Below are 72089 nucleotides of genomic sequence, written 5' to 3'. Positions count from 1 at the left end.
CAACTGAATGGATGGTTCTGCTTTCAGCTGCCTGGCAGGTTAAACCACAAGAACTAGAAAGGTCCTGAACTCAGTTCATAAGGAATTAACATAACAGAAATGTTCTGAACTCAGTTCATAAGGAATTAACATAACACTGTAACATCCACTTGGCAAGTATTTTTTGGTCATACAAGAAAAGTAGAAAGCCTGTTAAGCCCCAGGTAGAAATTTTGAACCATTTTACTTGGTGAATCTTCTTTTCATATTCATTTGATTTGTCCAGTTCACATTTTCTTGTGGGAGTTTCATTTTTCCTGGACTATCTCTTCTCTAGAAGTTACCTGTTGCCACCCTGGTTGCATGAGAAAGCCCACAATACAGCCAGCCATCACTGAACTTATGGCTACAGCTTTGTTAATGTCCCTCCACCTTTTACTCAACATATTTCCATACAGAATATCTGAAGTTCTGACTTTCCCTATCATTTTCTGAAAGCTTTCTGGTCTCCTCCTTTCTTGTAGAGAGCCTTGTTTGCAGCGTGTTTGCTGTCTTCTTCAGCATTATTACTGTAGATTTTACTTACAAGTACTGGTATTTTTTCCCTCTTTGCAGAATGTAGTGTCTGCATTTTCAGCATGCTGTTCCCCTAGAGCATATGGAAAATAACATTACATTCCAGTGAAGTATTTTTAATTGTTAGAGTTCATAACCATGAAAACAAACAAACAAACAAAAAAAAAAAAGGAAAAAAGGAGAAAGGAGAAACTTGTACTTTCCTGATCTTAAAAGGGTACATCTCTATAAGCAGCCACCTTGAATTCTAGTACCCATTTCAAACATAATATTTACGCATGACAATATGGACACTAAAAGAAACATTTCTGCTGAAAAGTTAGTTTCTGCTGTTGCTTTTTATTATTATTTTGGGTTGCAATTTTTATTTCATGCAATAATTATTTCATACCTCAAACATTAAACATTCTAAAAATCTTTCATATAGGAACTTCATTAAATGGACAATCGAGAAAATCTGATCAAGTCTTCTGTGTTCTATACACATTTAATTAGAATACACTGATTTGGAAGGAGTGGAGGCATAACGCAAATAAGATCCATCTGTGACTGTTAAAATATTGGGCTATCTTCTTATTACAGTATGAAGCATGAGAGACAGAGTTGTATCACAACATCATATTCCAGAGTTGGACATGACAACAATTTCAAAATTATTTTAATTATTGCAAATTATGTCAGCAAATATGTAAGCTGAAAATGCTTAAGTTTGTAAGAAACGGAGCTGTTGATTTTATTAGTTGTGTTTGCTGCTAGGAGAAAAGCTTTTAAAGCTGCTTGCAGCGTTAATTGCACATTTCTTTCCTGTCTTGCAGAGAATGACATAAAATCACTGATGTGTTTGCTTTAGTTTCCAAAAGCTAATGTAAGGGAATAAAATTTACTTGGCATGAAGTCAATCTTGCTACTGTAAAATACTTCTAATGTTAAAACACTATGATACGTTTCTTCTGTGTAAGAACAAAAATATAAGGGGAAGCATGGTAGTACACCATACCTATTTAAATCCTATGATTTAAAAAGAAACAAAATTCATATTTGTTTATCAAATAGTAACCCACAGTAAGCAATGAGGTAATACTAGCTTTGAGGTAACTCTTAGTACAAAATGTTCATCCCACAGGTGGGTAAACACTTTATGTGATGGGTGAGCAACTGGCTCATGAGTCAGGCACAAAGAGTTACAGGGAACGGGGTGACATCAAACTGGGGACCTGTCACTAGTGGGGTTCCACAGGGCTCCATCCTTGGCCCTGTGCTCTTCATCATCCTCAGGAATGACTTGGAAGCAGGACAGGAAGGGATACTGAGCAAGTTTGCAGATGATACAAAACTGGGAGGAGCTGTTGACTCCTGTGAGGACAGGGAGGCCCTGAAGAGAACTGGACTGTGGAGATACAGCAGGAGAGCAGGGCTCAGAGCACTCCTCAACTCATGGATGAAGTGGATGTACTGGGTTTGGTAGGCCACAAGCCCTGGCAGGCCGAGGCAGGCTTGAATAGGGAAGCAGAAGGTGTGCTTTGTTTCAGATAAATCATGCAAGACTGTACATGGCTATGCTGGTCTGTACAGGTCTGTGCAGAGGATCTGTGCAGAGCTCTTTCTGATTAAGTAATGTTAATTAGAAAGAGAAATCACGTGGTTGTGATATTGTTCGCTGTAGTTGAAAAGGTACATATTGATGTGTGAAATCAATAAATTGGCTTCATGCTTGCATTAAACGGAGGTCTCATCTTTTTGTTATGCTAGTGGGGGCCCCATTTCTTTGTATTAGAAAGATATAAAGCTATGAGAGGGTGTCCAAAGGAGGGCAATGGGGATGGTGAAGGGCCTCGAGGGGAAGCTGTGTGAGGAGTGGCTGAGGTCACTTGTTCTGTTCAGCCTGGAGAAGAGGAGGCTGAGAGGAGATCTCATTGCAGCTACAGCTTCCTCATGAGGGGAAGAAGAGGGGCAGGCACTGATCTCTTTGTGGTGATCAGCAGCAGGATCTGAGGGAATGGCCTGAAGTTGTGTCAGGGTAGGTTTAGATTGGATATTATGGAAAGGTTCTTCATCCAGAGGGTGTTTGGGCACTAGAACAGGGTACCCATGGAAGTGGTCACAGCACCAGCCTGACAGAATTCAAGAAGTGTTTGGACAATATTCTCAGGGATATGGTGTGACCCTTGGGGATGTTCTGTGTAAGGCCAGGAGTTGGACTGGATGATCCTTGTGGGAACCTTACAACTCAGCATATTCTGTGAGTCTGTGATTCTGTGATTTATTAGCAGTTGTGCTTACCAGAAGGGTTGAAAGGAGGATCTGGGGGACTAGAGGGCTTTCATCCTGTTCTCAGTGCCACATAGGGTTATGTGACAGATCATCTGGAGTGCTATGCTGCAGCCTGTGCAGAGCAACCAGGGAATCGACCCAGCCAGCATGGATTTAGGAAAGGCAGGTCCTGCTTGACTAACCTGATCACCTTCATTCTCAAGGTGACAGGCTAGTGAATGAGGAAAATACTACTTGGACTTTATAAAAACTTTGACAATGTCTCCCACAGTACTCTGCTGGAGAAACTGGCAGTTTATGCTTTTGATAAGTGCATTCTTCGCTGGATTAAAAACTGGCTGGATGCTGAGGCCCAGAGAGTGGTGGTGAATGGAGTTGCATTCAACTGGTTTCTGGTCACCAGTGGTGTTTTATTATCTGCATTGTGACCTAGACGAAGGTTCGAGAGTTGCTCAGTAAGTTTGCAAATGACACTAAGGCAGGATTTTTGAGCTGCTGGAGGGCAGGAAGGCTCTGCAGAGAGATCTGGACAGGCTGGATTAATGTTCTGAGGCAGTTGGATGAGGTTCAACAAGGAGAAGTGCCAGGTCCTGCCCTTGGGTCACAATAATTCCATGCAACAATATGGGTTTGGGACAGAATTACAGGAAAGCTGCATGGTGGTAAAGGACCTGGGGATGCTCCTTTGCAGTCAGTTATTCATGAGCCAGTGTGTGTGCCCAGATGGCCAAGAGGGTGTCCTGGCTTGGATCAGAGTGTGGCCAAGGGACTAGGGCAGTGATTGTCTCCCTGTGCTTGTCACTGGTGCTACACCTCAAGTTCTCTGTTCAGTATTGGTCTCTCACTACAAGAAAGACATTGAGGTGCTGGAGTGTGTCCAGAGAAGGACAGCAAAGCCAGGGGAGGGTCTGAAGCACAAACAGTGGTGAGGAACTGTTGAGGGAGCTGAGATTGTTGCTAAATACTTCACATTCAGATTAGCAATCTTCAGAGGTGAGTGGTAGTTCCACTTTTGGAAAATATTCATTATATTCCATGTATTTGTCAGTTAATATTATGCTTACTTGTTTCTTTGTGACTTCCTTCATAAGATAGTTTGGTTTTACAATTTTAGTGGTGTGTTAAGCAAGAAACTCTTGGGCCTCTGAGGACAAATGCACAAAATTATCCTCAGTAAATAATCAGGATGTAGTGTGGATTTAGGCTTTAAGCTGAGCAATATTCTGTTGCTTGTTATGGTTTAGGTACTTTGTTTCACATTATGCTCTCATTCATCATATATGAACAACTTCACAGCTGTTATTTCCTTTCAGCTTAAGCAAATCATGCCTGTGGTAGCCAAGGGCAAAATTAGATCAGTAGAAAACAGAAGTTATTTTTAAACTGAAAATTGTTTCTTTCACTAGAGGAAAAAGAAAAAATCTTCATCTGAAACCAGTGTATTTTTGACATACCTTCAGAATCAAATTTCTCTAAAATATTATTACCTCTGCAAGTATTTCAAGCTAACCATTTATTGCTATGGTGTTAGTCTGAAATACTCAAAGTAAAATTTCATGTGGGAGAATTTGTACTGTTTTATATTGTTTTATTCTGTCAGAATTTTTTATTAAGTTGTTCAGATGGATTTTTATGTACTTCTGTTGCTGTTATATATGGCATTTTTGTCAGTCCTGAAGACAAAATATATAACATCTCCAAACTTATGACTGTGATAAGATTTATGTAAATTGATGTGTTAAACAGTACAAGAGATCACTTTTTAATAACTCATTATAAGAGTATTTTTTTTGGTAGTACCCTTCAGCAGAGATCTCAAAGGACTTTACAAGTGGAAATCAGTAAACCTTTTGGTTTTAGAAGGTAAACCACAGTCCTTAAATATTTAGCATTAGAGAATACCTCAATACTGTGTGTCATTCCTCAGGGATCATTTTTGGGACCAGTCCTGTTTAATATCTTTATTGATGATCTGGATGAGGGGAATGAGTCTACCATTTGCAAATTTGCAGGTGTCACTAAATTGGGTGCAAATGTTGGTGTGCTGGAGGGTAGGAGGGCTCTGCACAGGGACCTGGACAAGCTGGAAATATGGACTGAATCCAGTGATACGAGGTTTAACAAGACTAGTTGCCAGGTCCTACACTTTGGTCATGATAACCCCCTCCAGTGGTACAGGCTGGGGACAGAGGGGCTGGGCAGTGCCCAGGCAGACAAGGCCCTGGGGGCACTGAGTGACAGCAGGCTGGACATGAGCCAGTGTGTGCCCAGGTGGCCAAGGAGGCCAATGGCATCCTGGGTTGGATCACAAATGGTGTGGCCAGCGGGAACAGGGAAGTGATTCCTTTCCTGCACTTGGCACTGGTGAGGCTACTGTGAGTGCTGTGTCCAGCTCTGGGCCCCCCAGTTTAGGAGGGATGTTGAGATGCTGGAGTGTGTTCAGAGTGGGCAACGAGGCTGGTGAAGGGTCTGGAACACAAGTCCTGTGAGAAGTGACTGAGGGAGATGGGGTTCTTTATCCTGGAGAAGAGGAGGCTCAGGAGAGACCTGATTGCTCTCTACAACCACCTGAAAGGAGGGTGTAGCCAGGTGGGGGTCACTCTCTTCTCCCAGGGAACCATCAACAGGACAAGAGGACGCAGCCTTAAGCTGTGCCAGGGGTGCTTTATAGGCTGGACATTAGGAAGAACTTCTTCATAGAAAAGGTGACTGAGCATTAGGATGGACTGCCCAGGAAGGTGGTGGAGTTGCTGTCACTGGACGTGTTTAAGAAAAAACTGGATGCGACACTCAGTGACATAGTCTAGTTGAAAAGGTGGTGTTAGGTCATAATTTGGACTTCATGATCTCAAAGGTCTTTTCCAGCCTAACTGATTTGTGATTTTGTGATTAGACAATGAAAACTTCATAAATGCAAATGAAAAAGAAGTTAGGGAAAATTGGAATGTTTGAAGAGCAATGGAATATTTAAAGGAAAAAGCATCAGCTATGATTTTCCTCCTGTAAAGATTATTGGCTCTTTATTTATGGTTCTGTGTATTTCAGATATACCAGAAACCCTGTGCATTATCTCTTTAGAGATCTGTAAATGACAGCATCAACACTTTGAATCATACTCTTATTAAAAGAGACCATAACAACATTTAGGAAGGGACACCTCTATCTTTGTGTTTGCATTTCTGTATTTATTTTTTTCTAACTGTTCGCAATTTCTGTTAATTAAGTCTGAAATATGAATATTCCTATATATGAACCAAGCCATAGAAAAAGCCTTTGCTACAAGATGGTCCAAAAATCCTGCTGGTGCCTTTGCCTTTGTGCTTCCACAATCTTTCTCAAAAACCCATTCTGAAATATTTTATCAGTCTTTAAGGTAACCACTGGAGGAGTCTTTCATCTAAGTGATGTTAATAGTCCATCCCACGGTTCTTATATTATATCCAACCCACTGGATCTCCACCTAACATGCTGCAGGATCTGTAGCTGGACACGATATCTAGTATAAAATATAATTTGAGAATATTCCCACTATACCATTGAGTAAAGTAAGTCCTGGAGGACAAACTTGTGATTAAATGGAGTTCAGTTCTTAAAGGTTTTGCAACAACTTTTTCCTGTCGTATATAATGTCATCAACTCACTGCCTCCTGCCTGTTAGCTCCATAGACTCTAACCCATAAAACTTTTGTCTGCAGCAACCTGAATCCTCTGATGTGAAAACTCTGATGTGACACAGTACTTGCTCCCCTGAATGGTTTATGTTGCTATGCCCAGAGCAAAAGCATTTTCTTAAAAAATATTAAACTACTAGTTAACATGTTGTGTCTGACTTACCATGCTAACATGTCAATATTTATTTCACTTTTACCTGCTATTCCAATACTACTACCTACCAAGAGTAGAGCCATGTAAACAGAAAGATAAAAAAAAAATAAGAAAGAAAAGGTACAGGAAAATAAGTCACCTCCTTATTTGTTTTGTTGGGAGTTGTGTTGTAAAGAAAACAGTTTTGGTTCTGTGCACTTGGGTATAATTCCCAAATTAACTTTGAGTTGATATTGATAGATCTTATAGCTACATAACTATTTCAAATGAATAGCTATAAGTATAAATTGAAATATCTCAGAGGTGCACTGAGCTTCAAATTTTTATTGTAATAGCTAGTTACAGGGACAAGGAGTTCTCCTTAAAACCAAAGACCAGTATTAAACCAAAACCAGAATATAAAGCTTTTATACTGCAGTTAGATTCCAAGTTGGACTCACTGCAGGGATCTGAGAATGAAATTCCTCTTGAGCAATTGCTCTGAGAATGAATCCTTGGTTTTTCCTATACTCTGTAGTAAGCAAGTAACTCTTTCCTTGCAAAGAAGTAGAGCTTCAACAGCCATGGTTAATTTTTTCAGTAAATGTTTTTTATTTTTAAATGGTTACTTTTATTTGTTTATAACATAATTTTAAAAATCTTTATATTCTAAGCAGAAATAACATCTTTACAACATGAGGTGAGGTTTCCACATTATGGAAGAACCAAACAGCAGCAAAACTAGTATCTGATAACCTTTTATTAATGACTATGGATGCTGAGATCTAGCAATGATCCTGAGACATGCACCTAAAATCAAGTGTGCACACGAATGCATTTCTAAGGAGGCACTTTCCTAAATTTGTCCTGTTAATTATGTTGTGGTGGCAGTTCCCTAGCCCACTTGGGATGCCTTTCAAGTATAAGAGAACCTTTATTCAAAATGAGGACAGGAAGATAAAGGTCTGACAGCTTTCTACGGCAAATAAATTAGTAGTGTTGGAGTGAGGGTCTCTTCAAGGTTTTCTTTGAAGAAGACTTTGGATCTAGAAGTATATCAGACAAGAAAAAGACAACTTTCCTCAACCAGGGTGCTTTCTGTAAGAGCACAGGATCTGAAAAATTGATTCAATAAAAATCTTTGCTTTGGTCTCTGAGCTCTTGAAGGATGAAATTTGCCCACCTCCACACATGCAGGAGAGAAGAAGCCTCCTGGGGAGAGGGGCAGCTGTGGCTGGGCAGCTGGTGAGTGCTCCCAGGCACTGACAGCACAGGCTGAGCTGTGTACTGGTACACCTGCAAATGCTTGGCATGTGTCCTGTTCTCACACTGTTTACTGGAGTCCAGGAGTTTTGCCTCTAGCTTATCTGGAAAATAGCAAACTTGAATGGTGACATTTCATCTCTTTCTGTGTAAGCTTAAAAAAAATAGAAAAAAAGTGTCAAATAAGATTATTAATTTTTAAAAAATAATTATAGTGAGATTAGATCATGGTATCAGGTTTGTAATTCAAGGACTTTATTGTTATACTAGCCTAGATTTCCTTTTGTACCTTTTACCCTATTAATCAAAACTAAAATTCTAATCTTCATCCCTGAGAATGGTTCAATGAAATATGTGACTCAGATATAATATTCAAAAGCTTGCCACGTAAAGCTACTAAAAAAAGGGTTTTCTAATAAATCGGAACTTTTGAATTATTGTGCAGTCCAGCACTTCATGGTCCAAAACACAAGTTCCTATAGGATGCCTTAGCAGTGAATGTCAGTAAAAATTAAAACAAAAGAACAGGCATTTCATCAGTGCTTTATTCTGTTGAGACAGTTTTCATGGGTGGCACAACTATTCATAAATTTGAATTGATCATGGTAATGCCTCTGTGCACTGACAATTGATACAAATGAGATAAAAAGGAACATTTAGTCATCAGATGATAATGTCTCTATTTATAATTCTATCCTAAGTTAAATGGGACAATAACTGTCAGGAATTAATACTGAAGAGGAGTAAATCTGAAGCTGCCACTATGTGTTAAAAATACCCTGTCATTGACATTTTCATTATACATGTCAATTAAATTCACAGTTAATGTTAGCTGAGAGGAATGATCTGACGTGAATGGGCCACAGAATCAGAAACCCACAAAAAAAGAATAAGCTTCACAATGTGAATACACAAATAAAATTTAAAACAATATAATTAGATATATAACAAAATGTATGGTATGGAGATCAGTCCAAAGCTTACTTCTAAGCTCTAGCTCTACCACAATCTGAAGACAATATTCTTATCTCTGACTTTCACCAAGTAGTCACACTTTCTTTTGGCAGCACATAAAAATCTCTGTTTTGAGAGTTGTTGCACAGGGAAATGTATCAATGTAATGTGGGAGAAATATGTTCTGAACAAATACATGAATGTCATATGAGCATTTCTTGGGTTTTGAGGGCATAATGCAATTCTATTATTTTTAATTGTGAAATTAATTATTAATTTAGTGATTATGTGATGAAGATGTCATATGAGACATGACATTATTTATTTTCAGTGGCATGTTTTTACAGACATGTCCTTTGTAAAATTGTGATTCATTGAGGTTTTTAATCTGATACTGAAAGAACTAGATTAACACTTTGTGTGAAGTGTGGGTGCTCATTCCTTCTTTTTTCTACAGTCATTAGTGCTGATTGCTATCCATGTAGCTGGACAGAGAACAAGGTCAGGAACAGATCTAGGTTAAAAACTAACCCAGCAAAAAATAAGATGGTGGAAAGCTTGATTTAACTCAGTCTGTCTGTTGCATGGCTCCTTAAGTTCTTTTTCTGGCTTAAGGGAGAGGGAGTAAAGGACTGGTCAGGAATGGTGAGGGCGAGTTTAGAGACTACACAAGTTTATGCAAGCTTCAAGTGTTCACAGAGCCATACACGGTATTCATCTTGGAAACCTCTTGTGTGTCTATCACTGCTATGCAATTTTGGAACAAAAAATGCCTTTAAAACTCCAGACTTTAATTAGAAAATTGTTAGAAGAAATAAAGCATAGAATGAATCATCCTGTGGCAATAAAGTTTTGTCTACTATCGTGTGCATTTTTTAATCCAGCTGCTTTAGCTTATGTTAGCTAACTACACCTTCCTCTCCTGAGAAGAAATAGTTGTGTGCAAATCATCTCAGGAGAAAAGGCAATCATTGGTAAGAAAAAAATTATTTTTCTAATGCAAATGCTGGTTTATCATAAAAACTATAGAGTTTAGCTCATTATGTATAATATAATCCTTAGAAATAAAATAGTGGCATTAATTTTGAGATAGACTTCATGTATCATTTAAAACATAAATTTTTGGGTAATGCTGAAAGAAAAATCAAAACCAAAATGCTGCTCCTGCTATTTAAGGCTCTATTCATGCTGAAAGGGAAATGAGGAAATTCTTTTTTCTACATACAAATAGAAGTGTATTTTTAAAAGCAGAAGAAGAAAAAAAATGGATGTGCGAGAGACCTCTTTGATCCTAATCCAAATGCCTTGTTACAGGAGGCATCATCATCATATAATCCTATCTGAAATGGTATCAGGTTTCTACATCAACTTCCTGCTTTTCTGATTGAAAGTCTTCACCAAAATCTCACTCCATTATTATTCTAAAACCTCCAAAATTTTCAACTCAAGTTTTCAATTCAAGTGACCAATTAACTTGCATGACTAGAGAATCTAAGTTTATTTGACCAAATCTGGTTTATTTATGCTCTTGGCAATCTGATTTTATCCTTTTCGCCTTCACCAAAACATATTTGAAATACAGGGTATACAACAATGATACAATAATGATAACATTAATTGCTAATTTGATTTTCCAAAACCAGGCTTTGCTTGGCAAAATGACTAAAGGTTCCCTTCTTTACACACAGTGTGGTGGGATATTCAGGGAGTTCAGGGAGAAAAGCAGAGGTGTGTTTTTGTGTTCCCAGTGAAGGCGCCTGCAGTGGACTCTGACAGTAGACTTGGTTCTTTCTATGTGGTTTGTCTTTTGGGTACAAATGGCAGGTTAGGTGCTGACATAAAGATATTACATACCTTTGAATTTTGCTAATTTTTGAGTCTTTTGAATAATACATATTTGCCAGGGAGCATTCCCAAATTCAGTAGAGATGAGGCCATGTTGTTTTGGCAGGAGTGAGACTAGAGCCATGAGGATATGAGCCACGGTGTGCTGCTTGCCCTAAGGGCCAGCTGATAGTCCATGGTCCATTTTAGTGCCAACTGTTAAGGAACATAGTCAAAAGGATTGATTGGACTGTAAATTCTGCCTTTATTCCCAACTGCTGAAATAACTCACTTTGTTTTTGTTTTCAAGACCATGCACACAATTCCGCTTTATCTTGGTTAGAGAGGAAATCATGTTACACAGTAGCAATACCTGTCACCACCCCTGGATGCAGAAGCATCCTAGGTGAAAAATAAACATCTCTTTTAGCAATGAGATCACAGCTGTATTTTCTCAAACAGCCCACAATAGTTCATGTATTCTGTCCTTGTAAAATGTCATGAAAAGAACACTGTTCTTTTAGAAAAGTTAGTTACTCAAAAGAAATATGATAATAAAAAAAATATATAGTTACTTTTGTATTTTGTTAGGTTACCTAGTAGCTTTTTCTATTTGTTGGCTATTAGTTTGATAAACCATCTAGAACGATTTCTATTACTTGAATGGAAAAAATTCTCTGTTCAAAAATTCTCTGTTCAAAACTCTGTAGCCTAGTATTCAAGATTCTGTACTCTAAATATTTAATATATCATATAATAGTTTATTTTTATTAATACGAAAGTTAAAACCTCTCTTTCTGTGAACAATTCTGACAAAGAATACTGTTCTGATGTTTGCAAAGACAGACAAAATTTTAGCTGTAATGCAAGTCTATTTTACATATAAAATTCATCCTGTGTTTTCAAAATAATACTTGAATAAAAAATATGTTGCTCTCAAGACATACTGACATTTCAGGGCAGCCATATCTTTATTTTCTTACTTACAGTGTTATTATTTTTGTATTTCTGTATGACACCAATCTTGTAAAAACATACTACCTACAGCTGCTAAAGCATTTCATATAGGTTTACTCTTCTTAGAGCAAGCAGCATTTTGTATATTTGAAATATCGTGCTTTGAACTAGAATAAATGCTCCTTGCTGTGCAAGCAGTACCATCATTATGAGGTGATAAAAGACTTCCTTTATCTTCTTTGTTTACATCAGAAGTAGAATTAACAGCAGTAATAGCAGCAGGCCTACTCAGGATACGGGGAATTTGATGGAATTTTGTTGTAGAAAAAGAGTGTGTAGCTGAGTTTAGCCAGCTGATACAGACTTACTCATCTGCTCATGCTTCAGCACTTTCTGTCACTTTCTGAGATGGATTTATTTAATTTTAAATTCGTCTGAACTGTTCAATCAGAAAAAAAAAATCAGAAATTTTCAAGTGAAATTGTTCCAGCAAAGACTTTATATTGTAGAACTCAGAAAGAAAAGAAAGAAGTTTGCAACTGCTACTCTACTCTTTTCCTTGAAGCCCCAAATTTAGAAAGCAGAAGTAGAAATATCCTCCATTTAATTAGTATATAGAAAGAACTTCATATACACTGCCATTGACTTCATCTTTTTGATCCCACACTGCTGCTGACTGAAGGGGACTTACAAGAATGGTGGACCCAAACTCTCTTTGGAGGGGGTGAGTGTTGCAGTCACAAGTAGTGTCTTGGGACGTTCAGGATGCAGATTAGGAAAAGAGTCTTCACTATAAGTACATTTCCACTTTGGAAAAGTTCCTGGAGAGAGGCAGGGAGTTTTCCTCCATTCTTGGGGTTTTTCAATGCTGCATTACACAAAGCCATGACTGAACCAGTCTAGTTCTCTCAATAGTCCTGCTCCATGCAGGAGAAGCAGATGAAATATTGCTTGATTCTTGTTCAAACTAGGCCATGTACAGAGATAACCTCTATCTAGTGTTTCTGTGATTTTACAAAATAGCTGAAAATTCCATAGCACAACACACCAATACATGTAGGATTTGTTTAATCCTATCAAATCACCATTCTAATATTTCAAACTCAATTCACCTAAAGGCAGATTTTGGAATTTAAAAAAAATAGTGGTATAGATAAGTTAGTCACATCTTTGTTCTGGATTGTTGTTTTATCCAACCATGTTTAAAATCAATTTTAGCAGATATGTTAGTAAACATTTTAGAGGGGCACACAGAGAGGATAATTTATTGTACTGAGGAGAGAATGGTTGGATGATAATTTTCACCTAGTTTTACACTTACAGGAGTTAGACTTTCATGTCTAACACAGCCAGAGACATATGTTAATCAATTATCAAGAAAAAAAATAGCACTTTGCGAGGGTATGTTGATTTTCCTGATCACTGTCTAAGACAGAGAACATGAATCACGTTGTGAAAAGGCTGGTTTATCTGCATTGGGAGTTTCCAAGATGACTCAGACACAAAGATTTTAAATACCTAATCTAGGACACATGAATGTGACACTGTATAACTGAAAATATTTTTATTTTATAAAAAAAAAAGAGTGAAAGAAAATCAAGTAAGCTTACAGTTTACCATTCTAATTCAAACCTTCATAACCTCAATATTATGTTTTGGGGTATCTTCTGCAGGTAAATTACCTTTAAGCTTTTAAAGAAAGAGGCTCTAAATTATTACAGTGTTTGGTGGTAAAATCACTTCAAATAATTTCAGCTGCTTTGATTTTGTTTTTTATTTTCCCTATGATGTATATAAGAGAAAGTCAAAAGAAAAAGGGAAACTTAATAGATTAAGCTGTCATTATACTACATAAGCACATATTGTACAATAATAGCAACAGTGAAAAAGAGTAATGCTGACAACGACTCTGTTTTGTGACAAAGCATCTTGCATGGTCCTTTAGATAAATCCAAGTTAAACCCTTGATCAATTATTCAATGGATTTCATAAAAGGAAAAAAGTCCTTATATATTCTTATTCAACTGTAATGCAAGGTTCCTTCATCTTCATAGCTGTCTTTCAGTGGCTTGGTCAGACGCATGACAATGCATTTTGATTTTGACTGATGACAGCATAAACAGTTTAGTCTTCAGATTTTCATTGTTACACCCATCAGACCTCTGAGATACAGAGGATGACATGATAATGTCTAAGCTGAAGCATACATCATGAAGGTAATGTTGAGTTAGACTAGAAACAATAAATATTTGATCTTCATAAAGACAACAACTTGACAGGTCAAGAAAAATTGTGTAAATGAGAGTCATCTGGCCATTTATACTGTGCTCTAATAAATCCATTCACTGCACTGGAATCAATCACTCTCTTTAAATCATTGACCTGCATCTTAGTACTCAAGTGATGCACATCTATTATACAACTATAGAATAGTCAATCTTGGCCTAGATATTTTTACCTGGCAACTGAGAAACTATTGAAAATAGTTTCTGATGATTCCTGTGTCATTAGAGTTAATTTTCCCATGGCAGTGATGGGATAACTGAAGCCAAAATAAATTTTGAAGCATTCTTGCATGGTCAGTATTGAAATGAGTTGTTAAAATTCTATAGGATCCAGCTCTACTTAATATTTTATGCATATTACACCAGTCTATTGGAAATTTTCATGGTTCTTCATAGTTATAAATCTAAACCTGAAGTGAATTATGTATAGGCCCTGATGATATCTGTTTTCAGAATGTAAGTACAGGTTTTTTACCCATTAATAAAATTTTATTTCAGATCTTGTTGTATGGCACTGGCATATCTCATATGTGTTAGATAGGCAGTTGGCATACATATGCAAGTGTTGCAAAGTAGGCAGCTGACAGAGCAAAAGCACCAGAAGGCAGCAGTTTGTTTTGATGTGCTGTATATTAAGCCATCTGGGGAGTGAGGTACTACTAACAGAAGAAATACAACTAAGGCTATTTAAAGAATCTCACAGCAACTACTCTAAAAGTATAAACCTGAAAGGTCCAGCTATTACTGTTTATTGATTACTTACAGAAAGATTTACTCACAGTGCTTCTGAATTGAATTTCTGATTAATAAATTCCTTGGTTACATTTGCTGAACATTTCCTAACTTCCTTTTAAGGAGTTTGGCTCTCATAGCTTTGGCATTTGGGTCCATAATTATAGATTTGTGTAAAATGAATTTAATATTACATGGATTATGTTACATTGTTATTTTTATGGTATATATGTGTATTATGGAATCAGTCTTAATTAGCATTATTGCTATATTCAGAATCCTGATAGGGTGAGCAGCTTGTTCTCAGTGGGGACAGTAGGGGATGCTCATAAGCAAAAGATAAACCCCAGTGGAGTTACATTGCCATAGTAAAGAGCAGGAGCCAGAACGTTTTTTTTTTACCAATTCATTCAGAAACATAACAGACATTTTTGGTGAAAAAAAAAAAAAAGAAGAAAAAATAGCAGGAGGATAAAAATACACTTAATGTGTCTGATCTTGTAATAAAAGCTCCTATTGAGGTCTACAGAGTTTTTCATATGGGGTCATCACCTCAGAATAGCACATTAAACTATTCTAAGATTCAGAACGGGATATAATAAGAGAAAATCTAGTCAAAAGACTAAGAACTTAAAAGAAGTGGCAACTGGTTATGGTGCTCTTTAGAAAAGGAATAATGCACAGAACAAAACAGGCCTGGTAGCTTTTTTGAGATGTGAAATAACCTGTGAGTCTAAAGGATGGAACAGGCAGGGCACAAGAAAGTGAATTTCACTAAAAATACACCCCTTTTATTTTACAAGGAAGAGAACTGCATCTAAGCATTTTCTCATGAAAACAAAAGGAAGAAGGAGCTGCAAGGAAGAAATTCACTACAGCTTCATGAACGAAAACTAGTCCATTCCCCATGGCAAGAAACAAGAAAAGTATCAAAGGACAATACTTTCCCAAATAAAGAAAGCAAGGTTAATGCATCCTTACTTCATTAGATCAATTATTCAAACACAGAATTCAACAGGAATTATATTATTTTTTCTCATTCTCTGTCTTTCCCAGCTAAAAAGCTGATATATGTCTTAATTGCAGGCCTTGTTAACATATATATCTGCTCTTGTTGTAAGACATGGCTAAATACACAGATGAGAAAGGTTAATACACAGATTTTAGCAAGTACGGGATTTTCTCTTCCTGCCTTGCAGCTAGCACAAAGATTTCCTCTATAAAACTTATTTAGCCTTTAAGGTTTTCGCTGTGGAGTTGAAATCTATTTTTAGTGATTTTAACACATACTCTAAATTAAAAATAGTAAGGATTTTCATTCAAAAATGCCTAGTGAGGGTTACTTGCAAGTACTATTTTTGCCTTATCTTACTACTTAGTATTATTTTAGCAAACAGCTGGTGCAAACAGGAGGGAAAATAGATGTGCTTTAATGGCCTGTCTGGCTGACTGGCTGGTAAGTGCTGCTGAAAGGCGCAGTGTTAACTTCATGAGTGAATTGAGCAAATGCAAATTGTCACATCAGTTAACATTTCCTGTTCCCATAGCTCTGACTTCCAGCCATGACAAGCACTGTCACTGTGTTGCCTGCGCTTTACCTCCAGCTTTCCAATGAATAAGTATTACATATGTTATTGCCCAGTCACTGTGCTATGTGTCCCTGGAACGTGACAGAAGTGTTGCTGGTGGCACAATGACCCTTGTATCTCTGTGATGGCATGTAAGCCTCAACTTAAATTAAACTTCTAACTAAAATTGGAAGTTGCTGCACAGTGAATGGCAGTGTGAAGAACCTGTGAATCTCCTGTTGCATTCTGCACAGGAGTGTCTTGTCATGCTGGCACTCAGTGCTCTCAGAAAAAGGCCTTGGTTTAGAGTAAGGCTGGACATCAGCTATTTCTTCTTTAGAATTAGCTTCACTTGTCCCTGAAGGGAGAGTATAAGTTCCAGAGGGTTCAAAGTTATTGTGCAATGTTGTCAGTATAGAACTCTAAGAAGAACATGAAATCAAAAGTTTAATCATCAGCATTTAAAAATATATTTCAACAGAAATATCTATGTCTTGAAAACTTACATGAAAAAGAGTCAAATCAGAATGTAAAGAAAATTTTACTATGCCTTATATTTATATTAGTATTTGTGTCACTGTTTTATGTCAATCTACTTTAATATTAAAAAGCCTATTTATCCTTTTCCAGAGAAGTAATTTAATTTTATCTAACATGTTTCCTTTTTGGAGAGAAGCTTTGAAAGGGTTCCCTTGATGAAACTAATAACCAACCTAGAGTGAAAGCCAAAACTCATCTTAAAAAAACAGAGAGCTTGAACAATAAATAGAGAAAAATAATAGAATATAGATTTCACAGTTAAAGGATTATCTCTTTAATTAGGAGGACTTAGTCATGTTAGATAATGGCTGGCAAAGAGAAAGTGAACAAACCACATATTACTCAGAAGTAGCCTATAAATCTGTACAGGCAAGCTGTTTAGCTGATTAATTTCTTCCCCAGCACTCTGTGCAACACTAAATAACACATAGACTTCCTGCAAGCTACAGGCTTTCTTGGAATGATGCCTTGAGAGACTACCTAGAACAGAGGCTAGACAGTGTTAGAGGAATAAAACAAGTATTTTATAAAAAGGTATTCAAAGGACACACCCTGGGCAGTACAAGAGCCCAGCCAGGGCTACACCCAAGATGGACAAAACGGGTCACACATTTTCACACTTGTATAAGTTTTGCTCCATTTAAAATTTTGGGCTAATTGTCCAATTACAGCTTCAGGTTATGAAGTCCCATCCTCCCAGATTGCTCTCCTCAATTCAAGCTTGTTTAAGCTTTTTGGGCCTGAAGCTGCAATGGTGTCCTTGGTTCTAGGGCTGGAAAGGGATTGATTTGTCTAACTAAGTTGTGAGGAGAACTTGCTAACATTTTATATGAAGTTAAGAGTTATACACGAATGCAGTACAGAATCTGGAAAATATGAAATCTAAAATTTAAGGCATCAGGAAACCACTACTACTAGTAGTTCTGCTACTTTTCCATGTTTTTAATTTTGAGTCACTTCTCAGATATCCTTTAAAAATTGACATTATAATCTGTGCATGATAGTTAACACCAGAAGGGTGAGGGTAATTAAATTCAATCTTTTTCAGACAATCTGTTTTGGAACACAGTCACCAAAAACCCTATGTTGTGTGTCTGAGGCAGTCTGTAAGTTTGGTTTGTTTCAGTATAGTTACATTGTGTCATTCATATGAATAAAATGGACAATATTTCATGAAATATGTGCGACTGAACATACACTTTACAGCACATATTTGAACATTTCAGTAAAAGCAAATTTGCTGTGATCATCTATGACAGCCAAATACTCAGTGAAAATCAACAAGAAAAGTCTAAGAATAGTGCCACATTTTAGTTCACATTCATTTTGAATGAATAATTCTTGCTACATATCCTCTGTGCTTCAGAAATTAATCACATCAACACACGCAAGAGCTGTTCACATGGTCAGTGATTCCAGTTACAGGTGATGAAAAGCTCCATTGGGGTTTGTTTTTGCATGTTAACCCTTTTGCCTGTAATAATCTTGTTTAAATAACCTAAATAATGATGATGAAAGGCTGCTCTTTTCCAGTCCTGACAAAAATTTCAGAGTCATTCTGAAACACTCTCTACACCAAACTGTACTGTACATAGTTTATTTATTACTAACTTTGGAGATTAACACACTTAGTAGCTGAACAACCTTGTACATTAGGTCTCATAAAGAGAGATATATTTACAGGGGCCATAAAGTTTAAAAGTACAGTACACTCAGTACACAGTGGGTGATGGTCACAGAGGGGAAGCATGAAGAGGGTAGGTTATTTATACTCTTTTGGCACTATTAATTTTAATTTGAAACTTGGCTTTGAAAGGCAAATTGAAATGAGCACATTGGACTTTGCAAAAAGTTCCCTTGAAGTCTGAGCCTGCCCAGGACAATGAACAGGGCTGAAATGCTGAATATTAAATAACTTGGAGATTTGAGTTGATACAACACCCTGCCATTCAGCTGTATCCTGGTCTGCCCCTTTCATTAATCATTTGGGAACACCATTGCTTGACGTGGTACTTCAGGAGAAATGAAAGATATTGCATGTCATATGATCGAGTAACTCTGGGGCCAGGAGTGTCACCACTCTTTTTTAGAAACACAACCTGAGAGTATTTGAATGTATTAGTGTGTGAATTCAATTACTCGACTTCACAGGTGTACCCCTAAAGATGATAAAGCACTGCCTATGTGTTCCTGACCAGGTGCTTCCTGCCTTCAACACCTACTTGTTGCACACTACTTACATGGATAGGAACAAAGTGTAGGAACCACGGAGTAGGGCAGGGAAGAACAATGTAGAATAGCACCTAGATTCAAGAGAATGAAATTCCCAGTTAATTGCTTATGTGGACAGTAAGGATAAAAGAATTTATTCAGCCCTATAATTATCCATGTGGATAGCTTTGTGTATCTAGATATTACCAGATGCATTGTTCCAAATGCTAACATATGACACTAAGGTAATTTATATACCAGCACTTTTATAACAAGAACTTAGACTTCTAGCAATCTATTTTCTTGCCCTGTGAAAGAAGAAAGACACATCTCGACAGTTTTGACTGATGAATCAGATAACTGTAATGAATCAAAGTGTATTTCTAGCTGACACATATAATGTGCTAACTATAATGTTACTGAATAAAGATATTTTGGTAAAATACCAGCAAAAGAAGAAACTGGAGCCACTCTTCTTACCTCTTTGGCCTCATCATCACTGTCCTGGTTTCAGATAGAGTAGAGTTAATTTATTCTCAGTAACTGTTACAGCACTGTGTTTTGGATTAGGAATGAGAATGGTGTTGACATTTCCTAAGTGGTGTTTATCTTAAGTAAGGGACCTTTTCCTTCTTGTTTCATGCTCTGCCAGTGAGGCAGTATGCAAAAAAAAAACAAATTGGGAGGGAACACAGCTTGGACAGGTGACCCAAAATGACCAAAGGGATATTCCACACCACAAAATGTCATGCCCAGTATATAAACTAGGGGGAGTTACCCAGAAGGGGCCCAATCTGGTTTTGGGAAGGGGGGTCTGACATAATTTAGCATGTGGTGAAAACTTGCATTGTCCATCACTTGTTTTTTACTTCTTTATTATTATTATTATTATTATTATTATTATTATTATTACTGTATCTTACTTTAATTTCAATTATTAAATTGTTCTTATATCAACATAAACATTTTACTTTGATTCTTCTCCTCATGCCACTGGGGAATGCATCTGAGTGTTTCTTCTAGGAGGCCTTTGACTTCTCTGTCATAGTGCAGCACATTTTTCCTGTATCAGTTTATGGGTGTATCATGATAGACAGCTGTTTTCCAGTGAGTGGAATCACACCTTGGGAGAAAGGCTCTAGCTCTGCCTTAATATGGTGAAAAATCATTGTACAGATGACTGATTGCTATTTTTCTGTTGCTGTTTGTAACTGTGGATTTTACTTCAGCTCTGAATTTCTCTTTTCACTTAATGTGCAGAAATATTTCTTTTCATTTCCAAAAGACTAGATCAAAATAACTGACGATCCTAGCCCTTTTTCATTTATCGTGTCGGTTTACAATCTTTTTTTATTTTCTGAGAAAATGTGTGTGCGCACATCAGATTTTTTTTGAAACAGAAAGCTTTTCTCAGTTCATCTCTTTCATAGAAAGATTTAATACACTCTCCAACAATAAAGTAGCTGTTGATTATTGTCCTGCACAATTGCAACAGCCTCATTAGTTTAACTATGTAGCTTAGAGTAGTTTCATGCCAAATTAAAAATGCAGGTCAAAGGACTAATGTGAGATCAGTCTGTAGAAATTTGAAGCTCACCTGGATACAGCAATTTATAAACATACAAAAAAGCACCTCTTCATACACGTTCCAAAACAAAAAAAATTCACAATGGATATGATTAGGAGTGTTGCTCTGTCTTAGCAATTAGTCTACAGCCTATACATACATTATCATGAAATGATAAAGCTGCATTTTATTATTTGCATGCTATTTAAATACTGAATGCTTATCTAGGGTTAGTGTGAACATGGGAAATGTTAAACAATTGAGACAACTAATACTTTAAAAATATTACTGGACAATGAGCCTGTTTTGAAGGATATTGAAAACAAGGAGTTTTTTTCATTATGTGGAATATATTATTGGCCATGTTCAGTGTCTACTTTTGGGCAGGATACTACAAACAAACACTCTCACTGTGGTCATATTTTGATGAAATAAAACAGGTCCTTCGTATACTCAGAGCGTGTTAAGTGCAGCATCAGGTCTGAGGAGTCTCCCTGTGTAGAACAAAGAGGGTGATGAGGAATGGAGAGGCTCTTGTCCAAGCAGGTTGAAAGATTTTGGCCTGTTTAGCCTAGTGAAGGCTTTCAGAAGACATTATTCTTCTTTACAGGTAAAAAAAAAAAAGAATACAAATCATGTAGATGGCCACTTGTGATTCCTGTTGAGGTCTTCTTTCACATGAGTCATGCCATGGGGAGTTGGAGGGAGAAGGCATGAGCAGAAGTGATACGCCCCATCTGCTCTCTTCTTTGCATGAGAGCATTCCCTGCATGTCAGCACCAGAATTTCTTCCCGGCTTCTAAACCTGGTACATGGAATTAGGGAAATGAGAAGCAGCTTCCTGGAGAGATGAACTACTGGAAAGCTGAAGTTCCCAGAGTCTTCTCTGATAAATGATCATTTGGGTAAACATCAAGGAGGCAGGACATCGGCTCATGAAAAAGAAAAATATTATCTGGAAAATGTATGAGAATTGATAAGAAAGAGAATAAGGTTGCTAGTAAGCTGAGAAATAGGTGTTCTGAACACCTTGTTGTTAATACAGTTTTATGTTGAGCTGGTTTAAGGAGGGTACTCAAAGAAGTTGTGAAAATGATTAAAAGACTTGACTACATAGAACTGGTTTAATTGCCCCTCTGTTCTTTCCAAGATGTCAACCTGTTTCTAAATATATTTTGTTTTGATAGTTGAAAATTTTCAGTTTTCAAAATTATAAATTAATTAATGTAAATACACAACATTGGGTTTTTTTGCATAGATGTTTACAGATTTCTTCTCAGGTTTATAAGCCTTTATCTTTATCTTATTTTTTTATGATTGAGTATCTTTTCCTCTCTCATTTATATGAAGAGTTTTCTCTAGCATGCACATACCTACCAACAAAAGGCTTAAAAGAAGCTGTTTTCCCAGTGACCTGCCTACTATTGGAAAACTCTCTACAGATGTGAAAGGCTTAAGGACATGCAAATTATTAAATAATTGAAATTAGCTTACTTTATTTTATCAATATATTTAATAAAATGGCTTTTTTTCTGTTTGTAGACAATAACAGGTTTTTAAGAGATTCACAAGACCTCTGTATGGTTGAATGTCTCAGAATGCATTCCCTTCCTATGATTTTGATGTACTTACATTATTTTTTACCACTTGAAATCCACATATAAATAATCTGCTTCACCAAACACGGAAATGGGAGAACACAAAAGACTAATTTAGATTTTAATTTGGTCAGATATATTCAGACAATACACCTGCCTTACTGTCAAAGAGCATTAATGGAAACAAAGGCAAATTTGCATCAACCTCATGATGAATAAATTGTAAACAATAGTTGCAAAGTATTTCATTAGCAGGTTCATAATAAAAAGTTTTAATGGACCCCACATTTCTGAAGCTATGTGAAATAGAAAGTACTTACCAGAGGTAATAACTAGTTTAATATCCTTCCATAAGTATAGCAGCCATTCTTTACAAATTATTGTGCTTAGGAGCTGTGAAGTGAGACCATTGAAAGGGAGTCTCACTTCAGTTTGGAAAGCATGTATATGAAAATGTAATTCTGTCCCAGTGTGACCCCAAATCACTGAGATTAACAAGGATTCCTCATTGACTTTGGTTGCAATGGTGCTCTCCAATAATATATGTACTGTTTCAATATATTAAAGATATAGCACAGTCTTAAAAAGTGGTAATAACGCTCATCACCATCACTGTAAAATAGTAAAGTACTGAAATAAAGCAGTATAAGAGTCCATAAAAAAACTAAGCATCCAACATTTCAAAATGTTATCATAATCGTATACATAATCAGTCCTCTTCTACACCAATGCAAGATGAGCTTCCACAGTGTTGTAAGACAGAATCATATAATTTTCCCTTGCTGGAGGATATGATTCCATAGGTGTTAAGAACTTTAGTGGAGTTTCGCAATTTTACTTGAGGCCATTATTCATAGAATCATTAAGCTTGGAAAAGACTTCTGATATGATCAAGTCCAACAATTATTCCAACACTGCCAAGTCCACCATTAAATCATGCCTTAAGTTGTCCAAAGTGCCCCATCTGCATGTTATCTGAAAACTTCCAGGGATTGTTACTCTACCAATTCCCTTGGCAGCCTGTTCCAATGCTTGACCATCTTCTCAGTGAAAAAAGTTTATTTCATGTCTAATCTAAACCTCTCCTGGCACAGCTTGAGGCCATTTTCTCTTATCCTGTCACTTGTTACCTGGGAGAAGAGGCTGACATCTACCTGGCTATGACTGCCTTTCAAGTAACTGCCCAGAGCAAAAAGGCTTCCCCCTAAACCTCCTTTTCTCCAGGCTAAACAAACCCAGTTCCCTCAGTCATTCCTCATCAGACTCCTGTTCCAAGCCCTCCACCAGCTTCATTGCCCCTCTGATGTGCTCCAGCACCTCAATATCCTTCTTGTAGTGAGGAGCCCAAAACTGAACACAGGATTTGAGGTGTGGCCTCACCAGTGCTGAAAACAGGATGACCACTACTCCAGTCCTGCTGGTCGGTCTATTTCTGATATACCATCTGCCTTTAATATTATAAGTAAAAGAAGTAAATTAAGAGAAAAAATGCAGTGTAAAAGGCCTCTTCCTAAGAAATCTTGGAGTATAAACATATTTATATTGTAATGAGGAGGGCAAATAACACCTTGGAACTGATATATGAGGCTTTGATCTGGTGAAAAAAGTTTAGCAGAAAAGAATTAGGATTTTTCTAAATATCTCTAAATATGATATTGTAATGAGCTAAAGGTGTGATCCATATATTTATATAACATTTTCTTTCTCAAGTGTTACATAACTATTTTAATTGTCTCAGCATCTCGGCTACATGAAATATCAGAGTAATGGATTTAACAGCTTCTATGTTCCAGGAAAATTATAATTGTATTTAAAAGGATACAAGAACCTTCACTGGCAGACTTCAGACAAAAAAGCCAATTTCACGTAATAGAAGAAAATAAAAAAAAAAAAATCTGTCAGGTGTTGAAAGAATGGGACAGTCCTTAACACAAGGGAAAAGACTGAGCGAAGAAACCCTGGAGGTTCGTTTAAGCTAAGTTACGCTGTTGCCACTCTGCCATGTGTTTAAAATGCCCACCATATCTCCTGGGGTTTTTTTGCCCTCGGGACCTCCTCGTTCTGGGCAAGGGTACAAGGTACAGATATCAATTTCTGTGACTGCAGGTTAGAATTGCCTAGATCAGGACTTCTCTCATTTTTAATAATGCCCAAAGAAACAGAAACCCTGAGATACCATGGTAAGGAATTCAATATAAGGACACAGATAAGAGAAACCTTCAGGAAATAATATGTCAATGTGAAGATGAACTAAAAATAGCCCATAGACCTCTAAACATCCTTCAATCATCACACTTTTCCATATCTCATTCAGCTGAGTGCTAGAATATTTCTTACACTGTAAATTATTTGAGAAGCTGAGCTAGTAAATTTGTTGTTGATAAGCAGCTTGAATATTCAGAAGCAAGAGGCCAGAGAGAGCTGAAACTTCATGTTCAACAGAACAGACTAGTTGGGATGCAGCAGAGGGGCTAGCACGAGTGAGAGTTATCTTCACAATGAACTTCTAATTCCTTTAGTGCTATTAATGAACTGCTCACCAGTCCTGAGAACAGAATATTCCATTCCATCAGAGTATTAAAAAATTATGCAAATGAGACATAGAGACCTAATTAGAGTGCAGGAATTGCATGGTTCAAGGAAAAGTTCACTTATGTATCAGTAATTACACAACAGCCCTTTTTCATAACAGGCTAAACCAACTCCATTTCATCATAATAAGTATTATAATTAAAACAGCTTTTCAAACTAATAATACATAAAAAAAAGTAAAGTCCAAACATCTACAGGATTTCAGGATTTTTTTAAAGACCTGGGAAGATTCAAAATAGGAGGAGAATTATTTTGATGCCGATAGTATAATATCCTATTATTTTTGGCAACAGAATGTTAATGACAAGTCCAAAATATACATTATTAAGAAAGATCCATACTTGCAAAGTTCCTGTCAGGACTAGGACTAGACCCTGAAATTATCCCACATTTTCCTTCTTTTCTTTTCTTTTCTATGTTTTTTCTTTCTTTCAAAACTGTTCCTCTTGACTAGTACACTATTACTGATAAGGTGAAAGGTGTTTTGTTGAACTGGTTTGTTTCAGAGAGAAGAATGCCCTCTGATAAAAAAAAATTGAAGGAAAAAAATACTAAAAAAATGTATATAAATGTCCTTTTCCTCATGCCAATATATGCTGCAGAAGAAAACTGAGAAAGTAGTTAAAAGTCCAAGACATATATATGTTACCAGACCTTTGGGAGAAATTTTTTGGTTTTGTTTAGTTGCTTGTTTTGTTTTATTTTCAATAAAACTTGTCTCCAATAAAACCTAGAGATTTTACTGCAAATCTAACAAGTTTAGGCTGTCTGTATAATACGAAAAGAAAACCTTTAGGAAAAACATGTCATTAGGCTTCAAGATAAAGCATGGTGCTAATAACACCAAAGTTGTGGTTTCAATCCCTGTATGGGAAATTCACTGAAGAATTGGATTCAACGATCCTTGTGGATCCCTTCTAACTCAGAATGTTCTTGATTCTGTAAATAATGTGCCCAACACATCATCTCCTAGTTACTTTACTACCTCTGAGATATCTTTAACTGTGCTGAGTAATTACTGAAATTATAAATCTGCAGTTATTATTATGTCTAGGATTACGCATATGGTTTAAAAGTGGAAAATGGCCTATTTTCTTCCCCTAACACAAATTTAGTTGTGTTATTATTGAAGATATATACAACTGAATTATATTTCAATGAGGAGATGAGAGGAACTTGTATTGTGGACTGATGAGGCCAAATAATTCTATACTTAATTTAGTTTATTTTTTCTCTTAGCTGTTTATTATGGGAACTGAATCTTAATGTTATATATTGCATTCCTTTCCATTTTATTCCTCTTTTAAGCAAATTTGTACTTTGAACTTCCAAGAAACTGCTAGCTTTGAAATGAGACACATCCATCTGCTGCAGTTGTGTGCCATCACATCTTCACAGCATGTAAATAAGAAAACCTAATCCATTTTTTTCTTATAAAATTAGTGCTTTTTGGATACTCTATGATGATAATTTCTCCCTCTAAAATGACAGTGAACTGGAGGATTAGGATAGCAGATGACAGCATTATTTCTGTAATTTACTGGTGCCATGAGTAATGTTTGAGACCATGCCATTTCCTGATCACTTCTGACATAAAAACTAATTTTTGCTGCAAGAGTGTTACAAAATTTGGCATAATGGAGTTTGGTTTTTTCCAAGAGCTATTAACTCCCCACCTACCAGATTTAGAAGAAGAAGAAGACTCCTATTACACATTTTGCACAGAGGTTATTTATACCTCTACCAAAATATAGCAGCAAAATATAATTTGGAATATTTAAAAGAAAATGTTTGACAATAAATATAGTTAATTTATATGGAAAATGAAAATACATGCAAATGTTTCTAAGAAATCTGTATGTCTATATACACTAATGTACCAATGCCCATTTAAAGAAGTGTTCATTCAGGGTTCTTCCTGAAAACTCAACAGAAATGTATGACTGGCTTTGAAGAATTTAATCTATGCTTCTGTTAAGAGTTCTCTATATTTTATCTGTATATGTGAAAGTTTCAGGTGCAAGTAACTTAGACTCCTTCCTAAAAGTAAAGGATATACGGAATGATTTTAGAGGAAGTTATACTTTTGCAGAAAAAAAGTAGTCTATGTCATGATGTCACGGCTCTGTTTCTCAGATAGTGATTCTTGGTTACTATTCACAAACATTTAATCCAATTCAGCCTATTCACATTAATGGAATTTCCATTTATTTGACTGCACCCTCTCCTTGAAGTTCATTGTTATTTGCATATTTTTCATGATATTTATGTAAATAAAGGGCCAAAGATCTTTTTAGACTAAGCATCTGAAGACCCTGGAGCTGTGCCTAATGCATATGATAGAAATGGTCATCTATAGAAATGGTTTCTGTTCCTGAAGTGATGGCAAACCACTGTTCTCTGGACTCAGTTTAATTTTGTCTCTATTTTGATCCTCCATGAAACATGATCTGCACAATAAATTTCTCAAACAACTTGTTTCTCCCTGTCTAATCTTTTCTGGTCATACATGAATTTAGGATAACATGGTTTTCTTTCTCCTACCCTACAGCTATTTTACTGTATCAGGTCAAGGGGAAGGTTCCACATTTTAAATCTTGTAGCAACTACTATGTACATTTGTGCTTAATGCCTTCATCTCCGGTTCTCACAAGCCTATTTTAGTGAAATTAATTTTCAAATTTTCTTTATGAGAGGAGCAGTTTCAGATGCCTCCTCCACTCAAATGTTTTCATTCTCATCTCAAAATATTTCTTTGCTGGATTTGTCATCTTTGGCTTTACCTTTTAATTTAATTTTCTTGATATCAAATTACTTCTTGATAACTCTTATCAAGAAGTCTGAAATCTCACGTCTCATCTTTCCTCATCTTTATCCCCAACTCTGTCTTGTCTCAATTTATTTCTCTTTCCCACATTCTAACATTTTATCTTCAGCAGATGGATATTAGAGATTAAAATTTCTTAATTAAAAAGAAATTTTACTTAAAAGTCCCATTCTAAAGTCCATCCTTTGACTTTTAAAGTTCTTACATGGTTATTCGACTGTATCACATACATTTGCTGATTTTTTTCATGTTTCTTCACTCATGGTCATCAGTTTTCTCATACACAAACAACATTACCAACCTATTTCTCAGATGTACCTTCTTAGATGGAGATGGATTTTTTTCCTTGGGTATCAAAGCACACTCCACTATTCTCTTCAATTATTTGCTGTTACAACTTATCTAGACCCATGGTCTATGTGAGATATGTGCAGAAAATAAAAGTAAATCACAGTTCATTTTAGCTCCACTGGAAAATTAATTGTCAAATACAGCAGAGACTTTTCCTAGTCTGTTCAACCATACAAATAAAATTATGAAATGGTGAACATAGCAAAGGAAAAAGAACTAAGTAAGAAGTTATTATTTATTTTGTATTCTTCTGAATCGATGTTTGCAGTGATTTTCTTCAAATCTTTCTGTGAGACTGTAATGTAAAGCCTGACATGAGGAAGGCATAATACTTTGTACTAGTTTGTTTTCATGCTTTTTACGTGGAGATGTGCAGTTGTTTAGTAAGCTGCTTAGTCATATGAATCGTGGTCCAAAAATCTTTTAGAGGAAATCCTTTAAAACCTTATGGTTGACCTCTGGAGGCAAATAGTAGGGTTTCCAACATCACTCCAGGTTGGAAACCATCCAACTGCCCCCAGATGATTACATACCATTGTCACATCTGCATGTTTAGCCTCACAATTCCTGGAAAGGGGATGGAGTGCCTCATTGGGGAGGCCATCTCTATCCACGTGGATGACAAGAAGGTGTTCAGGAGCAGTCAGCATGGGTTCAGGAAAGGTAAATCATGCTTAAACAACCTGTTTGCCTTCTCTGATGTAACAGATACCTGGATGGAGGACAGGAGGGCAGTGGATATTGTCTACCCCAATTTCTTCAAGTCTTTCAACTCTGTCTCTCACTACATCCTCATAGGAAAACTCAGGAATTGGGGGCTGAATGAGCAGATAATGAAGCTCATTGAGAACTGGTTGAACGGGAGATCCCAGAAGGTCTTTATTGATAACACAGGATCTAGCTGGAGGCCTGTCACAAGTGATGTCCCCAAGGTTCAATACTGGGCTCAGTATTGTTTAACTCATTCATCAATGACTTGGATGCAGACAGATGCCTCCCAGCAAGTTCCAACAAGCTGTCCATGAGCCAACAGTGCTCTTGTGGCTGAGAAGGCCAATGATATCCTGGGGTGCATTAGGAAGAGCTAGAAGTTTGAGGAGGGTGATCCTGCCCCTCTACTTTACCCTGGTATGACACATCTGGAGTGCTATGTCCAATTCTGCACTCAGCGCAAGAGAGACATAGAGCTCCTGGAGTGGATCCAGCAGAAGACAGCAAAGGTGATGATGGTACTGGATCATCTGCCTTCCAAGGAAAGGCTGAGGGAGCTGGGCCTGTTCAACCTCAAGAAGAGACAAGTGAGAGGCAACCCCAATGTCTGAGGATGGAGCTAGGCTCTTCTTGGTGAGGATAAGCAATAGGACAAATGGGCAGAAGCTGATGCACAGGAAATCTCACCTGAATATGAGGAAGAACTTCTTTACTGTTCGGATGACAGCACTTGGGTGACTGAGCACTGGAACAGGATGCCCAGAGCAGTGTGGATTCTCCCTCACCAAAGATATTCAAGTACTACCTGGACACAATCCTGTGTCATGTGCTCTGGGATGATCCCTGATAGAGGAGGAAGGTTGGACCAGATAACCTGCTGTGGCCCCTTTCCTTACAGTCTGTAATTTTGTGATTCAGTTTGTGTACGAATGTGTGTTTTCAGTGGGACAGAGTGAAAAAGCATATGTGTGTATTTGGATATGGAAGAAGTGATAAAGCAAGTACCAAACTTCCTTTTCTTAAATATTGCCTAATTCTTCTAGGGCTGTTTTCTGCTCTGGGAAGTGCCAGTAACCACTCAGCTTAATGTCAAATTTCCACTTCTGTCCCACTCTTGTTGGTCACGGAGATGAAAAGAACTCTGCGGAAAGCAAAACAGAATAAATCTGTACAGAATATTTTAGCATGCTGAGCAGCTGCTACTTAAAATACAGAGCAGAACTTCTTCTTTTGGGAGAGTACCCAGAGATGGCTTTCCAGAAGCACAAGCAATATGTTTACTAATTTCTCCTGGCTAGCAGCTGTATGTTTTGTTTCCAGAAGCCTGGAGGCCAGTAGTCCTGTGAGAACCTACAGTTGCAGAAATTCAAGCATAATAATTTTAACTTCAAATGACACAGTAATTCCTCAGCTTTTATACAGTTCCAGCTGCACACTTCAAATCTGCAAGTAATACAAAAGAAGTGATATCATCAGTACCTACATAATATTTTTAGCTTGTGCTAGAGTCTAATACTGTTAAGGGGCTAAAATAAGAAGCAAAGTTCTAAATTCTTCAGAGTTGGAGTCATGAGGCAATTACATCTGCAGTGTCCCATTAACTTATGCTGCATTTCCATGAAATTTCAGATGGCATTTGTGTATCTGGCAGGTTTTTAGCATCTACTGACTATAAAGAGTACCAGCACCAGGAAAAAAATTATATTGATGACAGGATTTTTTTATCTTCTTTTTTCTTTTTCTGATAGGTTTTTCTTACAAGTGTCATTTGACTTGATTTACTTTAGACTGCTGCATTTCTGTGAACACAAACACATATCAATGTGTATTGTATATCTTCATAAATTTACACACACACTTTCCCCAATAACCTAAGATATTACTATTATTCCTGAAATTGTACTAGGTGCCCGTGACAATATAACAGTGGGGGCTGTAGGTTCTAGCTATGAAAGTTGTGTTAATTGTTTTTGGTCTTTACTAACCTCCTCCTACATGCCTCTTCTTGGATTTTATCCTAAGCTTTTTTTTTGTGACTTTTTTCTTTTGTGACTTTTTTCTTTAACTTTTTGTCCTCACAATCTACTTACATTGTCGTTTTCAACTTACATGCACCTACTTCTAAGTTCCTTCATTCCAAAAAGATACAATGCAGAAGAGACAGGTGTTATGACTAAATTATCATGAGTGCTCTTTAATATTTCTTGCATCTATCAGTTTCTTTTTGGTATCATTGAGTATCAAGAATGACAGGATTGTTTTTTTTCGTGAACACTTGTTGGTTAAGAAATTCATGATGTTTTTGTCTCATTAAGAGGTTACAGAATATTTTGCTGTTATAGTCATTTTACCTACAGAGTTTTCAGGTTGGATTTTTAGAGAGCACCATCTTTTCATCATGTTTTGTAGGTAATCCAGAACTGTCAGAAAAGGCAGTGAGTTATAGTGAAATATGATGACAGTAACCACCTTGTGTCCAGCTGTTGAATCAAACGTCTTACTAAAGAATGGAACATCTATTAAAAATTTGGTTAAACCTTGAAAGTATGTGTCTGAAACGATTGGACTGGGAAATGTGTTTGGAGGTCTTACTGTGCTGTCCTTCTAAACACAGTATGTCACTTCACTTCCAGCCTAGAGTTTCAAGTACTTCATTAGTACTGAACATTAAATTAATGGAAAATCAGTGAAGAGTGGATTTTAATGATGTGAGATTATGAACGTGTGCTTTAGGTGGGGATCTTGTTATCATTAACATGACTCTCAGGTCAGGGTTTGTGTGGACTTAAAGAATGCAGTTGCATGTGTCAAAACACCATCCCCATAAGACACCACCACAGAACTCCAGATAAGCACAAACAGCACAGTAGGAAGAATCTAATTCCAGGCCTAACAGAGCTAAAGGTTTGGAATTAGCACACCAGAAAAATTGAACTCTGCAGACTGTGGGAAAGAAAACCACTGCTTACGCTCATGCCAGCCCAAGCTGTGAGATTCGGTGACCACTCTGTGAATATCCAGGACCTGGCCTGTATAAAAGTGGCACCTCCAGAAGAATGACTCAGGGACTCCCATGCCAGAGAACACCAGGGTAAAGAAGGACCAGAAGAACACTGCAGGAATTCACATGATGGTGACATCTTTTGCTTAACCTCTCTCACTCACTCTTTCTTCCTCTCCACCCCAAATTCCCATTTCTTCCTATCTCTCTACCTCACATTTATTGCTTAATAAAATCTGTGCTATTGATTTTGGCATATGGTCTTATTTCAACCTTAATTCAGGCAGAGGCATCTATTATCATCAGATCATAACAGGGCTGAACTCATGGTTTTTTAAAGATGTGATTTTTTAAAGTGGGGATGATTTTGAAAAAGAAAAGCTGTTATATAAATCCATGGAAGAGAAGTTAGAGCTAGATGATCTTTAAGGTCCCTTCTAACCTTATCCATTCTATGATTCTATGAATATAACAACATACATATTGAACAGCTTATCTGCTTAAAAGAAAATGCCATTTTTTAGCTGTAATTTTGGTTTACTGTTTGAGCATTTTCATGTGTGTTCAAAGTACAACATTCAACATCCTGAGTTACCTGGAGTTTATACTTCAAGGCTGTCTCATTTCTGATGATAATTAACTCAGTTCAAAGAGAAATAAGTTTTAATGCAGAAATTTGCTAGATTCTGGAGCCAGACTATGTACAGGCCAGTTTAATTAAACTTTGTGAAAGATGATGAGATTCATTTATAAAGGTGTCGAGAATGACAGAAATAACTAAGGTCTGAAATGTTGAGCAGGATTATACTTTTCAAGTCAATATATATAACTGGTTGTACTATTACAAATGTGGGTTGAACTGCTGAATTGTATTACATTATGTATGTCATCATGTATTGTATTATGTACAGTTCCCTCAGAAAAGGATCTGCAATTTTTCCCTTAATTATGTATGTACCTGAATACATAAAAATGAGCAAATAATTATATGTTATCCATGTTCCTTTATTATCATATGTCTTTCAGCAGCTCAAGAAACTTCATCAGTCATGATTTGCTTGCACTTAAGTGGCCTTCTTCAGCAGCACTGGTATGCCTGATTGAATAGTTATTTTAAAATTTGTAAAATGCTGGTTTGCTCTGGGAGATAGCAACTGGCTGTTCATTTTAAATTCAAGACACTGACTTTGTATAATCTGCAGACTTAACAATGAATCTTATTTCACTGATGTTTATTTATTGCAAACATATTTATATTAAGTTCTGCTAAGTGAATTTAACCTATACTAAAGACTCTAGCCTGAGAGGCCTGGACTGCAACACCTCATATACACACCAGAGCCAGCAGCAGTACAGGTACCTCTTGTTATGATCTGATGATAATAGATGCCTCTGCCTGAATTAAGGTTGAAATAAGACCATATGCCGAAATCAATAGCACAGATTTTATTAAGCAATAAATGTGAGGTAGAGAGATAGGAAAAAATGGGAATTTGGGGTGGAGAGGAAGAAAGAGTGAGTGAGAGAGGTTAAGCAAAAGATGTCACCATCATGTGAATTCCTGCAGTGTTCTTCTGGTCCTTCTTTACCCTGGTGTTCTCTGGCATGGGAGTCCCTGAGTCATTCTTCTGGAGGTGCCACTTTTATACAGGCCAGGTCCTGGATATTCACAGAGTGGTCACCGAATCTCACAGCTTGGGCTGGCATGAGCGTAAGCAGTGGTTTTCTTTCCCACAGTCTGCAGAGTTCAATTTTTCTGGTGTGCTAATTCCAAACCTTTAGCTCTGTTAGGCCTGGAATTAGATTCTTCCTACTGTGCTGTTTGTGCTTATCTGGAGTTCTGTGGTGGTGTCTTATGGGGATGGTGTTTTGACACATGCAACTGCATTCTTTAAGTCCTCACAACTTTATCCTGCATTTTAGTGCCAATTTGCAAAATTAACAGTTAAGCTTTATAATGGAAGTGCTTCATGCAGAGATGTACATAAAAGAAACCTTGGCCACTTTGCAGAAGTTTTTAATTGATCCTACAAAGACTAGCACTGTGCTATGCACTGGTGTGCCATCTACTTCATCTCATCTATGTACTAACACCAAACATAAATACAAATGCAGCTTTATGAAATGCTCTAGAACATGGTAGCTTGAGGGAGTGCTTGGACTTTCTGCTGGAACTACAGTAGGGATGGCATTAAAGATAATAATTCTGATGCTTGAAACTGTACAATGAACTGAGCAGAAAGCACAAGCTATGACCATGCCAGTACTACTGCTATTATTATTATCAACTCCATGAGTAGTTACAATGTTTGCATGGAATGATTTTAAATAGAAGGTGGGATGAGAATGTGAATAAGAAACATTATTTTCTTCCATTCCTCTGTAAATATGTGCATGAAAAGATAGTATGAGTTACCAAAATACCTTATGGTGAAGCTAGGAGAAAAGTCTCTATTTTGAGTAAAGCGTTTTAATAATAAGACCAGATTTTTCACTCTGACCCTAGAAAGAAAATTCTCAATACTGCTTTGCTGATGCCCTAAATATTTCATCTCCCTGAACATTACATTTTTGGAACACACTCTAGAAAATACATTTTTAAAAATATGTGTTTTCTGAGTGTGATAAACACTTACATAATCTAGTATACAGCTAGAAGAGCATTCCAAAATAAGAAATGGAAAATGTCAAGCAATGAAGCTATACAAACCAGTAGGAACCAAGCAATGAGTTCTGCTTCCTGATTATGGAAGCTGGCTTAGTGGCCAGTTGTTACTTAAGAGTATCTACAAATTGCACCACGGCAATCAGAGTAATGATGATTCCCCCAGTTACATTTAGTCATGAAGGAAAAGGATTCTTCCCTGATCTGTGGCTTGTGTAGTATAGTAACTTCCAACCCATTGAATGCAAATGTATTTTCCCAGTAGTATTCCAGTAAGACAGGAAAATTGCTTAGCATAGGTGTGAAGTGCAACTTTTTGTTGTGTGAAGGACTAGCCATGCTGAAAGGAGGGGTACTGAAACTCATTTTCACAGTATCACCGAGCTGAGGGGAAGGCATAGCTCAGCATGCAGAAGAAGCTTGTCCTGGTCACATTTGTACAGAGGAACTCCTGTAACGCAAACCAAACCAGCTCACAAACCACCTTCCCCTGTGCCAGCAGTTTCTGCATGTAAGCAAACACCAGAGGAATTGGAGATCATCAGGGCGCATGAGAAACTGAAATTGCAAGTCATATTCTGGTTTCTGTGGGAATGGTTTTTAAATAAAAAACAATTTCAACCAAGTGTAAAGAGATCTAAGAACATAATGGCTTTCTACAAGCATGGTGAAAACCACACACAGACTAGAAGACGTAGATGGGAGAACTGAAAACCCCCAACAGAAATGTTGAATTGTGAGTGCTCATTCAGGTCATCCCAACAAATTCCAGCTGTTCTCCAGCCAGATATGCAAAACCTCATGGGCAGGTCAGCAGGCTTGTGTCCTGGCATCAACTCTCACTGAGCTGCAAGGCCAGGCACACTCAGGGAAGAGAACTGCAGCTGCAGTAGTTAGAGGGTGTGTCTAAGAGGGAGAAACAAACACTGAAGAAGAGTGAAGTTCCTGAGGATGCAGATTGCAGAACTTCTGTGTAGCATAGTGTGTAGGACGGAAATCCATAAGAAAACAGGCTTCATTAATCCCTGTTCACAATATAAGATATTTTCTGTTTGATCCAACAACCCTCTAATCAATAAACATTTTGTTCTTTTATAACCTGAATACAGAGGATTCACTTGGGTAAAACTTACTCAGAAGTTGATTTCTGAAGGTTAAGTTGGATTCTATATGTTTAACCATTATTTCCTTTTATTTTCTCTACTGATAAGTATATTTCTGAATTATGTTGAGGAAAAATATTTAAAACCAAAACCAGAGTCTTCATGATACCTCAGATGTACCATAAACTATTATTTGGAACTGTAAACATGCGATTTTTAACATCCATGTATTTTGCGTATTTTCAATATTAATGTGAAAACCAGCTTGCAGCTAGTCAGAAATCTGAAAAGTCACAAGTGATCTTTACAATTTCATGGGGGTGTGCTTCAGAAGACAACTTCCTTGAGGAAAATTAGTGATATCTTCCTAAGTTACTGTTTTCACTGGTGTACTTTACTTTAATAGTTCTAATTTTGATAAATATTCAGTTTGACTTTATTTGAGGGCAAAAAACATTTTTTCTTACTTACAAAAATGAGACTCTCCAGCCTGTAGCCCTTAGGGGTGGATAACTTCTCTGATTCCAGGCAGAGCTTTATTAGAGAAATCTCCAAAGTGAATGGAAAGCAGCCCACACACCATATAATAACTGCTTGTGAGTTTTCTCTGTGGATTATTAAGATTAAAATGATTGTGTTACTGAGTGTATAGAGGAACAATTGTTCATTCAACTGTGCATAAATAGTTTTAAAGGTGTGAATAGGTCTTGTTGTTGAATCAAACATTTTGCATAAAAATGTCATTAGAAAGACATCCTGGTGGGGTTTTATGGGATAATAATTTCAGTAATAGAAATGTGAACACTGTTATATACATTATAAAAGCTTGTTACCCTGTAGAGTCTCCAGAAAGTGAGACTGCAACAACTCCCTTTTATATTTTTGCCCTTTTACTGATGGAAAAAATCTGTAGCTAGAGATAAATGCTAAAACATCCTGTTAGCTCTGCCCCATTATATTGTACCCTTCATGTTGGAACAGAAAATATCTTGAAATGTAAATTTATACAGTATTATTAAAAAACCTTCAAACTCAATGTGCTTCTTCAAGGATGAAGTAACTGTTCATATGTATTTTATATTTAATTGTCTGCAAAATATACTAAAAATCCAGAAGTGAGGTGTAGATGGTTTATAGTTTCTGTATTTGAAATGAAAGTTATTAGGACAGCTGAAAAAAAATTTTGTTAAATGCACTGCACTTTATGAGCTAATACTTTGCAAGCTGTATTGATCAAAACTATTCTGGCAGCAGAAACAAAACAAAAGAGTAATAGCCAAGCTCAAGCTTCATGCAACCAAATAATAACATGGAGTAGTAAATGGAAAGCAAGACAAAAAGGACCAGAGAGATCACATAAAATCTGGTATTGCAGAATATTAAATCCACTGCAGATAGTAAGTGGAATATGAACAAAATTAAAATAGACAGTCGGAAGCTGCAAGCTGGGAAACATAATTTTTTATCTCACTAATGTTTCCCTAATGGATAGTTCTGATGCATGATGGGGATTTATTTTTAGATAATGTTATTTCACTGCTAACTGACCTTACTGTCCAGTTCAATTTGAATAAGGAAATGAGATGCTTAGAATGTATAATTTTTTAAGAAAGGAGAATTTTTGCAAAGTCACTCTGAAAGCTAGAATGAGAACAAGACATGTTTTGTTTTAACTTTAAGGAGTATTGTGGTATGAAAAATTCTTAAAAGAGAAGCAGAGAAAACAAATTTTATTTAAATATAATTCTGAAACCATACAATATCCTCAAGCTTGGAGTGAGCTGCATTTCCTCTGAGTCTCGTGCTCCTTTGCAGCTTTAGAGGCTTTAATCGGGCTTTGGACAATTGCAGGCATCTACATACACTGAGCTTATTTAAAACCAGGGGCCTAACAGTAGATTAATTATATTGGTCCATAAATAATGCACCTGTCACTTGCACAAAATAGGTGGTCTGTTGTTTGCACAAACCCCCAGAGTTTCTCAGATAAGTTGTGTGGCACGGTCTTAATAATACCAAAGCTTTGGGCAGTTGTAAAGATAGACTCTCACTTTGCTCAGGTGTAGGCAATAATTACATTGCAAGTAATTAATGACACAACTATTACTTCCTGTTTGCTTTACAGTAGCTCTTGTTTCCGACAGATGTAGTGCAGGGCTTTCTTGTCTTAAAAAAAGCATTTTATAAGAATACATGTCATCACAGTGTGTGATTGAACAAACTGTTAATTCTGCTTTGTCCTGGTTATTGTTGTTAATACTTGATAACATAAAAACCTGTCCATAGATCTGACATTGCAACAGGTATGAAGTCAGTCTGTATAGCCATACAGTGTTTATGTTAGAAAACTGACCAGTGTGAGGCAACCGTCATTGTACCAGTGTTAAATTATCTACATTCCTGAGTTATTATTACAATTAGCACTTTTTTTTTTTTTTTAAAGTTTTGGCCTGAGCAAACTAGATGTCTCTTAAATACCTCCTGAGTACACTTTGGGAGTTATCACAGTCCAACGACTAATTCCAGCAGTAATTTTGGATTTTGTCAGTGTCTTCTGCATAAAAAGTTTGTTTTATAGTGTGGGTACCAGCCTTTCTAGGTTCACTAGCTGCAGTACTGGAAAAAGGTCAGAAACATATTTAATTAATTATCATTGAAATTGCTTCACAGGCTGGTAGTGAATCACAGCTGTAACTTAACAATAAGTAGCTCTAGGGCTGAGGAAAGAAGCTTCTGAGAAAGTTTTTGAGTTGCAAATGACCATGTGAACAGATACTATTCTTTTAGTCTGGGTTTAAACCAAATATTCAGAAATGGTATAGTTTTGGCTTTTCACTTTGTGTTGCAATAGCCTAGAAGACCTCCCTATAGTCTGTAAGAGCTGAGAGGTACGTGGGGAGCTGCTGTGAGACTGCTTGTTATTGTTAGTTAACCTGTTCAGAGATAACTTTTAGCTCCTTGATTTATCTTAGAGTCTTGGATGTCTATTCCCATAGCATAAAGCACAAACTTACCATAGCAATTTACTTGTCCACCACTATGGCCTGTTTACATTAATATTCTTGTTCTGTGGGCAAAATGCACCCATAATGACTGCATGAAAATTCGAAGTATTCATTTTTGAATTTTGGGTTTTCGTAAACCAAAGATAAAAGGATATGAAATTATTAAAAACCTAAACATGTATAAAATATGGTGACTGCCTTGAGAAAAGTGTGATAATGCCTCCAGTGGGACTTCAGTAAAGGGATGTCTTCATGACACCTCTGATTCTCTCCTGTCACCTTGCTACCAGCATGTGTCTTCAGGGAGAGAGATCAACCTTCCTTCTGATGTGGACTCTAGCCTGGAGGGCTGAGGGAGAACCAGAACTGGGAGACCAGAGCACAGCTGGGGAAAATATGATCCAAGTCTTCCCTAGTAAATCTACATTCTTGTCTCCTAATCACATAAAGAACTTCTGCTTCTGTCCTTCCTTTTTTTGGCAATTACGGAGTCTAGTTCTTTTAGGAGATGATAAGGAAAATCTCAATATTCAATGTGAAAAAAGACAGAATGTGGGACTTTGTATCTGAGGGAATTTTTAGCTCAGATGCATATCCCTTTGTATATGACTCTTGTATCTCACTATGCAATTGCTATTTAATAAGGCAATGGCTTTTTTTTCCCCATTTAACAAGAACAAATAGGAAAATATTTTCACAAGAGTGACCTACTGATTACCAACCTGTAATGTAGATTCCAAGTCTATTTTCTAGATTTATTATTTTCTGCCAAAATTGATTTGGACAAAACCCATAGTAATTACCTAATATGTGGTTAGCAATTTTCCATCTCATTACACAACCCTTGTATCTTATTACCCATTTAAATGAATACCTGTTAAGTGATCAGACCTGTACAACTCAAACAATTTTTCGATCCATCAAGCCAAAACAAATAGAGGACTTCAATAAAGTTTTTACAACAGAATACTATGATATAAGACACAATAAAAATGGGAATTATCAATGTAATGCATCAGCTGAATGAATATAAAACTTTATAACAGAATCAAATTACTTTTTGTCACATGACTGTACTATAACCCTAATCTTTCAAAATCCCAAGGAGCTCTGAGGAGGCATTTTGTATCATCCATGTAAGAGCTGTGCATCTCTGGGATGCATCAAAATGAAACACACCTAATACTTATACAGACCTAGTACATAATAAGTGCTACTAAAAGTGCATGAAAAATTGTTATTTTCAGCTTGTAATTTTTGCACTGCTTTTCTGTAATCAGAGGTACATAGGTACACATTGAAAACAGAATAAATATATTCATCCCAGAGTATGTGTTGTCTTTTAAACAGTTGCTTTTCAAAGAACACATGATGTTTGGTATTGGAAAATCAAAAAGAACATTGTGACATGATTCAAACTTAAAATGAACAAGACTAGGATAATCAAGTCAAATTCAATTCTGCTACAGTTCAGCATACTGGAACCTGTTTCCATCCATTTAAAGTTTTAAAGCAGAGTAAGAGGGTATGTAAATAGACAGCTTGGTCAGTATATCCACAAAACATAGCTCTGTAGCTTTGCTTATTCTTTTGCTGCTTTATTATTTTTGCATTCATAAATCAGTAATTTAAAGAGTATTACAATCAGTACATATTTTACATATAATTAGAGAGGATAATATAACAATCCTAAAGCACTTCAGAAAAAAAAATCAAACCACCAGAACTGGGTTACAGGTGAGGTAATATTCAGAAAAAAATCTTTCCACAAAATAAAGTGTCCTTATAATTTATAAAAAAACCAGGAAATAAGCAGGATTCTCTTGCGGATACCACCTAATGTTATAATTTTTTGCTCAATTTCTAGACTTTTCAAGTAGTCAAACTCCAATTTGAGAGTCTGGAAAGCACTGTAAATATTATATTCTCCCCTAGAATGAAGACTGCTTTTATTCTGCAAGGAAACATAATATTTATTGAAGCTGTTGTTACACAGTCAATTAGGAATTGTATGTACACAGTAATGACTAGAAATTGTCATTAGAAAAAAAAGTTATACAGATTATTTTTCATAATGTGTACATAGTTTAGCACTGCTATCATGTACACTGACTTGCTCTTTAGAAAAATAGATCTTCATACATAAATTTGTGCGTTCCAATTGAACACAGCATATCAAAGCAGTCTACAGGTCTGCTGTGTGCAGAATGGTTCCTATGTTTCCTTGGAAGAGTTCTAGGCTCAGCTACCTCTCCCAAGTAGTTTCAACAGAACTGGAACAGAGAAGTTAGCTACATCAGAAAACCTAATCCACCAATTTCATGTGATTAATTTCTGTACTTCATCTAATCTCCTTTACTTTCCATTATGCTACTTCTCACTGTAATCATAGTGTAGCAGATACAGAACCATGAACTCCTGCTGTTTCCCAGTGATCAAAAAACCAAATGAGAATAGAGTCAATAGAGAGGTGGAAAACGTAAATTCATGTCTTGGCTGCAGTGAGTTCTTAACTGGATATAGAGTGTAGCCTAATGCAAAGTGAAAAGCCTGAGGATATTAAGGATATTATTAAGGTCTGATTATTGAGAGATGCCTCTGAAGAAGTTAAGGTGCAAATTACACCATATGCTGAAGTCAATAATGTGGATTTTATTTAATGGTGAATGTGAGGTAGAGAGATTAAAAAAAAAAAAAAAGAGAAAAAGAGAGAGAGAGAGACAGAGACAGAGAGAATGAGATCAAACAGAAGATATCACCATCCATAGATCCAGAAGTATCCCATTGGTATATGGGATAAATTTGCCAGTATCCTTCCCTTAGTTGGAGGGGGGTCCCAAGGTAGTTCAAAAATTTTCACTATTTATACATTTTAGCAAAAAGAGTAAGTCATGCTTATTGGCTACAAAGTTCTCTTATTTTATTGGTTAAATGATTCCCTTATTTCTAATGCTAAATAGTCCTATGCTCAGTGTTTTGAGTTGGTGGGTTGTGAGTTGGTGAGTTTTGATGTGCCCATGTCAGAATTACCTTTTGCCTAGCCTGAGCTCATTTCAGTGCAGTTGTTGAGTTGGCTTTCCTTGTGGCCATAAATTCTGCATTCTTTATGGCCATTATCAGTGATACATTCCTCTCCCCCTGCTTTGTTAACCTCCCCCTTTGTCTGAAACAATACTTAGGCAATAAAACTATCTTTATCATATCCCAAGATCCCATCACGTGGTTTAATTTACAGTCCAAGCTCCATGAAGTTCCATTTGGGGGGGAAGCTTGGGTGCTCACAGATGCCATCTGTCCCATAACTTGGGATGATTCCTGTTTGACCAGTGGTATGTGTCTGACCAGTTACTTCTTTACACCATTTGCCACAGTGGGAATTTTTGTCTGGATGTGTTATCCAGGATTTGCTAACCAGGTCTGGCTTCTACCAGGCCTGGAATAAGTGCCATCCTGTAAGTCCATTTTGTGCTTATCTCATGGCAAAGTCCTTCTTTGGCCTTTGGAGTGTTTGATACAGACAACTGTGATCTTTAAGTCCTTACAGACAGTCATCTCAAAACAGACAATTTTTTATAATAACAATTACCTTCGGTGGTATGCGGGCATCACAGATTCATAGTCCACTTAAAGTTCCCAGATAGGGCTTGATGCTGTCTCTCTGTCATGTAAAATAGTTATTTATCTATTTGAATATTCTGCAAAGTTTGATTGTCCTCAGATTCATGCTGCTGTAAAAAAGGAATAATTGCAGAAGAGCACATTCTTCTTGAGCTGTATTTGGGCTTAAGCTCTGCAGACTCCCGATTCTTGATTTTTTTAGTAACCATTTTTGGATACACAGCTGTAGTACAGATTTAAAAGGTTGGAGAAAACAGAGACATAAGACACAGTTCATATTAACTTTATTTGAAGAAAAAATATGTAACTTTTATAACGGGACAAAAAATATATCCAACCTAGAGAAATGAGGAGAGTATCTGGATTTAAAGCAAAACCCAAAATATGACCCTGTACAACAATTAGAATTATGTATTATAGGTGTTAGAAGACCTTTAAAAGTGCATTTTCCCTTGGAATTACCTAGGCATTTGTGTCCTTTGTTATTAGTTAATGGTCTGAAAAGTTGTTATTAGAAAGACAAAAACAATACAGCATTTGCAGGAAGCCTTTTCTTCCTCTCTTTTTATTTCCTTAGAATTTTACTGCCGAAATTGAACATTCTATTTTTTTGTTCCAAATGAAGTAAAGTATGTTAAAGCACAGAAACCTTGTTTTCAGTGTTAGCTGAATTTTTATTGCATTGTGATAAATCTCAAGAAGCAAGGAATAGTTACGGAAACACTGAGATGTTCCTGGCTCATAATACAGTTACTAGGCACTGAACTGTGCATGCATGCACCCACATACTTTAAATTAAATGCAGTCAAGCAGGAAAAAATTTTCTAAGAGAAGAAGTTGAGCTAAGGTTGTTTATACAAAAAAAAAATCAGCTTGATTAAGGAATCAGACCATCCACCACTGGAAGAAAAATGCTGGTACCATATATGTTGCATCTTTGGTATTCACAGGCTGATATGAAACATTGCATGGTGGAACTCTACTGACTGGGTAATTAAAAAAATATATGCATTGACACAATGAAATAAAGTTAAAAGACATTTATTAATTAATGAAATTACATTCTTCATAACCAAAAAAATTAAATCTTCCTGTTCAGAAGTCTTCAGCATGTTCACATTAAGTATTTGAATAACAAAGCTGCTTTCATACATGATTAACTGAACCCTTATTTATTAGAGCAATCTAGACATGCATGACATTTAGAAATGCTTAAAAGCCTTACTGAGTTGTGGCCTACCCATCTGATGTGAAGATCTTTCTCATCACTATGAGTCTTTCTGTCAACTGGAAAGAGCTCTGTGTTTGTGCAGGGCTAATACCTACATAGAACATCAAAACATGCCCCTAAATAACTATCATACCGTGAAACAGAGATGAAAATGAACATTTGGCTTCACAAATTGCATTGCTTTGATTTTGCCAGCAGTTTGCATTTCACTCTGGTACTATTACCATTGCTCTATGTCAAGCATAGTTCCCGATGGATGCTGAAATATTTGACTTCAGTATACCTGATTGTTTGCATGGAGATGAGCAAATTATTTGATTAAAGAATTGCACCATTAATGTTACATGAAATGAGAATACTTATAAAAATATTTTTGTCCCAGAAGAGAGAGATACATTTGTAATGTAAAACTTCACTCATTTTGCGACGTGGTGTGATGTCCTCTGGGACAGGCTCTGGAGTGCCTCTGCTCCACCAGACCTCATGGGCTGCAGGGACACAGCTGCCTCACAATGATTTTCATCACGGGCTACACGGGAATCTCAGCTCTAGCACCTGGAGCACCTCCTTCCCCTCGTTTACTGACCTGGTTGTCTGAAGAGCTGCCCCCTTCGCATATTCTGAGTTCTCTCTTCTCTGGCTGCAATTTTCTCCTGAACAGTTTTTTTTTTTTCCTCCTCTGAACAACCTTTTCTCCATCTTAAATATGTTATCCTAGAGGCTGATGGGATCACATCCACCATTGCTGGTGGACTTGGCTTTGTTCAGTGTCATGTTCATCTTGGCACTGTCTGGTTCTGGTTCTGTCAAACCTAGAGCTTCTCACAGAAGATGCTACTCGAACCCCTTACTACCAAAACTTTACCACACAAAATATTTTGCAAAACCAAAGACCCTAGACAAACACTATGAATAGGCAATATCCTTTTGCCATGGAAATTACTTAGGGTAGAAGGAAAGTCTATTGCTGAAATAGCTGATTTATTGTTACTCTAGAATAGTCCAAGGAAGAAACCTGGCAAAACCTGGCTCACCAAAAGAGGCAAATTTTCCCTTTTCCTGGCTGTAGAGCGGTATTTTTCTATTTTACCTCCAAAGCTCTTTACAACTCATCTCCATCAGTCTCAGACTCTCCTCTTCATGATTATAAACTAGATCCCAAGCTCCACACTTTCTACTTTATATGCTTCCTGCATAGGACCTTCTTTGGAAGCAGCACTGTTTCATATGCATACACAGGAAACACTTAACATCATCTAATTAATTACTGCAACAATACTCCTTTTTGAAACACGCACATGAAATAGCTCCAATCACTCACACTTCATTAGATAAGTGAGTTCTTACCTGTCCTTTGTTGCTGGACATATACTGCAGAGCATTTGATATGTGATAGCCTGATATAGGGAAGTGTTGGATTAGCTGTACCTCTGGGACTACTTAAAAGCATAGGGTTTCAAGCATTCATTTCGACTACTTGTGCCTGAGGCTTTCACCCGCACTGAGAAAAATTATCTATACCAACCATATCATCCCCATCTTATTAAAAGAGTTACTAGTGTAGCTGTCAATCAAAGACAACATCATGCCTCTGGCTGATATGACACTACAAGTTCTTTTGCTCTAAACCAGCCAAAGTTTTAAAAGACAAAATGGCATACGAATGTTCACTAGGGATGCAATTAAAATTGAATTAATGTTTAATTATGTGCATTTTTGGAACAGAAGAAATACAAGTATTTTCAAGTAAAAAATGTATAGCTTCACTAACTGGCAAAGTTAATTAGAGTACATTTAATGTTACTTCTTCAGGCCATTTTTAAATTAACAACAACAATTACCTTCTGAACCCCTCTACCAGTCCTGAGAGGAGTATATTTAATCACCAAGTATCATATCCTCTGTCTTTAATTTTTCTTTCTGTTTGATAAATTTCCTAATTAGGAATTGAGTTTCATATGTACAGAACATAATTCTTAAACAAGAAAGCCCATTGAAACCTTTCAAATTGAGTACAAAACAAACTATGTCATATATGGCACCATGCATCTGAATGCAAAGCAAAAGTTCAGTGTTTTAATAGGATACAGAATATTCCTTGTGACATTTAATTCATACATTAAGCATTTGCAGCAAACGGACAGCAATTATTCAGAACCTTAAAAAAAGAATTCATCTAACCCTCTTAAGAAATCATATCTTTCATTTGTCAAACATTGATGTAACTGTGACTCTGACCTGTTCTCATCACATAATCTTTTTGCTCCCAGATATATTTCCAGGTATGTTATCTGCTTAAATTTTTTATTTTATGTATTGATCAAAGTATAGCAAGACCTGTGGAAGTCAGAGAAGAGCTTTGATGTCTATAGAGGCATTTCAATCCCTATCCAACATGATGCAACATTTAGAAATTCCTATAAATAAACATTGAATAATAGAATAGCTTGGGTTGGAACACACCTTAAAGATCATTTAGTTTCAGCCTTCCTGCCATGGGCATGTACACCTTCCACTAGACCAGTTCTTCCTCAGAGCCCCATCCAACCTGGACTTGAATATTTCAGGGATGGGGCATCCAAAAGTTCTCTGAGCAAATTGTTCTAGCACCTCACCACCCTCATGAAATGTAATGCAAAACAGTAATGAAATTATTAAAAGTAATGGAAGTAATTAAATTTCTTCCAAATTTCTAATCCAAAGCTGCTCACTTTCAATTTAAAGCCATAACCCCTTGCCCCTTGCAAATGGATTCTCTCCATCCTTCCTGTAGGTTCCTATCAGGTACTGGAAGGCCACAGTTATTCACCCCAAAGCCTTCTTTCTTCCAGGACAAACAATCCCAATTCTCCCAGCCTTTCCCCACTGGAGAGGTGCTCCAACTCTCTAATCACCATGGTTGATGACTGATGTCCTTCCTGTGATGGGGCTCCAGATGCAGCACTCCAGGTGGGGTCTCACCAAACTGCAGAAGGGGCAGAATCCCCTCCCTTGACCATCTGGCCGTGCTGCTCTTGATGCAGCCCAGGATACAATTGGCTTCCTGGGCTGGGAGGGCACTGTGCCTGTTGATGTCCAGCCTCTCATGCACCCCAAGTACTTCCTGGCTGCTCTGGATCTGTTCCTCCCCCAGCCTGTGGTGATACAGGGGTTGCCCTGACCCAGCAGCAGTGCCTTGGATTTGGTCCTGTTAAAACTCGTGGCATTTCCACCAGCCCACTTCCTGAGCTTGTCCAGGTGCCTCTGGATGGCATCCTATCCTTCAGGTGTGTCAACTGCACCACTCAGCTTGGTGTCATCTGCAGATTTGCTGAGGGTGCACTCATGCTCTTTGTCTATGTCATTAATGAAGATATTAAATAACACTGGTCCCAGTGCAGATCCCTGAGGGACACCACTTGTCACTGATGGCCATTGGGACTCTGAGCCATTGACCACTATCCTTTGGATGTGACTGTCCAGTTAATTTCTTATCCATCTAACACTCCACCCATCAAATCCATCTCCAGTTTAGAGAGAGGGATGTTGTGGAGGACCAATGTTGATCATATGGTCTTTCCATGCATGTAAGGCTAAATAAATTGGATGAAAATGAGAATTATTGCCTTACAGGAATTTAGGACTAGAATGGTCTGTATTCTGACTCTTCTATCTATAGTCAGAGTAACATAGAAAAGTAATTTAAATCAAAATAATAACTTCTGGTCTTTGAAATGAGAAATTATTACTTCTGAAAAATGATAAATTTCTTTCAATAGTTTATATTGAAATGGATTAGACTATCACAAAGAAATGGGGTATCATATTAAGGTTCTCACAGTAAAATGGAATTAAAGCAAAAAAAGTTTAAGTGGAAAACATCCTTTAAAATTGCATGAAGAAAAAAGAAATATTTAATTTTTTCTCTCATCCTTAAAGCGCTGGTGGATTCTACAAGGGCCAAAACCAAGGCAAACTGAATGCAGGGTAAGATTTTTCAATACATTCAGTGTTTTTTAAGTGTAACTCTTTTGGAGAAACTCTTTTAGAGAATACCTAGGTATTCTCTTTTATGGTAATATTGTTAGGAAAAAATATTTCCGCTTCTCTCTGTGAACAGAGAAGCAAGTGTAATAATAACAACTTGACCTATCAGTTATTTTCAAGCAGCATTCATCCTTGTGTCATGCATGGGGCTGAAAGATTACAAATCAAAATTCGGTTTTGCAGTACAAAATTGGAAAGTATAACATATTAAGATTCAATATGACCATCACATAAGAAGATATTTCCTTATTTAAGAAGATATTTGCTTAAACTAGAGTGATTCTATTATTCTCTCTGTGCAAATAACACTACTCTTTCAATCATATATATGATAGCTTTTAGATTATATACTTATGAAGGTAACAATAAATAAAGGACAGTCCCTGAACCACAGAAATCTTATATCTTATAAGACAAAGATATACAGTGCATATACAGCATATGGCTGAATAATGAAACTCTTATTCATGTTTAATACCAGCTTGATTTCAGTGAGATCAGTAGGAGGTAATTTTTATCCCAAATAAAAGACTGAATTAGTTGAGCAAAATGAGTGAGAAGGAGATAAAGAAACAAAAGATATAGTTAGAGATAAGTGGTTTGATTTATGCTGTTATTATATCTCATTTCAATTAATTACTTAAGAACAAATGCAAGGTGAGGCTCCTTTTGACTTATTTTGTTCGAAAGTTTTATCATGGTTTCCCTCAGACAGTTATGTAGCAGGGCTAGCTGCATGTTCTTCTATTGGTCTTCACCTAAAAACTTCTCAATCTATCAGTTCATTAAGCCAAATACTCCAAGGAGTGTTTCAAAACAGTGGGAGGGTTTCAGAGAGGACCACATCCACCAGTTCTATGAATAAGCAACAGCTGATTGTCCATTTAAGTGTCAAGAATGTAAGGCTACAGCATGTGTTCAATTCCTTAGAGTGGTATCCACTTAGCTGAGAAACCCTATAAACAACCCAGCTCTGGAACAGGGGAAAATTGAGTTGGAATTCATCCTTCCTTGGCCATCAGAGTCAGCTCATCATAAATCATATAGAGTGGAATTTACCACCTATCTGTAAATGTCTACAGTGTAGACATGTACATCTGAGCTAGTCATGCTTTTTATAGTCAGTGGGGAGTAAAAGGCAGTGCAAGAGGGCAATTCATCTGACCTGCTTTATACAGCTATTTTAAGATGAGATAAAGTGTGCCCCAGAGATGCCAACTTCTCTCCATTGACTGCAAAGACAGTCTAAAGCAACTTACTCAAATACAGATGGTGGTTTAAATCCCAAGGTTCTTGTTCCTCAGCTACTTACCAAATTTCAACTCTGAAAACGTGCCTGACTACTCTGAAAGGTAATGTGGCATTTTTTAATGCAGTAAAATTTCTGAAAAAATAAAAGAGTCAGTTGTGCATTCCTCACATGGGAACAAGCAGGCTGATTTACTTTGTCTGTGGAGATGGTGCTGTATGTATGCATATGCACACACACGGTCAGTGTACAGTTTTCTCTCTTGTGCTTTGGCTTTGTGACCATGTAATGAAGAATCTCAGCCTGCAGCATGTGCCAGGTAATGGAGCTAAAGTGATGATTTAAAGACCACAGCTCAAACTTGCAGGTAGGAGTTATTGCCTTTGATTGAGACTCTGCAAAGCCAGAAATCTTGCCAGGGGAGTAGACTCTCCCAACAGCAGCAAAACTTTGGCAACTGCTCCCATATAGGGCTAACAGTAGAGCTTGAATCTAACCCAAGATTAAAAGATTTGTGTCCAGATGCCTGCAGTCAGGCAACAGGAAGGAAGAATGCTCTGGCTCTGCATTGCAAGTATGGGAGCTAAATCTCTCGTTTCAGGGGATGTAAGGGAGTTCTCAATGTCACTGAACAGAACTGATCTTTCAAATCCACAAACACTGAAAGTATGTGCAATATCTGTTAATTATATACAAATGTATCGCTCCATTCCATTTTGCGTATATATCTACCTAGGTATAGTAAGTTATCAGATATGTTATAGTAATATAAGCCAGATTCAGACTAGAGAAATAATCTTAGTAGTTAGTACTCTTTTTTTTTTTCAAAAGCAGTATTGAAAAAAAAATTAGTCTAATGCACTTGCCTCACTAATAATTTCAGTGAATAATCTCTTGTTGCTGTTTGCCTGCATGAAGTCACAAAAAGAAAGCAATGAAATATCTGAAGAAATCTTCCTGTATTTTAAGTATTCTCTTAGTCTGTTACCTCTAACACATGAAAGAATAGAAGCAATTTGGCTTGGAACTCTATAATAAAAGTCATAAGAAATGCATATATGAAATGTTTGCATTTAAAAATTTCTGCAATTCCAAATTGATTTCTCCATCCACTTTTCTTGATCCTGACCTCGGCTTTTATTTTACCCCTGTTACCTATTTATCCCTGCTTTATTAACTTTTCACTGTTTCCCTTCACATTTCATCCCGTTTAGCTTCTCCCAGAATTCATGGGGATTATTTTTCCAAGGATTACAGACTTCAGCCTTCAAATTCTGAAATGTTGTGATGTGCTGTCATTCTATGTTTTTACTCCTGATAAGTGCCTTGCTCATTGAGATTAGATGAAGCACACATTTATTTGGGCTCTAACAGTGCCTTCTCTAGTTGAATGAGTGAATGTTGTTTGGGAGGGAGAGAGGCCCTTAGATACGGAAGTAATAGGTTTGACTGATAATGCCAATGGTAATAAAGACATTTACTTCCAGAAGTAAGCTGGAAGCTCTTGCTCTTCAGCAAAATAAAAGTCGTTGAAATGATTCTAAGTACTTTGCCTGAGAAATATACTTTTTCACTGGTGTTTGTCTTTATGCATGTAAGACTCCACACTTGGCAATTAATTATATGGTCTCATTTCTAGCTGTAGTGACCCCTCAGAGCTAGGCAAAGAACTATAATATTTTAATGCCAGAATAGGAGAGTTTTAAACAGACAGTTGAAAAGTTTGATTGTATTAAATGTCTGAGGACTATTTAGGAAGGTTCCGAGACCTCTTAGAAGTTTCTTCTACACATCCAAGTCAATTGTTTTTGCATATTCTCAATTTCATATATTCTCCCAGTAAATAATATTGGGATTTGCAGCATGGCAAGAAGAGATAAAACTTGGAAAAGTTGGGAAAACATTGTCTGGAGGGCACACTTTGGTTAGTTCAAGAAATTATACATGCTCCAAAAGTCACAAGATGGTGGGGTTTCCTACTTTACTGTTTCACATTTTACGTGAGCAAGGCTCCTGATATCTAAATCTAATGGACAGTTTTAAGGACTTAAAATGTTCTGTTTAATCCACAGGGATTTTTTTTTAACATTTAAAATTTTAGTATTAGGTAAATATAAAAACAATTGAAACTTGCCAAGAATATTGGAAAAAATATTTTGTTGCATCTGGATAGCTTCTTTAGGTCTAAGAGCAAAGCTTTTGTTAATAGTTTCAGTGCAACACGAAGAGACAAGTTCTATATGAAAGAAGTAGGTGGAATACAAGTAATGTTTAACCCATTTCACTTGCTATCCCTTTGCACTTGCTAACCCATTGCACTTGCTATGTATTACTTCCCACAATCACTAAGAACAAAGAACAATTTTCTCAAAGTTTTTTTTTGTGTGTGTCAGAAAGAGGGAGGAAAAGAAGCAGTACAAAAATGTCAATATTAAAATAAGTTTTTAAACAATGCTTAGCTCTTTTATTTACTGTAATAGGCAAGAAACAGCCTGTTCACAACAGGGACTTGATGCTCTTTTGCACATAAACACAGCTTCTTCTACTACTTTGCTGTACTTCAGGAACAAATGAAAACATGAATACAACTTCTATTAGCAGAAACTCCAGGAAAATGGTAGTTAGCAACTAGACTGGTGGAGTGTTAATGATTTGTTACTTTTTAGTGTGTATTTCTCTGGGGAAAAAAAAAAAATTTCCAGGAGTAATGGCTAAGGTAAGCAGCTGCCTTTTTTTCTCTTAAAAATGTTATTGAAATTATAAAATCAAACTCCAGAAGAACTGCAAATTAAGTAGGTTTTTGCTGTTGTAATTATATGTTGCATTTCTCTAGCAAATGCTTATAGATAATAGATGCAATTTTACAGGTGCGCTGAAGATGAACCATAGAGTGCTATAGCTGAAGAAGGTATAACGAAAGATATGAGCAATAAATGTGTTTGCTTCCAGCATGTAAAAGGTAACACTTTTTCCAATCACTTTGTTCTTTCAGCAGTTGTCCAGCGGACATTTTTACTCAGCCAAAAGAATAGCCATCGATCTGTTAGATAAAGAGTCTGTGGTTATGTGCTATCATGACCCTTATCTCCCATAGACTAGAAGTGTTCCTTTCAGAAACACTGAGAAGGAAAAAGGTTTTTTATTTTCTTACTTATTTTTGCACAATATATGTTGTAGGTTTTGAATCTCCGGTTCATTGCCAGATTCCTGCTTGGGGAATGAGGGATGGCTTGCCATTTCTGCCGCTCTAACTTGCTTCCTCAGCAGATTCACAAGCATCCACCAGCAGAATCATATTACCAGAGGTCACTGAAGAGGCTGCTTCTGACAGTATGTATTATAACAGAGAGTCATCACTGTTGCAACTGTAATTTTTATTAACATTACTCACAACTTGTAAATGCCAAGAGTAATTCAGGTCCAAAACCTTTTTTTCACTATCCTCCCCACAACTGTTTCCATAATTTTCCTGTCAGCTTGCTTATCTTTGAAATACTGACCTACTAAATTAGAACAACAAACACCAGCAGATTTATTTAACTTTGAAAGCCTTGTAGGCAGAGTCCTTTCATTTTGTTGTGAACTAACTACTTCTGCATTCAAAGAGCACCTTAATATAAAACTATTCTGTTCATCTCTTTTTACCACAATTTGTTTTCTTTTCTATAAAATGCAGAGCTTTATTTAATTAATTGTCATTGTGTTTGCTTACTCTACAGCATTATGATTGTTTGAAGAGCTCGATGTGTTTTCCTGCCTGGTGCTCAAAATATATTCCTATAAGCACTAAAGAAACCCAAACAAACAAAACCCCAAAGTTTTTTATATGTTCATATTTTCTTCCAAATTGCATGAATATGTCCTGCTTTGCTAAGTGCATTTTGAGTAGTCAGGAATGGCAAGGCTGTTACCTTAAAGTAGTATTCCTCAAGCACTTTGATCCTTGTCAGGTGCTAGTTCTGGCACCCTACCCCCTCTTCATCACTGTGTGATGTTCCATGTTGTCCCTGGGCACATCTACATGGGTTCCCTTCCCCTCCAGAGCACCTCAATCCTTCTGGGAAACCAGGACAGAAGACAGGATGGCAGAGGAGTAGGTAGGGCTATGAAGTGCAGTGATAGAGAGTGTTTGTTTGTCTAGGTAAAGAAAGGACAAATGCAAGGCACTGTATGTACTGTGAATTTACTGAAGAAAATTAGGGGAGCCATAGAGGAGATGAATCCCTCTTCAGATACCTCTGTGAGGCTAATGCTAGAAAATCGTAGATCCTCTCTTATCTTTTTAAAATATTATTGGTTAGACTTAATTCTTTATAATTGGTTGTCCTACACAAAGAAAGATAATGTAGTTGGTTATGTGTCCTAACTTTTAACCCTATTGGTTTACTTTTGATCCCCCCTGAACCTTATAAAAGTACATGTAGTACCCCCATAAATTTAGATTGCTGCCGGACCCCCTTCATGACAAAAAAATACCTATGGAAAATGTCTGAGCTGCTCTCCGGTCTTTTTATGTCAGCTGAAGAAGGTTCCTGTGAACAAAGATAAAATCACAATAGAGCTTATTGTCTGCTCTGGAAGAGCAGAGGCAGGGGAGAGAAAAAGTTACAGGGAGCCATGTAGGTGCACTAACGCAGACCCAAATATGTAGCAAAGGGGAACAAGGCCACATTTACTGCTCCGCCGAGGCTCAGGGTTTCGCCTAGCGTTAGGGTTCAGAAAACCATCTGACAGCTACAGCTGGCCTGTAAGCTGCAAAGTTAAAACTGGCCATAACAAACCCCAACTCCACTAGCCTAGTTTGTTAAAGATTAGATGTAAGCAAGTGCCCAGGTAGGACAATGGTAGGTTGGATTAGAGCTCCAACAGGGGACCCCAGCCAAAGATCAAAGGCAGATCTAATTGTCCTGTGAGCTGGGCCGTGTGAGGACTTCAAAAAATCACATGCCCCAGGGCAGGAATTTTGAAGCCCATATAAAATAGGGCATCCATTAATAAACTCTGGGTGTTGTCGCATGAACTCCATGTGTTCAGTTGTGTGACTGTCTCCAAAACTGTGAAAAAAGGAAGCTCTATGAACAAGAAGTGTTTAAAAAGGACAGAGAAAATATTTTAATTAGAGTAATTGTGACCAGAAAAGAAATATTTTGATCAGTGGAGTGTCTTGTAAGTAATCTTATGCAATGATGGGTAAGTAATGTCAACTCAAGTTGGACAGTCTAGGCAGTTTATTCTAAAGGAAATTGTTACCTTAGAGTGAATGCAAAGCAAAGTCACAAATAATTAATCTGGTAGTATTTTAACTAGTATCTGGATCAAATAACTTCCAGGTAAACCTTTAAGCAATAATGTGCTTAATATGATTGATGCAGTTTCTAAATTATAATTTTATGAAAAATATAATGAAATTAACAAGCAGAGTAAAAGTCACAACCTACCTACCTTACAACAGAAGCTGATGGTAGTGAGGTTTCAGCCCTCAACCCTTGAATATGTTTGCTAATCAAACTTTATTGATCCAAAATTGCTTATTTATTTATGCTATCTAGGAACTCCAAAACTCTATGAGCATTTGCTAGAAATAATGGTTCTGCAATCCTGTAATTTGTCCAAGGAATTTCTGCCCTTTCCAGCTGCATGACAAAATTAAACTTGCTAGTTATAATTCTGCAATTGGCTTAGAGGTACTCTGCTTGTGTGAATGTCTGGATGGGTGATATCATTTTAAGAGAAGGTCAGTGGCTTCTTCAGTATTTTAGCATGGAGACAAAATGTGAATTCACAGGAATAATGAGGATATTGGAGTTTTCGCCTCTTGTAGTTGTGGAATAAAGGTGATCTTGCAAATCTCATTCAAGTATAGTGTCATTTATTCTTACCAAACTGCCTTGTTAGAGAGCTTCTCTGTATGTTTTTCTGGCTCAGAAATAAAAGTTCAGTCAGTGTGAGCTATGTATTTTTTCAATTAATTGACAGGGAGACATTATTTACCTGCAAGAAAATATAGAGCTTTTTATGTTCATATGGGAAAAATATAGTCACTTTACCAGTCAACCTAACAAGAGAGACAAGGATTGAGAAACCTTGTTGAGTCTGTCTACATGGGGTTTAGCAGACACCTGAATGTGAGCCTCATTTTTCACTTTCTTGAACCTGAATAAATGGTAATAGTGTTGCTGAGCCTGAAACAATATGCTGAAACACAATTTGTATTACCTCAAAATTACATTATACATATACATTTACTTAAAAACAGTGAAGATAGCTTAAGACTTTGAGAATTAAGATCTTACATTTTTGCTATGAAACTTGATTGGCTGCAGATATTTTTTCCCTAAATATGAGTTATTCCATAGTTGTGTGCAGCCCTATGGAAAAACTTCTATCTCATTCTCAAAGAGAATATTTCCCTCTACAGAGCGCAGTGATAAAAAGATTGGCTTATGACAGCTTTTTGAAGAGAAGTCAGTTTATAAATTTAGATTTCCTTTTCAGTTGTTATTAACATACTCTTTTTAGACTGCAATATCATTCAAGAGACAGGGAAAAAGAACCTCCAAAAAATATTAAAGGAAAGTGACAAGAAATGTTTTCTGGCCAGAATAGCTTCTTTTCCCATGTTAGCACTTTTTAATTAATTTAAAGATAAACCAGGTGGAGAACATTGGAGAACTCCTATTTAGAGATATTTAGACATATTTACAAAGAATTTTTGTATTTGTCCAGCCAGTGGTTTGTCTCAGACTGTGTGTAAAGATCTCCTGTCTTTTCTGTATTGTATTCTGTGATGTTTATGAACAAAGAACTACATTTCCCAAGTAAAGAAGATGTAACATGAAATCCAATTAAATGGATCATAAACTCTGTGAAGCAACCTTTTTACATTTTTTTTTTCCCCCAAATGGAAGGTAATTAAAAGGACCTTTCTTGCTTTGTAGTGAATATATTTTTTCTTATTAGGCAGTGAAATTGAACAAGTATTATCCCCATAATAGCTGGCTTTGGCTTTATTTTATTTTGCAAATTTGTCCAAGAAGGCTCTATTTTGAATTATGCTCTGAGTTGCCCTAGATTAGCTGCCTTTCTTCATCATTCAGACCAATAGTTTCTTTAGCTTCTAGAAAAAGAACATTTATGGGGAGAGAAGGATCATTTATTCTGTGAGATATTTTTGGAGAGGCTTAACAGGAATTCTGAAGAACAGTATGTACTGTAGCAGAGGGTAGAAGAAACTTCTTCATTCCAGTCCATTTTCCTGAAAATTTTCTGTTCAGGGTCTACCTGTCACAACCACTGGAAGACAAGAAAGATGGTTTCCAGGCACCATTTTCAAGGGTTACTCTTCAGGCAGGACAGGGCTGTAGAGAACTTAGAGTTGCACCTGAGACTGCTGCCTTGGAGTATACATAGATGCATGTCTTTTTCACAGCTAAAAGTGGAAAGACTGATTCTTATCCAAACTGCTGCTAATATTTCAGAACATTGAATTTTATGGTGCATTAAGAGCCAAAATTTTAGTAATCTTCACTGCTGAAGAGGCCTAAGTTTTGACTTCCTGATGCCACTGCAGCTCTGGCAAGAGATCGATATCAGTGTAAACTGAAGTTCTCTGTGTATACTCAGAAACAATCCACTCTGAGGTTGGGTATGATATTCCCAGGTCTATATCTTCATGTCCGTATTTAATGAAGGAAAGTTACTGGAATACTGCTTAAAGACAGAAAGATATGATCAGCCACTGATAGCCCCCAGAAAGGGCCAAGGAAAACCTAAAGACAGGCCTTCTTCTGAACAGTAGTCTGAGTATTATCTTCTGGTTCTATGACCTAGGTAACCTGAATTTTTTTTGTATTATTTTATCTGAGGCTTTCATACCATATAACAATCATTGTTTGAGGCTTGAAATCTATGAAGGTGAAAGCCATGACAAATTGTTATTCCTGTTTTCTCAATAGGAAAACTGTTCTAGGAAATGGAATTTTCATGTTAACACTAAGCTAATAGTCAAATATTGGTCTTCTAATTCCTTCTCCTGCATTTAATCCATTAAGACATTGTTGTTCAAATTGGCAAGGACTGAACCTGAAAAATAGGACTGTTTCCAATATAAGACCTGCACATTTCTATAATGTATGTTTTTCAAAGTCAAAGGCAACCTTTAAGGATCCTACTATAATATCTTATATCCTGAGGATAAGGTCTAAGGCAAAATACTGAAAAATACAGTGTAGGTTACATTACTTTTCAGCATGCTTTCTGTGCAAAGCAACTGATTATTTGATTGTCTTACAGGATCCTGAGAATTAGTTAATACTTGATTGGCTCTTTGAAGAAATAAAATATGCAGTCCTTCCATAGTTAATGCTGTAACTATGCTTCCTTTTAAAATGCATCCTGTATTTCTGTGTCCCTCTCTACTTGTATATAATAAATGCCAGATGTTCTGGGTGCACAAGGTGGCACTGATGTGAGGATGAAAGTAACATTGTTTCAGTGACTTTTAGCGTTCATTTCTATAGTGATAGCAATGGTGGAGATTTGGTAAGTGCATTAAATAATAATTGTTTGGCACTGGGATACTGTAGTATAAAAGTCACCATTAAAGGAATTTCAAAAATTGGTTGATGTAATTTTGTACTTAACCATTGTAATAATCCATTAGAAGAGCAGCAATCAATATCCTAGTGTTTTACTGCTCACGGGCCCTTAACTGTGGTAGGACTTCAAATATAAATTTTTATTTGTAAGGAGGCTTGTTTTCACCTCCAAGTATCAGTATTCTGCTTCATCATTTCAGTTAAGACAGCAGAAAAAGATTCTTTTGAGCTGTCTGTTTTTAATAATGGAAGAAACTCCTGCAGGAAATGGGGTGTACACCTCAGTGCCTAATCCTATAAATGTGTTAAACAGACTTATGCTAAGGGATCATTTCTCTTTGCTTCAACTTTTGTTTATGAGACTGTTGTATTGCACCATCATGTTGTGCCATACCTTTCTTTCTATTACTGTGTCCTCTCATCTCACTTCCAGACTGCTGAAATGTTTGTAGTAACACTTTGCCCCATGTGTGTATACAGTGCTTAGCATAACGGAGTCTTAAACAGATGCACACAAACATTGCAGTATCAAAAGTAATAACAGCCCATTGGGTTTCCACTAAGCTACATTCTCGGTAAGTACATTCTCAGATATTTGACTTTGTAGAAGATGAAGAGTATTGCTTCTACTTCTGCTGATGTCCTTAGAAGAGTAAGTGCTTTCCTTTTATACAACAGTTAAGGAGAGCACACTTGTATTTTTCTTTACTTTTAGAGTTCTGATAGAGTACAGAATTTTCAGAAATTAGTTCTATATTATAGTGGATGAATAGTGGAATCATTAAGATTGAAAAAAACACCTCCAAAATAATTGAGTTCAACCTTTGATTTAATACCATAAATTTGATTAAACCATAGCACTAAGTGCCATGTCCAGTCATTTCTTGAATACCTCCAGGGCTGGTGACTCCACCACCTCCCCAGCCAGCCCATTCCAATGCCTGACCACCCTATCAGTGAAGAAGTCTTCCTGATGTCCAACCTGAACCTCCCCTGGTTCAGCTTGAGACCATTTCCTCTTGTCCTATCACTGGTTACCTGAGAGAAAATGCCACAGCCTCCTTTCAGGTGATTGTGGAGAGTGAAAAGATGTCTCCTGAGTCTCCCTTTCTCCAGACTAATGCCAGCTCCCTCAACCACTTCTCATATGTCTCACTCTCCAGACTTTCCACCTAGCTTCGTTGACCTTCTCTGGACTTCTTCCAGCACCTCAACATCTTTCTTATAGTGAAGAGCCAAAACTGGATAAAACTCTTGAGGTGTGCCATCACCTGTGCCAAGTACAGAGTGAGCCTTGCTACCCCCACACCAACTCAGTTACATCTGATTTAGATCATGGTCTTCTCATCATGGTACATGAAAGTGAGAAAGCAGATATAGAAGCATTGCAGAACATCACTGTTGATTTCTTGGAAAACGTAGTATAACTTATGTTCCCTTGATACTACATGACTTTTAGAAGAAAGTGGTAACTAACTTTCATAGAGAGAGAGAAACAATTTAAAAGTCATTGTTTGTATTGTATTAAAGAATGGCTTTTGTTAACCCTAAAGAATACTTAGGTATTTATTCACAGAGCTGTATTTCCAGTTAATATTTAGTTGGTAGTTGTAATGTAGCAATAAAATAAATTAGTTTTTCAAGCAAAAAACACAGAAGAGATGCTCACATTTTCCAGAAAAGCTATAATGCATCTTTATTTTCTGAGAAGGAAGCTTAAGGATATCAGATGGGATTATACAAAGGATAGCAATTATGACCTACTAAATCAGTCCTCTAGATCTGTTAAAGATTTCCAGTAAAATACAAGCTATTTGTTTTAAGTGAGAGAAAGCAATTACTGCTCCTTCATGTGGGCAGTTTCAAGGCTGAAACTTAAGTCTGTCTTTACTGCAGTCAAAGTAAAACAAGATGAAACTAGTGCAAATATACTGTTTGACATTTTGGTGTCCTGTGGCAAACTATGATCTCTAAGTTCAGACCTGCTGTCACTCCTGTCATGGGATGGATACTGAAGCAATGTATTCCAGCTCTGACAGGGAGTGCTCTGAGAGCAGATGCAGTTCTGCAGTGCTGTGCTATCATGTTTGGTATAACTTTGAAGCTTGAAGCTTTTTGAAAGGTCATTTATAGCACGTTAATCTTCTGAAAGGCTTTTCTGGTTATGTTATCAATAACCTCAGAAATGCTTGCAGGCCTGAAATAGCTATTAGCATACATGTGTCCAGCATTGATTCTACTATGTGTCAGAAAGAAAAAAGCCAAGGCCATATATTAGTTCAGATGTTCTGCACTGGGAAAAGTGTGCTTAACTGAATTGAGTGGGACACATCTTCGTGCAGAGTTTACTTCTCTGTCCTCCTTTCTGCACATTAAATTCTCCTTCCACAAAAATATTGGTTTTGAAATCTCATTTTAGTTGGAAATTTCACTTTAGTTATAAGGGGGTTTTTTTGTTTTTGTTTTTTAAGGGATGATTTTTGTAGACAGTAGACTACCAGTTATTAAAAGGACACTAAAGGTTTTTAGTTCTTCCCATGATTGCAATTGCTAGAATTGGTTTTAATAACACACAGCAAATCTGGTAGTTGCATTTATATTTGCTTCCTTCATATGAGGTAAGTTATGGATTGTCTGTAAAGTCATGTGGCCAGTGGCCAGGTGTGACTACACTGAAAGGGTGAAGGAGGGGAAATGCACCAAGAAAACATTTCTACCAGAGTGGCAGATGTGATGTTTCCTGAATGATGAAAAATTACTGTAAAATATAGTGCCAGTTAAAAGCCTGAAATTGATTTAAAATCAAAACCACCTTGATTTACATCTTGGGTAAACACAGGACTTGAGAAGGTTTCTGATAAGATTGTCAAATATTGAATATTTTAATTTTAAACTAAGCATCTCAAGTGCAAAAGACCTTGATAGAAAATACAGAAATGAGTTTGTCTAATTCAGGAAGACCTGTCTGTCAGTGAGGTGAGAAATGAAAATTGTCAGGAAACATAAACTTGACAACTGCTTTATTGACCTGTCCTGTAAATGACAACCAAAAACCACTGTATGGACTCAGCTGACAAAAATAAGACGAAAGTATATCCATGAAAAAGTCAAGAGATAGCCTGGATCTAATGTGAATCATAGTAGTTGTGAAGATGATTATTCTCTTTGGATGCAATAACTTTATGTCCACTGATTACTTACATGTCTTTTTAATTATCTGATAAGAGAAATTTAACCTGAAACAAAAAATTACTCATTCCTTACAGCACCCAAAAGCAAATGTTTTATCCTAATACGTAGTGTCTACTGTTTATTTGCTTTATATCCACTTCCTACATAGCAAGTATTCTTAGGGTAACACTATTTTGAAATGCTTTTGTACTTTGTGAAGACGAACTTTCTATATATGTCTTGGAGTAACTCTGGAGTTATTCGAGGTAAGCCTACCTTTAGTTTACCAAAATTCTCTTATTGATTTAATTATTCTGCTGTGCAAATTCCTGGTTAAGTATATCTTGTGAAGGGAAAAAAGGATTTGAATATAAATTGGAAATGGATACACGAAATTGGAATATATATGTGTACAGCAATACATTTTTTCCTGTCTCCTGAGAAAATGATAGGTTAAGCTTAGTGGGGATGTTTGCAAATCTCAAATAGCTTTACCAGCTAACTGAAATTAAAGATCTAGAGGGTAAAATGCAAATTATTTGATGAAGGATAGCAATTAGCTCTACTGTGTAGGAATATTGTTTAGCATGGAGAGTTCAAAGAAAATCATTGTACATTACATATTTGGCCTATCACGTGGAAAAGATAAACACAGGATGGAGGGCTGTATTGTGATAGGAATTATATGGTAGGGTATGACATGACAGGTATAACATGATAGGTAGAATTTTCTAAGAAGTCTTCTCCACCTAAGGAAATGCCTTAAAGTTTAATTAAACTGTAGCTGCTTAAAAGTGCAGTATTAAAGAACCATTATGAAGCTGAAGATTTAAATGTTAGAAAAAGTACAAATCTATTTAAAAAATGTGGAGCTAGAGGAAGTAACTTTTAACATAGTTTTGTTGTTGTTCTAAAACTGAAACTAAGTGGAGGTAACTGCCTATGCAATATAATTTATAATATAGGTTTGATTTTGCTGGTATGGACAGTACTTGACCATGCCTGCACACTTTCAGTCTTTCAGTCTATTCTCCCTAAAAGCCATCAAAATAGTGTAGGCAAGATCTTACCTACAAATATTTGTGGAATTTTTATGCTAATTACTTTATCCCCATAGACAATCTCTTCACTGGCAATCCATAAAGAAGAAATATACAATATTAAAATTGATAGTTTTCTTTAATTAAAAAAAAATCTCTTTAGTAGGGGTATTAAAAGAGAAGAACTGCTTTTGAGTGGCTTGATAAAGGGGAAATCATAGAGATTTCATTTTGCTTGCAGTTTCTGTTAATAGTAGTGGATCTTATTTTCGTTAATTTTAATTAACAGTAATTGTGTGTCAAATTGAAGTCAATGTCTTCAGTTTCCAGTGCAACTGCTGTAGAAAGATAAGGGCTATCAGAAGACAGTTCATGTTCCTAAAACAGTCAGTGAAAATAGTTGCACCCATTCTGCCAGTGTGCTTATTTCTCTGTATTGGCAAGGATTGCTGGCTTGAACAAGATACCAAACTCTTAGAGGCCAAGTTGAGTGAGGTATCGTGTCATAACGTGGTGAATGAAGGTGACTTAGGCTTTATTCAACTGCATATGAGAGGTGGCTGACACAGCTGTTATGGTAACAAAGCATAAAGATTTGAGAAATGCAGAATTACTGTTACTGTGGGCTTCCACATCCAGACTCCCTATAGCAAAGTAGTTGTGATCTCTAACACAAAACCTTCAAATAGAAAGTTTGCAAATATATTTATGACTAGGTTACACATCAAAGGTGTAAAGGGCTCTGAATTCCAGATAATTTTCTTTAACAGGAAAGCTGTGGCAGATACGTAATAGGGAGACACAAAACCACCTTTATCATGGTGAGAGGGAGTTACTAGTAGAGTCTGATGATTCTACGATTTGTTCAGGAGCTTCTTTGTCAGTGTGCAATACAACATGAAAAATCAAAAAGGCATTCAATATAAAACAGAGATTGTTTTACAATAAAATATTAACAATATTTCTAATCTTGGCTCATTGCTGAGTCAGTGTGACACAGGTCTAGTAATTTGAATTTCTTATTACTCTAAAGCCAAAGTGGAAGCAAATGCAAATATTCATATTTCATATATATATAACTTCCCGATTCTATGCATATAGCAAGCATAATTTACAGGAGGATTAAAGAAAAGTTATCAGTATTACATAAAATGATTTAAACCTACTCATATTTCATCTGGATTTAGAAGGTATTTTGGCTCTTTGCTTTTCTTCCATAAAATAAATATTATTCTTTGGATGATATCTCTTAGTTCTCTGCTTCCTGACACTAGTTTTCCTTCTGTTAATCTTCAGCATAATTCAGTGAAATATTACCATGCTTGGATTATTTTCAGGAACCCAAAAATATAATTTAGAACCACAGTTAAAGGTGTTGGTAAGTGATGGGAATTTTTGCTTTAATAAAGAAATACTTATTTAAGAGCAGCATACTTTTCATACTAATGAAGACTTTCAAAGGAATTATTTTCACTCATGCTCAAGCCTTATTCTTTGTACATGTTCAAGTCTCTGTATCTCCAAAACATTCTTCATAGCCAAATTTTCTTTTCATGCCCACACATTTCATATGCTTCTCAATGATTAATTTGTTCCTAAGCTGTCTGTTTTAGTAATGGACCTACCATCTGATTCATGGTAGGTCTTTGCTGCCAAGTCATTCCACATTGAATTGTTGACTTGTTTTACTTCAGGTCCTAGGCTCTTTTTTGTTCTCCCACCTAAGATTTCTCCAGACTTCTTTTTCATCTTTCCTGCATAATTTCCTTCTGTGAAGAAGTCTGGTAAGCTCTGTCTGGAGCTGTGCTTTGGTGACTGTTTGTTACACATCTGTGAGGAATTAGAATTCTCATATGAAGGAAATTGTCCTCTGACAAACTCCTGGGTTATAAGGACCTGCATATAAGTGGAAGCATCACTACTGAATTTGCAAGAAGTGAAAAGCATATTCACTTCTGTATGATTTTTTTAAAAAATAATATATGTTAAATGTCAAAATATATGTGTGAGCAGCTGTGTTCATTTTTATTCATTTGAAATGAATATGATGGTTTATTTCATTTGTTATTTTGGATTTTTAAGAAAAACCTGACCTTGCAAGCTGCCTGTGGCAGCAGATTCTTGGCCTTATGTGGAGACACATCAGCAGAAGTCTACCCAGTTGATTTACTGCAGGAAGGTTCATAATCATCTTCAAATCTTCAAACCAAAATTTGTGGTCTTTACTTTCTTTAATAAAGAACCAAACATATATTTTTTTCAGAATTATAATAATGTCAATAGCTACAGAAGATTTTCATGAATAAATCCTGCCTTTGCATCTTTAAAAATGTCACAGCTGGCACAATGATATTGGTAGTAAAGGTTTGATTGAACATGCTAGTCTGAACAGACCATGTTCAGAAGGAATAAATTGTCTTTATATATTGCTCTTTACTTTGTCTACCATTGTCTTTACCATACATTAAACAAGCATTCTCTTTCCTCCTTATCTTTTTAATGTCACACAGATTGCTTAAATAAATCCCCAATGTTCTTCTATTACATCTCATTTGCATATATTCTTGACAGATTTTTCACTGTTTTCAGAACTGGTAATGTAATAAAAACTACATGAGTCATGAGAAACTGGGAGAGAAGATAAGGCAAAATGATAAACAAAAATGAGGAAAAGTAGGGAAGGGAAGTGGGGGTTTGGTCAGAAATATTAAAAGAGATATAAAACCTCAAAATTTATCCAAATAAGGTGCAATAGTGTAGGTGACCTAAAGCCATCAAGGGGGTTATTCCTTCTTGTTAATCTGCTCATCTGTATGTGGAGTTGAAAGCTAAATAAATCCTCAGCAGCAGAGATGAGTGTCTGCTCTTTAATGGCAGGTGTCTGTGCTGCTCTGTTCAGAAAAGACACGGCTGCACACTTGTTAATATTTGACTGTGTTGGCATCCAGCAAGCAGCTGGAATACCAGCAAAATTATTTGTTCACATGTGGGATTAATTTAAACTATTCAGGAAGTAATGAAAACCAGTGCAGATTTTCAGAAAGATACTTCACCATCTTTTTCTCATACAGAATTTTTAAAAAATTCCTAAAATTTAAAAAGTGTACAAAGTGGAAAAATAAATTTAAATTTTTTCAGCACACAAAAAATATTCCATATTTTTGTCTTGGGTGCTGCTCTGGTTTACGGAAACTTTCTTAAAAGCAATGAAAAACTCTACAGCCAAAAATCTTTTTTTTTTTCTCTTATTCTTTTGCTAAGTATCTTGCAAGTGCCATGTCGATGGCTTCAGTGGAACCGCAGTTGCCTCTAGTCTCAAACTAAGGTAAGATTGGCCAGACCTGCACAATGCAAAAGCCTTGCATCTTGCCTATGATGGGGACTGACAGCAGATAACTTGCAAAGAATGAACATAGAGCATAGAAAAATTGTCTCGGGCTTTAGTGAACACCAGAAAGGCTGCAGTTTTTCCACAAATTAATCTGTGATTAGTGTACCCCTTAGTTGCTACCATTGGGCTGGAGTCTGATTCAGACTATGTTGGGGGATTTCTTGATCAACCACAACTTAATTTTTAGGGAAGATGAAATTAGAGTACTAAGCAGTTTTGTATATTGGTTAAAAAAAAAAAGGTGCAGAGTTGTATTTTTCCCAGATAGCATGGATTTGGGAAATCTTATCTCCATTTACTTTTCTGAACAATGTTAATTTTCCAGTATTCTTCTTTGCATAGCTCTCTTAGTCATTAAAGTTTATCTACCCCTTACTATCAGCTAAATATTACACTAAGTCCCATGATTAACATATAGCAACAAAAGTGTTTAATGTTCCTCAGGTCCATTTTATTTCTATTTATTCAAAGGCCATTGAACTCTTCTTTAAAACTGTACGTTTTTCTTTTTGCTCAGAGATCTAAATATTTTCATTAAAATAAACCCCAAGCCATTTATTTCTGCGGGCCATTGGTAATTTAAAGAAATAATTTGTGTCTTTAACCTCATCCTGTGAAATCTGATTAAACAGAGCAGTGGAATCCTTAACTAGAAATCCAGGAAGCTGGATGTTATCCAAACAAGTCTAAATCTAGACCACATCAATATTTTTTCTGCTGAAAGCTTTCTGCAAATCAAAGGAATCATGGGAATATATCTAGGTTTTGGGATGTAAATGTATTTGAATTATTGGGTTATTATTAGATCTTAATAGCTTACTTACTTGCCACAAATTTTTAAAAATAGTAGCAGAATTCAGACACATAAGCAGATCTGATGTTTTTAAGTGTAGGCTTCAAAGATCATCTACCATAGTGAATCATCTTTATTAATGGCTGAAAATGTGAATGTTAAATTGCATTCTTTCTTCTCCATACGTGCCAGCACTGATGCTGCTCCATGGGGTCCTTGATCAGTAGGAATGACTATCTGGACATAAGCCATGCAGCAGGAGTGTGAAAAATATCTAGTGCAATTCTGCTAGGAGTATTTTCAGAAAGATGCAATTTCTGACATCGACCACAGAAATTGTAATGGCTGAGTTTATACTGTTGTTGACTTGTTTGCAGCCACTACAATTAAAAAAGTCAAGTTAAACCAAGCAAAATTTGCAAAACCGGACTCATATCTTTTTGCAGTGTCATGACATAGGAGAGAAAAAGTAGATATTCAATTATGTTCTGAAGATACTAGAGTTACTAAACTTTTGTTTTAGCAATAGTTCATTAATAAGGCCCCAAAGAGTTCAGCAATACAAATGATAGAACAGTCTCCCATTCCATTTTTAGCCTTAAAATATTGCAGTTATAAAACCTGTCATAATCAATACCAAAGCTGAATCACAGATAGCAAAGACAAAAAGGGCTTTAGAAGAACGGGATCTTCTGGTTTGCTCTTGATGACTTTTGTGGGGACTGCATCTGTGTGTGGGGGGGATAGTTCAACTTTTTTTTTTTCTCAAGAATGAAAAGTTTTCCTTTTACATATCTTCCTTTGATCTGTTCTTATCTCTTATTTCTAAATACTATGTTCCAGATTAAAATGAATTTGGTCCCAAGAAAACAAAGTGAACTTGGATCAAATGGTATAAATATTTGATCCAGAACTGGAACCGTTGCTGTAATTTTTCCTGACATATAACTGGAAATAAACAGGAATATTTTCAGTCACAGATGATGATAGAACTAGATAGATATTGTTCTAGTTTAACTTACTATTCAGTATTTGTCTGACAACTAGTGCTCAAGTTTATTTATGTGAACACAGTATACACAAGATAAGTAAATGACAAAGCTACGGTCAAGGCTGTAAAACAAATTACTAGGAAGTCACATGTTGTGAGTTTAAGCTGTGTGTTATGGGTTCATAACACATCAGCAATGACGCAGTATTTACAGATTTTTGCAGCAGAGAAACACAGAGGTAGATACCTCTTTGATACCAAGCAGGTAAGTTGCTTCATGTTCATTGCAGTGCTGGGGCCCAACACAGCTATTTTGTGGGATGGCATCCTCAGGAGACGCCACTCTGAGCACTGCTGTGGAACAGCTGACAGCACTAGCTCACAGTATAGCTCCCCTGACAGATGTCATTCAGTTGCCTGCTTTCTCAACCACCATTCCATCTGCTTCTTGATAGCAATATGGAAAAGCTAGGTAAATGCCTCTCTGGAATGAAAGCCATTAAGGCATTTTGCTTCCTAAAGTTTTGTTTTCTTCTCCTATGATAAATTCAATATTTAAAGTAGTGTCATTGACTGTTGGACGCTGTCTTACAGAAAAGAATCCGGCCCTTCAAACGCCAGTGCAGTGAACTGAGGTAGGAAGTTTCTTAGGAAAGGGGACTGTCATCTTTAAAGAGAGAAGTTTATGGCCTATGTTGCTAAGTAACCTGAAATGATTACATCTTCTTAGTACTGCTTTGAGTAGAGGATAAATAAAACTGTTTCCTTAGCAAAGTTTTCTATGAGACAAGGACATGCTGATAAAATCCATGGTTGGGTGGAAAGGATAATACTGACTGCGATAGGAGATTTTAATTTTAAAAGCAGCTCTATGGATGATGTTGGTAACTACTTTCCTGTGACTTATAGTAAAAGCAGAAACATCAATCACTTGACAAAATGACTCCCTCTATTTTCATTTTTTCTATTTATTCAATAGGATTTTGCAGTTACAATACATCAACAAATCAAAATAGCCTTTGTGGTTGTCACTGCAATTTGGGGAGGGTCTACATAAACCCAATTTTTCTTATGCTGTTCTAATTTATACTGTCTGCACTGAAGAACCAATTTACAAGAAATTTATGACTAGAATAACTCCTGACTTGTCGAGATTGTTATGGGTTTAGAACTTCAAAAGAGCAGAGCAGTTGTTGGTTTCCTGTAAAGTTGTTTATTGTAAAGGCACATCAGTCTCAAAAGACAAAGAGTCCCAAGAGTTAAAGCCCGTGATAAAACTTTCTGGTATAGAATCCCAATGAGAAGCAGGAGCTGCAGCCTGGTACAGAGTCTGGAGCAGAGGCAGCAGTTGCAGCAGCAGCTCCTATCTTCTTCGGAAAGTGATGATGGTGGTGAGGACTGGGAGGGAGAGTGAGTTGCTCCCCAATGCATCGATTCTATTTGCAAATTACCTAATGAGCTAAAAACAAAAATCTAAAGCATTTCTTCGAAACCTATTAGAATTCTCGTTCTGCAATATGGAAGTTTATGCATAACTCGCACATATAGCCCATCTGTTCTATCTGAAGGATGTAAGCAATATTCTTATTCTATTTTTATTATGTTTAGAAATATGTTTTTGAGCTCTCACTGAAGCTTGTTTTGAAGCTTATTTTTTACACTAGATTCTAAGGCTTTTGCTCTTTAAGGCACTTAAGCATACTCGTACTTAAACTTACTGACTTACTTACTTTCTTTGAACTAAAGCTTACACCTCTATTTTTTGTTTGAGTGCCTTAATATATTTTAATTTATCTAAAGGATTTAATTACATTCCTGCATTCTGATCTCTCTCTGAGTTACTCAGAGACCCTTGTTTTATACACTCCAACACTGACTAGTACGGGTTACTATGAATATGTCTAAATGAACATGAACAATGATGTTTCATCAGTCCTGGCTTCATCAAAGATAAAACTCCTGGAAATAAGAATGATAAGTAGAAGAATTTCAAGCAGCATTTCAAATTAGTACAGTAACAGATAATTTGAAGGTGGTTTCATGTTTCATGATATTCTTTAAAACAACTAATTTTTAAATTGTTTTTTTGTACTCACATTCCTCTGCTTGACTTAAATTAGATATTTTTTTATTTAAATGTGAACAGTGATGCACTCTAGTTGAAAATGAAACTTCTGTGTTATGTATTTTTAGCAACAGAATACAAAGAAATCCAACATTTTTGAGATTTGTCAGTACAGGATTTTGATGAATCTCAAACCATATTAGGAACAAAACCTTAGACTGGAAATTAACACTTGGGGAAAGATTTGAACCAGGCTTTTATGATTGTTGGTGCTCAGCAAATTCTAACAAGCATAAGACAAAGCTGCCATCCATTTTAAAACAGAGCACAACCTGAAGCTCCTGGGAAAAGGGGAGAGGACTTGATCTGACATATGCTGGTCAGAATTGCAAGCATCAAAAAGTACATATAGCATAGACAGGAGGTTGTTGATAGCTTTGATGAAACCCTTAATATAATCTTTGTGACAGAAGATGAATGGATTGTTCACCTCTGGGAAAACTGGACATTCATTATTTTATTATGGAAACTGGTACATGGATATTGCAGCAAGCACTAAGACTAGGAACATAGGTCATCAAGGTGAATTCAGGAAAAGGAGTCATGAGTTGAGGAAAAGCCACACAATACTTTTCAAGAGACTCTTATTGTAGCAATGAAGGAGAACTGAAGACCCAGTTCATCCCATCATCTATGAGTTTAAACAATCTTCACTTACTCTATGGGAAAAATTAAAAGGGTTATGACTACAAGAGTTATATTACAACATTCTTGGGTTTGGTCACTTTAGAAAAAGAGAAATAAAAAAGACAAGGGAAACCATTAACTTACATTTTAGCCAAGGTAATGTACATGACTATATGAAAATATGTTTATTAACCTCAGTGGGGGAAATACTGTGAGACATTTTTGATGCCACATAATTTTTATACTTTATTAATGAGCAGTGTGTGATAGAGCACCCTAGACAAATTTACACATTTATAAACATTTATACTTCAAGAGTTTTCCTTGAACTACCATCTTAGCTGTGCTCACTCTGTGTTTCATAAAACTCTAAGTAATTTTTGTGACAAAAGTACCATTTTACATAAATTAGATTTTATTCCTGTGAAAAGTATATAAGCATGACCAGAAAACCCCAAGGAGTGGATTGAACCATATTTTTTTGGTTAAAGATAAACTACTATAGATAGTATCCACAGAATGAAAATGGTGTAACTGAAACAGGAGACAAGTTAAGATATTCAAATGCATTTCTCTCATATGCACTACAGTGACCTAATGGGCAAGAAAGGGAAAAAAATATTTCTCAGTGGGAAGATTCAAAAATTTACATTTGCACTCAATGTATGTAATGAACTATGGTTAAAGCGCATGTCTACAATGATGTCCAGTTTGTATAAGGGCTAAGGTAAGTAACTAAAAATAAGGACTGAGAAACTGAGGTTGGTACTTTTGGATACCCACTTCCTGAAGCAGGAAAATAGTATACACAAAAATTAGATTGTTCACAGATATTTTAAAGGCAAATATTTGATTTTTTTTTCAAATAGCATGAACAAATGTATTATACTTGATAACATAGGCTAAGTATCAGTATGGTCCCACAGGGAAGGAAACTTCAGAAGTAATATGTGATTATGAAAAGATTCTTGAAATATGCTGAAATGCACCACACAGTAGTTACAGATAGTTAAATACAGATAGTTAAAAGGAAGCTGCACTATCCCGTTTCCCATGTATATAAATTTTATTTCTCTGTATAACTTATGATTTGCTATACATATTTCCAGATATTTTCAGGTATTAATTTCAGTGCACTTTGCTGATTGCAGCTGCTGACTGAAATATTTGTCAAATTTTAATAGAGTATAGGGCAGATCTAGGCAATCAATGTATTGATCTGAGTTTCTAAAAGACTACTTCTAGGCAAAATGTGGACTATATTAGCTGGAGTAGAAGTATCAGAGGTCATGAAGGATTTTAAACTACAACAGGGAGAGCATATTTCCAGACTTTCCCCCAGCCAGGTAGGGAGTTTTCCAAGGTAAATATTTGTTTACAACTAGGATAGAAATTCAGAAAATGTGATGGAAGACACACCACCTCTGTTCAGACCTGAAAAATGTGAGAGTAGTGTAACTTACACCTAGACTTGAGTTAGCTCTGACCTACTTGATAGAAATATCTGTCTGGAGGGTTTAATTCAGAATGTGTGAATTTAAATTACTTGCACTGAAGATTAGTTTCATGGAAACAACCAGAGACTGGATAAAGGTTCATATTTGATACAAGAATCACTAATGAACCAAAGGCACTAATCTTTTTCTGTGTGGCTGAGTAGTATGTGAGTGGGAGACTAGAAATCTTTATATGAAATGTATGATTCAATGTACTTAAACTATGACATACTTGAACAAAGTCCTTCCAGGCAGAAGATAATGGTTTTATCTCACAGTAAGCTAATCAGTGGAGAATAGTTAAGGGCAAAGTCAGTCAATAGGTGAAGACGGCCAGATCCCTAATTTTACATTGTCAAAACAAATGATTTCAACTTCTGCCAGTAGTTCCTGTGTTTCAAGGGAAAAGACGGGGCAAAGCAAGACTGCAAACCATGCCAGAAGACAATAGTCTTTGTCAGTCTACTAAGGACTTGTGTTTCAGTGCCTGGAAGAGCATTTCACATAAATATAGCAGGAAAGATATAAGAAACTTTGCTTGGGAAAGGATTTCTGTAACTAATGAGCTCAGTCTAGGAAAAAAGGTGCTGGAGCAAGGATGTTAAAAGGTCAAGGCCCCTTAGGCAGCTGAGTTGATTTCTCAGTGGGAAAGTACTAGCCAAACATCCTGAACACCATATTTGTTCCCACATTAGCTTCAAAATCCTTCTTTTTAAATTTTCCCTTGGAAGTGAAATTTTATTTTGGTTTTATTATCAATATTATTCGTGAATTACAGCAGTACTGATTGCAGAGAAGTGGAGACAACCTTGGCTGCCCAATGAGGATGGGGATTATGAAAGAGTGGATTAGGTGCTTGAGAGTCAGAGGGATTTGGGGCTGGGCAGTCAGGGGTTGGTGCAGTTTGAGATGGAGGCTGCTGGCTGTGCTGTGAGGAGGTAAGGGACAGGTGGTCATGTAAGGGACAGATAAGGTAAGCAGATGTTGTGTGAGGGACAGGCAGGGATGGGTGGCTTGGTAAGGGACCGCTCAGGGTTATCCAGTCATGCAGCAAGAAGAAAACTTGTGAGAAAATGAGTCAGTGCTGTGTGGAGTTGCCTGAAGGAAGTCCACTGACAGAAGGCATGAGAAGTTTTTAATAAGAGACTGGTGATAGATGGTGCCAGTTGTGTCTGTCTTGATGTGATTACTGCATAAAACTGTAGAGGAGATGAATCCCTCTGCAATTAGTCCTGTGACAGCCCCCTGGAATCTCCTTTGAGATAAGAAAAACTACTTGTTTAGAATGACTCATACCAGAAAAATGCAAGGTCTTCTTTTTATTTTTTTAGAATATTATTGGTTAGGTTT

The sequence above is a fragment of the Cinclus cinclus genome, chromosome 4, assembly GCF_963662255.1.
Source record: "Cinclus cinclus chromosome 4, bCinCin1.1, whole genome shotgun sequence".
NCBI lineage: Eukaryota > Metazoa > Chordata > Aves > Passeriformes > Cinclidae > Cinclus > Cinclus cinclus.
The sequence above is the reverse complement of the archived record's forward strand: the minus strand, read 5'-3'. Positions refer to the sequence as shown.